We start from the raw sequence: 72,089 nt of genomic DNA on the forward strand, positions 1-72,089 counted from the left end.
TTTCCCCATTTGGTCTATGATTTCATATATATCAGGCTGCCTCATGTTCGGTGGATTAACACCCCTGCAGGTCGGGAATGGAGAAAAGCATACACCTGTTGTTACCCACTGCATGCATCGTAAGAGGCGACTAATGTGGGAACCCCTCTGTAGAACTGGGGATTTGCATTTGTGCTCTCTATATGGGGACACAAAAGCTTACAAAATAAATCTGCTGCAACCATTGCAAAAATTGGGATCTATCGATTTCTTTTTACTTATAATTACCTTTTATTTTCTATCGCCTTGCTTGGCAACGCCTCACTTTTGGCTTTATTGTTGAACGTTCGCCCAGGTGGGGAAGGCAATGGGTTCTGTCCTACCAAAGTCCTTAAAATGATGCATGTAGTTGTTGATCCCTGCTTAACGTCCAGCATTAATGGCAATGACAACAACTGGTTCACACGTTGTCAGTATAATGTGACTGGGCGGAATGCTGTGTTTGGTGCTTTTGGCATGGTATTTCAGTTTGATAGCACTATAAGATCCGCACAAGGAGGAAAATACACCAGCATACCCTGTCTCCGGCACACATACACACATGCACACATTCACGCTTACACAACACACTGAATCACTCTGAATCACTGGTTGACATCGAGGAAAGCCAATGGCTTTTTGTGATGTATGATAGATTATCGATAAACTTCCGCTGGACGCGACTTCCTTCCGGTTGCGCACATGGAGGCACGTCCTTTAATTACATTAGCTGTTTATAGGATGTTAAACAAAATAAAACCAACATCGATATTCTGTCGGATTTGAGTTGGTCAGATACTTTGTTTCCCTAGGGAATCCCTAGAGAGTAGCGCTAAGCACACAGCATGCACACGATTCAGTGTCCGGCTAGTGCTTGTATGAAAGTTCCTTATATTATCATGCGAGTCTAGCGTTCAGGCTTACAAGGCCGACAATTGGAAATCTGAATGACAACAGCCAATTTCTAACACTTTTGTGACCTTAGCGCTTCATGACGAGCTAGCGTCGAGGTCACAAAAGTGAAAGAAAATGGTAACTGAAATCCAACCGGTTGTTTTCGATACACCATAATATACCGTTAATCACACATCATATTGAAGAGATCCAGTCAGCTCATTATATGATATTATGAATGGTTATGAAATAATGGCATTTTTTACTGGAACAGACTCATTTTACAAAGGCGATGGAGTGAGCATCCTTGTTTATATGTTATGGGAGTACCGACAGACCAGACGAGGCTAGAACCTGTGTTCATGCGTCCCTAGTGTCATACACACACAAATGATTTTGCTACCGACGTCGAATTTTCTCCTTCAGTAGTGAGAAGATGTGTTTGAATTTAGATTACTATTTCCTTTATTTATTCAAGGTCTACACAAGTGTGTGGAATAACACTAACTTAACCAGACTACGATCAAAGTAGTATACATATAGATTCAGAAAAAGAAAAGAAAATATACTTGTAGAATGAGGGAGATTTTTTGGTACATATGGCATCGCCAGATGGCGAACGGTTACTAAGATCTGATTGCGACGTAAGGGTATTTGGTCAATGTTCAGGCGCCAGACAAACTAAGGTTTGATCAGCCTCCCAATTTCGAAATGAATGAAAAGTTTCAGGTTCTGTAGTAGAGACTGGTATCGCTGGTTACTTGTGAAATGAGTTACTCACCAGCTCGCCGTCTTAGCTGCACATTCCCTTTGTTGAAACTGTTTGGTTCACAGGGGCGATTTGTTTGAGCTTTTGCAATGCACGTCCTATTTACGGCTTTCAACAGCTACTTTTTCAATGAGTACACTTTAGCTAAAAAATGCCAATTTTGATTCTGCCCCAACGATCATACAGTGAATCAATTATTGGCTTTTGTAAATGGTTTGGGAAGGGCAGTTGACTCGGAGAAAAAAAAGAAGTAAGAGTTATGTTTTGTGATATAAGCGAGGCATTTGACAGTGTGTGACACAAAGGCCTCATTTGTGAAACGTGTGACTTATGTATTAATGAATGACCAGTCGTGTGTATCTGCGAATGGAACTTGTTAAGTGTTTGTTATATTTGTTATAAATGAGATTTATTTGTCAAACTTTATGACATGTATTTACCTTGCGTCGAGCATTGTTCTTACCGCAGGTTGAGACTGTCATCCGGGCGACTGCTTTGCATCAACTTCCTTTCGTTCTATTGTATTTTCTTTTTCCGTTGTTACGTAACTGGCTATCAGGTTTCCGTTTTAATTTGGGTATAAAAGTCGAGGGTTTAGGATGTGTCGCAACCTTTGGTAGCTCTTACCTGCTGGTCGGCTCCCTTCTATCTCTACCTCTCTATCTGTCTCGGTATTATTCCTGTTTGTGCTGTTCCTGCAGATAGGGCGTGAGAATTGTACCTGCTGCCCCCATTGCATGATCGTAAGAGGCGACTAAATTTGGGATCTTATCTTTTCTCTTCTTTCTAACCAACGTTCTACTTCATTATATCTCCCTTGACAATGCCTCACTTTTGGCCTTTAGTTGAGCGTTCGCCCCTGTAAGGAAGGCTTTGGGTTCCGTCCCCTGGCCGATACATACATTGTACGCACATGTACCAAACCAGAGTCTGTAAAAATGGTAGTTTATACTCCTGCTAAACTCTCAGCAATTTAGGAGTGTGACGACTGGTTCGCCCTTTGTCAGTATAATGTGACCGGGTGGAGTGTCCTGCTGGGTGTCTTCGGCAGTATGTTTCAGTGAGGTAGCACTGTAAAGACGGCATTGGTTCCGCGCTATCACAAGGAGACAAACAAGAACATATCGCAGCCTCCCAAAATACACATGTATACACTACACGCATGCATCTTGCACACAGGGGAGGCCGTCCTTAAATTACCATAGCTGTTGATAAAATGTTAAACAATACTAAACCAAACCAATCCTGTTTGTGGGGTGAGGGGCTAGGTATTGGGTAAATTGTGGATATTTAAGTAATTATGTGGGGTTAGGATACAGCAACTCCGCCAGCGGTATGACCTGTGTTTTATGTTATCAAATGTTGTCATTTGTATTAAAACATGTTAAATGTTTAAGCATCATCTGTCGTTGCAATAAATATGTATCTAACCCGTACTGTGTATCTTTCGTGGAGTGGTTTATTTCATTTATCGGTACTTGAAAGAACCTTGGGCAAACTTACTCCATTCGAACCTGGGTTGATCTTTGACATATAAGGTTTAAAGAGTGGTCCTATTACATACATACAAACTGATGAATATTGGATAAAACAGAAAGTTCTTATTAACGGGATTGAAACGTACTTGGTGAATATCAAGGCTGGTGTTCCTCAAGGTTCGATATTAGGGCCGCTTATGTTTTTAATTAATATAAGTGATATTGTTATTGATACAGGCTCTGTAATTTAGCTTTTTGCTGACGACACTTCATTTTATATTATAGTTGATACATCCGTTTTGGCAGGGACGCGACGGATATGGGCAACACTATATGCACCCCCCCCCCCCCCCCCCCCCCCCCCCCCCCCCCCCCGGGGGGGGGGGGGGGGGGGCATAAAAATCAATATTTATGCTAAGTTTTGGCTAATGGATTTCAATCCATAAAAAAATAAGGTAATGATTTTATCAAGTTATACCGTAGATACCAGCCTAGCTATCCTTTCATATATCTAAATAATGTTCCAAAAGAAAAAAAATGTGAACTGCCACAAATATTTAAGGGAATATTGTTTAAAATGTGTATTTGGTCTAAGCATTTTCATGACATTACACTGTATCAATAAGGCGACGACTGAATTTGATATTTTACGTAAAAAAATAAGTTTTACCCTTGACAGAAAAAGTTGATGTCGTCTGGGACAATCTAATTGATGAATATATAAATAAGCTAGAGAAAATGAACCAGGGGGCAGTGAGAACAGTATGTGACGCTACTAAACTAAAAAACCTTAATAAACTGTAGAAGGAGAAAATATAAACTGATCCTTTTTTTTTTCTTAATGTTTCGTCGTCTCATTCCTAATTATCTTTCCAAGCTTGCGCCTCCTAGAATTTCTGAAATGCATGACTACAGCACTAGGCATTGGCAACGATCTTGCAGTTTTTAGATGCACTACTGAGTTTGATCGTAGATCTTTCCTACCTTCATTTATTTCTCTTTGGAATAATAGTTCTGAGGAGATTCGTCATAATCCTCCGTTGCCCGTTTCGACCAAACGTCATCTTTCCCAAAGCAACCTTGCAGACAATCCCTCCCGTTCGTGTCAAAATGTTGTAGCAGACTGTCCCCACTATTTGTTGTTTTGTACTAATTTCGTTGAATCACGCCAAAGGTACTTAAATCCTTTGTCTAACCATTTAAGCGTTGATTTACTACTGTTTATTGATGTTATGTATCTCTCACGAATAATAAAAGTGTAAACATGATTATAGCTACTCAAAATTTTATCAAATCAACTTGAAGACTTACAAGCAACGCGAATTAAACTATATTAAGGTTTATTATATAATATAAGGCTTCTGCAGTGCAATAAAGGGGTGCAATAAAATTGATATTGAACGTGTGCAATAAAGATGCAAATGAGCGCGCGACACCGTGGGAACTAGGTCGTATTCCTACGCACTACTACTACTACTATAGTATAGGCCTACTACAACATGGCTGACGTAAACATTGGGGATTCTGTTCGAATTGACGGCAAAGGTAGGGGCACAGTACAAGAACTTGTTCCAATGGGATTTGCAACATTTTATAGAGTTTTAATCGAGGGAAGTGATATTGAGGTTGACTTGCCAGGTGATCGGTTAGAGCCAATACCCCAGACTATGACTCAGTCGTCCTCGCTACCACAAAAGCAGACGACACCCAACCAAACTCAAAGGTTTGTTCCGGTCCAACAAACGGAAATTGGGTCATTCATTGAACAACAATCAAATAAGAACACTCTACTGAAAACGTGGAATGACATGAAAGTATTGAAAGCCTTTTTCGAAACTCCAGAAATCAACGAATCCCGAAGTATTCAAAACATACCCCCTCCCGAATTATCTCCGTTGCTTTCCCAATTTTTCATGAGTGTCCGAAAAGTGGACGGTTCTGAATATGAACCAAACAGTCTCAGATCTATGATGTCAAGCTTTGATCGCCAGCTACGCCGATTTAATTATGGTCATGCTATTATTACTAGTCCCCTGTTTGCCCAGGTTAGAGAAGTGTTGAAAAGTAAACAAAAACAGTTAAAACGCGATGGAAAAGGTAACCTTGACAACCGTAGTGATGCTATCAGCGACGAGGAGATCGACGTTTTGTGGAGAAAAGGTCAATTTGGAACTCAAAACCCTGACGCTATTTTACAGACACTTTGGTTTTTCAATACAGTACATTTTGGTTTACGGGGATCAGCGGAGCATCGCGATATGTGCTGGGGGGACGTTACACTACAAAACCACACTGACGGACATGAATATCTAGAGTTTACGGAAAGACAAACAAAAACCAGGACAGGGGAGAACACCCGTGATGTACGCAAAGTAAAACCAAAATTGTGGGCAAACACTGAAAATCCCGAAAGGTGTCCTGTTCATGTTTACAAATGCTATGCAGATATGAGACCTACGACTTACTGTAAAGGATCAGATCCATTTTATATAGCTACTACAACAAAAAGCTCACCTGGAAGTCATGAGACTTGGTTCAAGCGCCAACCCGTTGGTATCAACAAGCTAAAATCCATGATGCAACGTGCCATAAAGGGAGCAGGAATCCAAACTGACAAACACTTGTCAAATCACAGTGCGAGGAAATATCTTGTCCAGAAATTGAACGATAATAACATCCCCGCTAACCATATAATGCAGATTTCTGGTCACCGAAACATTCTTCTATTAATAATTATTCACCCGTCGCCCGTGTTATAGAAAGTGACAGTGATTCTCAGTAGGCCTAATATCCAACACATGTGTTTTCGGTTTCCAACGACCTTCACAGTGCGCGCGCTCATACACTGTTCATGACGTCACCGATGAAAAAAAACAGTTTTTTTCCGAAGCGAAAAAAAAGAAGTCATATTTTGTAAACTTTTATTATTTCAATTGTTATCACAATTAAAATGATCGTTAAAAGTAAAACTGTTGGCCATTTATTATTCTGATAAAATTCTGCGGACTACTTTTGTAGACGTTAGTATTGAAACCACTTATGTAGGTAGGTTTCTCGAATTATATAATAAATAGAATCTAACACTCGTGTTCATGTTATATTGAATTTATTGAACTCGTATATTAATTTCATATGAAATTAATCTACTCGTTCAATAAATTCAATATAACATGAACACTCGTGCTAGATCCTCTATATATCATGCTACCTTCCTACCAATCCAACCGGGCAAAACTGATTCCGTTACTTTATACTGTTTTCCCCTAATATCATGTCCTATTTTTCGTTCTCAAAGGGTTCTTTTGTACTTACTCAGACTTTCACTGTTAAGGGCTACAATGGCATGTATGAGTAGGTTAGTACTTGTTTCCCAATCCCCACAATCAAATTGCTTTTGTTATTGCACATGTTACTTGACATGGATAATATATTGTTTAAACTATTTACAGGTAGGAGGGGCGTAGCTAGACCTTGTTCAGAGTTGATTCATTTATGAGCGGGTCCAGAGCAGGGACTTATTAAGGGGGCAAGGGGGTGCAACAAGCAGTGGTTTTATTTGTTTTGTATTTCTTTTAGAACAGTTGGTGGGTATAAATGCGTACCAGCGTATTAGCAGCTACGTGCCTGGCTAGCGTCGTTCAAGGACGAGCTAGGTGTTATAGGCGGAGGAAAACAGGAGTACCCGGAGAAAAAACAACTCAACTGCGACCAGAACCTGTTGGCTGCATGCCTCACGTAGGCCTCGAACCCGCGACCCAGTGGTGAAGGGCTAGTGATCATAGACAACCAGATATTTTAATAACAGATTACCAACATATCCAAACGGCATAACAACTGGAAAAAACCAAATCTGAGCTGCTGTCATCGTTTTCGAAGAAAAAAAGGACACGCGTAAATCAAGGAATTGGCAGTAATATATATTCATATCTCTCCACAATATGTCTCCGCAGGAAATATAAATTAAACAGTCCACCAGTTGGACGACTGGTGGTTTATCGGCAACCGCGAAATCGTTCCCATGACGGAAAATTGTGCAGTAAGCTAATAGTATGACTCATCGCAAATGAGGCCACAGTTTATAAAGAGATTGCTAGATATCATTGGCATAAACATCTTAATGACTTACACGCACAACTTTATAAAACATCTTATACATTTGAATTATATGAATAACGACCCGTGTGCAATATCCCTTTCGGTGGAGGCATATCAGTTTCCTGAGAAGCTGTTAGGCCTGTATTCCGTCGTCGTCAAGTGCAATTAGGCGTTTTACTGGTACATGTAGCGCGAGCAAGAGTTTGTGTGTGATACAGTAACTTCTCCTCGCTGACCTTTCTGATCAACGGAAGTGTCCTAGATGGCACAACTGTGCTACAGCAGTTACATCCTTAACGAAATTAAGGGGAGGTTATTGTATACACGCAATGCGTTGGGACAAGAATTACCCTTATAAACTTTATTCATATCACAACAATTATGAAAAAAGTTTTACAATATTATATAAATCACTATTGTTGGCCCGGATGTTAGCGCGTCTTATTGTCGTAGGGAACCGGAGTACCTGGAGAAAACCTATGTGGTCGGGCAGCTGACCCCATACCTTTTCGCGTCCGATCGGGGAATCGAACTCCGGCCGCCTTGTTGAAAGGTAAGTGCGCTATGCACTACACCACCCGTCCCGACCACACTTTTACAAGTGTGTGAAGAGATGTATTGATCTTAAAGTATTCATCTGTAAATAAAAGTATCGGTCGTGTTGTTAAGGGTGTTGTGTAAAGACGAACAGTTGACACGTGTGTTTATGTGATGCAAAAGTATGATAATATAATCTATTCAGTATTGATCTTGACAACTGCCGTTATTTCTTGACAATTTTCTAGAATCTAGCACAACGATTACACACAGTGAACGTTTAGGAATCCCCTTCTGTATAATAATAGTATATGACGTCGACAGACTTCCGGGAATACGGTATACCATTCTGGAAAACGTGCGTAATTCCAGGCAAAATTCAAAATCCATATAATGTGTGTCTGTTTTATGGAGTAGAATCACCAATGCCATCACGTCAATCACTTGAATAGCTGACCGGCCTCCGTGACCATCACTTCCCATAAGGACATGACGAACAAATGCGCATTGCACAATACTGCGTTGTAAGTATGATATATAAATAGATTATATGCAATGGTCTTTCTTTGATTAGCGTATATATATATGTAATTCATCGTTATGCTTTTTAAATAATATTTCATGAATGAAAAGCACTGATGAAAATATAAATAAATGAAAATCAGGTGGGTTTTATTGCAGATTTAATAAAATATTGTTTAAACAAAGTTTGTTAATTATGAATAAATACATTTCAAACACACGGCATACGTACGTCATTCAGTCTCAGACCAATGTTTCTAAATGTGTAGGTAGGTAACACACTTATATAACATGTATTTCAATGACAACACACAAGGTCATTGACACCATACTAATGACAACATACAAGGTCATTGACACCAGACAAATGACTACACACAAGGTAATTGACACCAGGTAGGTAACACACTTATATAACATGTATTTCAATGACAACACACAAGGTCATTGCCACCAGCCGATTGACTACACACAAAGTCATTGGCACCAGACAAATGAGTACACACAAGGTCATTGACACCAGACCAATGACAACATACAAGGTCATTGACACCAGACAAATGAACACATACAAGGTCAATGACACCAGACACATGAATACACACAAGGCCATTGACACCAGACAAATGACTACACACAAGGTCATTAACACCATACTAATGACAACGTACAAGGTCATTGACACCAGACAAATGACTATACACAATATCATTGACACCATACCAATGACAACGTACAAGGTCATTGACACCAGACAAATGACTATACACAATATCATTGACACCATACTAATGACAACGTACAAGGTCATTGACACCAGACAAATGACTATACACAAGATAATTGACACCATACTAATGACTACACAAAATTGACACCAGACAAATGACTTCTCAAAAGGTCATTGCCACCATACAAATGCATTAACATCAAGTCATTGACACCAGACAAATGACAACACACAATATCATTGACACCATACTAATGACTACACAAGGTCATTGACACCATACTAATGACAACGTACAAGGTCATTGACACCAGACAAATGACTATACACAAGATAATTGACACCATACTAATGACTACACAAAATTGACACCAGACAAATGACTTCTCAAAAGGTCATTGCCACCATACAAATGCATTAACATCAAGTCATTGACACCAGACAAATGACAACACACAATATCATTGACACCATACTAATGACTACACAAGGTCATTGACACCATACTAATGACAACGTACAAGGTCATTGACACCAGACAAATGACTATACACAAGATAATTGACACCATACTAATGACTATACAAAATTGACACTAAACAAATGACTTCTCAAAAGGTCAATGCCACCATACAAATGACAACATACAAAGTCATTGACACCAGACAAATGACAACACACAATATCATTGACACCATACAAATGACTATACACACAATGTAATTAACACCATACTAATGACAACATACAAGGTCATTGACACCATACTAACGACAACATACAAGGTCATTGACACCATACTAATGACAACATACAAGGTCATTGACACCATACTAATGACAACATACAAAGTCATTGACAACAGACAAATGACAACATACAATATCATTGACACCATACTAATGACAACACAAAATATCATTGACACCATACTAATGACAACATACAAAGTCATTGACACCAGACAAAAGACAACACACAAGGTCATTGACACCAGAGAAATGACTACACACAAGGTTTTTGACACCAGAAATATGACAATACACAAGGTCATTGAACCCAGACAAATGAATACACACAAGGTCATTGACACCATACTAATGATAACTTACAAGGTCATTTGACACCAGACAAATGACTACACACAAGGACATTGACATCAGACTAATGACAGCACACAAGGTCATTGACACCATACTAATGACTACACACAAGGTCATTGACACCATACTAATGACAACATACCAGGTCATTGACACCAGACAAATGACTACACACAAGGTCACTGACACCATACTAATGACAACAGACAAGGTCATTGACACCAGACAAATGAATACACGCAAGGTCATTGACACCAGACAAATGAATACACACAAGGTCATTGACATCAGATCAAAGACAACACACAAGGTCATTGACACCATACGAATGACAACATACAAGGTCATTGACACCATACGAATGACAACATACAAGGCCATTGACACCAGACAAATGACTACACACAAGGTCATTGAACCCAGACAAATGAATACACACAAGGTCATTGACATCAGATCAAAGACAACACACAAGGTCATTGACACCATACTGACATATGACAATACACAAGGTCATTGAACCCAGACAAATGACTACACACGAGGTCACTGACACCATACCAACGACAATCCATACTAATGACAACATACAAAGTCATTGAGACCAGACAAAAGACAACCCACAAGGTCATTGACACCAGAGAAATGACTACACACAAGGTTTTTGACACCAGAAATATGACAATACACAAGGTCATTGAACCCAGACAAATGAATACACACAAGGTCATTGACATCAGATCAAAGACAACACACAAGGTCATTTACACCATACGAATGACAACATACAAGGTCATAGACACCATACTAATGACAACATACAAGGTCATTGAAACCAGACTAATGACAACACATAAGGTCATTGACACCATACTAGTGACAACATACAAGGTCATTGACACCATTCTAATGACAAAAATGACCACACACAAGGACATTGACATCAGACTAATGACAGCACACAAGGTCATTGACACCATACTAATGACTACACACAAGGTCATTGACACCATGCAAATGACATCATACTAGGTCATTGACACCATACGAATGACAACATACAAGGACATTGACACCATACGAATGACAACACGAATCCATTATCACCAGACAAATAAATACACACAAGGTTATTGACACCATACTAATGACTACACACAAGGTTTTTGACATCAGACATATGACAACACACAAGGCCATTGACACCAGACAAATGACTACACACAAGGTTTTTGACATCAGACATATGACAACACACAAGGCCATTGACACCAGACCAAAGACAACACACAAGGCCATTGACACCAGACCAAAGACAACACACAAGGTCATTGACACTAGACAAATGAATACACACAAGGTCATTGACATCAGATCAAAGACAACACCCAAGGTCATTGACACCATACGAATGACAACATACAAGGACATTGACACCATACGAATGACAACACGAATCCATTATCACCAGACAAATAAATACACACAAGGTTATTGACACCATACTAATGACTACACACAAGGTCATTGACACCATGCAAATGACATCATACTAGGTCATTGACACCATACGAATGACAACATACAAGGACATTGACACCATACGAATGACAACACGAATCCATTATCACCAGACAAATAAATACACACAAGGTTATTGACACCATACTAATGACTACACACAAGGTCATTTGACACCAGACAAATGACTACACACAAGGTTTTTGACATCAGACATATGACAACACACAAGGTCATTGACACCAGACCAAAGACAACACACAAGGTCATTGACACTAGACAAATGAATACACACAAGGTCATTGACATCAGATCAAAGACAACACACAAGGTCATTTACACCATACGAATGACAACATACAAGGTCATTGACGCCAGACAAATGACTACACACAAGGTCATTGAACCCAGACAAATGAATACACACAAGGTCATTGACATCAGATCAAAGACAACACACAAGGTCATTTACACCATACGAATGACAACATACAAGGTCATTGACGCCAGACAAATGACTACACACAAGGTCATTGACACCATGCAAATGACATCATACTAGGTCATTGACACCATACGAATGACAACATACAAGGACATTGACACCATACGAATGACAACACGAATCCATTATCACCAGACAAATAAATACACACAAGGTTATTGACACCATACTAATGACAACACACAAGGTCATTGACACCATACGAATGACAACACGAATGCATTATCACCAGACAAATAAATACACACAAGGTTATTGACACCATACTAATGACTACACACAAGGTTTTTGACATCAGACATATGACAACACACAAGGTCATTGACACCAGACCAAAGACAACACACAAGGTCATTGACACCAGACAAATGACTACACACAAGGTTTTTGACATCAGACATATGACAATACACAAGGTCATTGAACCCAGACAAATGACTACACACAAGGTCACTGACACCATACCAATGACAATAGACAAGGTCATTGACACCATACGAATGACAACATACAAGGTCATTGACACCAGACAAATGACTACACACAAGGTCATTGACACCATGCTAATGACAACATACAAGGTCATAGACACCATACTAATGACAACATACAAGGTCATTGACACCAGACAAATGACTACACACAAGGTTTTTGACATCAGACATATGACAATACACAAGGTCATTGAACCCAGACAAATGACTACACACGAGGTCACTGACACCATACCAATGACAATAGACAAGGTCATTGACACCATACTAATGATAACATACAAGGTCATTTGACACCAGACAAATGACTACACACCAGGACATTTACACCATACTAATGACAACACACAAGGTCATTGACACCAGACAAATGAATACACACAAGGTCAATGACACCAGACACATGACTACACACAAGGTCATTGACACCATGCAAATGACAACATACAAGGTCATTGACACCATACTAATGACAACGTACAAGGTCATTGACACCAGACAAATGAATACACACAAGGTCAATGACACCAGACACATGACTACACACAAGGTCATTGACACCATGCAAATGACAACATACAAGGTCATTGACACCATACTAATGACAACCTACAAGGTCATTGACACCAGACAAATGAATACACACAAGGTCAATGACACCAGACACATGACTACACACAAGGTCATTGACACCATGCAAATGACAACATACAAGGTCATTGACACCATACGAATGACAACACGAATGCATTAACACCAGACAAATAAATACACACAAGGTCATTGACACCATACTAATGACTACACACAAGGTTTTTGACACCAGACATATGACAATACACAAGGTCATTGAACCCAGACAAATGACTACACACAAGGTCATTGATACCAGACAAATGAATACACACAAGGTCATTGACACCATACTAATGACTACACACAAGGTTTTTGACACCAGACATATGACAACACACAAGGTCATTGAACCCAGACAAATGACAACACATAAGGTCATTGACACCATGCAAATGACAACATACAAGGTCATTGACCCCATACTAATGACAACATACAAGGTCATTGACACCAGACAAATGACAACACATAAGGTCATTGACACCATACTAATGACAACATACAAGGTCATTGAAACCAGACAAATGACAACACATAAGGTCATTGACACCATACTAGTGACAACATACAAGGTCATTGACACCATTCTAATGACAACGTACAAGGTCATTGACACCAGACAAATGAATACACACAAGGTCAATGACACCAGACACATGACTACACACAAGGTTATTGACACCATACTAATGACAACACACAAGGTCATTGACACCAGACAAATGACTACACACAAGGTTTTTGACATCAGACATATGACAATACACAAGGTCATTGAACCCAGACAAATGACTACACACAAGGTCACTGACACCAGACAAATGAATACACACAAGGTTTTTGACATCAGACATATGACAATGCACAAGGTCATTGAACCCAGACAAATGACTACACACGAGGTCACTGACACCATACCAATGACAATAGACAAGGTCATTGACACCATACTAATGATAACATACAAGGTCATTTGACACCAGACAAATGACTACACACCAGGACATTTACACCATACTAATGACAACACACAAGGTCATTGACACCATACTAATGACAACATACAAGGTCATTGACACCAGACAAATGACTACACACAAGGTCATTGACACCATACCAATGACATCACACAAGGTCATTGACACCAGACAAATGATAACATACAGGTTCATTGACACCAGACAAATGACTACACACAAGGCCACTGACACCAGAACAATCACACAACAGGTCAATTGACACCAGACAAACATGACATGCAAGCCTATTGACACAATGTCAACGTTAACTGTCAATGTAAAGGCAATGACAAAGCAAGGACACATCCAATATCCAATACTGACAATGTCAAATTAAACCAACAATGTCAAAGTAAACTGACAAAGTAAATTGTCAATGTGAATGTAAACTGTCAATGTGAAAGAAAACTGGCAACGGAAAGTAGACTGACAATGTCAAAGTAAACTGACAATGTGAAAGAAACTGTCAATGTTTAAGTAAATTGACAATGTCAAAGTAAATTGTCAATGTGAAAATGCATTGTCAATGTGAAAGAAAATTGTCAATTTTAAAGTAGACTGACAATGTGAAAGTTCACTGATCAATGTCAAAGTAAACTGACAATGTGAATGTAAAAAGTTAAATCAATAGTAAACTGAAAACGTCGAAGTAAACTGACAATGTCAAAGTAAACTGTCAACGTCGAAGTAAATGGACAATGTCAAAGTGAACTGATATTGTCATAGTGATCTGTCAATGTCATAGTGAACTGACAATGTCAAAGTAAACTGACAATGTCAAAGCAAACTGTGAATGCCAAAGTAAACTGACAGTGACGAATGAACTGACGATGAATGATCAACTTTTCTGACATTGTTCAATTAGACTGAGATGTCAAAGTAGATAAACATACAAAAAGAAGACTAATATTTTTCCAAAGAATATTTACATTTTAAAGAAGACTCAATTATTGCCGACGAAACCCAACATACTTTTCGTGTATACTGTAACCCAATCAGTGTGATATCCAATAGCGGACGTTGCTGATTACTGACCAGAACCAGAACCTCCCTTAATTTCACATTAGACAAAACTCTATCAGATTATGGTTGTGATAATTACGTTGACCAGGTATCTGAGTCGATAATAATAATCTGAAGACCTGAGTACGATTCCTGGTCGATAGCTCCGCTAGGTTTTTTTCAGATATTAGTTTATGAAAGTTATAAAACCGTGCCTGGCAAAACCATCTACACTTTCCAATCTGTAGTTACATTTGTTGGCAGTGGTGCGGAGATCTTTAAATAAAAATATAACCGACTCAATATCAACGTAGAAATCTCTGCCCAGAGTTGTCGTTCCTTACACTTACTTAGTGTAAGAGTAGAAGGATTTGTTACAGCTATATTTGGACCTATAAATTGAGGTGTAATAGAAGGAGTAATTTTAGACGTTTTAGGAGTTAATATCAGTTTTCGGTAAAAATGATACCCTCCGGTGATGATGTGAATACCAGTGTAGTTTTGTGGCAGATTATAATTGTACAAAGGATTACGGTCGCCTTCTTGCTTCGAGCTAGAGGGAATTTCCCTTTAGCTCATTGGTAGAGCGTCCGACTAGGCACCTGGAGATCGAGGGTTCGATCCCCGGTGGAAGCACACTATTCTCTTTCCTGTTTCAAATCCGTCCGTGGCCCTCCCTGTGGTGACATACTTTTATCTTTCCTGTTACAGTTGTAACAAATTTTCCGGTCCGTGTGTGTCAGAGTTGACATGACTTTACCGACAGCGAAACAGATATTTAACAGAAGTTACGTATCAACAATACAATTTATATAGATAAGACAAAATAGTTTTCGGCACTGTCGACGTTATTACTTCTTTGCCCTAGCTGCCATCCAGTGCCAATATTGGATCATATTGTCGTTATTACTTATGAGACCTAAATGTATATGATTCCGAGTGGAGAACAATGCCCCTACGCTCCTACCTAACATCACGGGGTTTCTTTGTAAACACAGTCACAGATAAAGTACAACCACACATCCAGGACGATAGCTCGGACGGGCGTACGTGCATCGGAGACGTATAAATAAATATACGTCTCTGCATGCATTGATCGATTGTGTTTGTTTCTTCAGAGCCGGCCGGGTATATCAAGCTAGGAATATATACTAGCTCATGTCATGTACACCTGTCAGGGTCGCTGTGTCAATTTGAGTTTGACCCAGTATCTCTGTAAACCGCCTTTAGCCTACATAGTATGTTTGTCTCGGTCGCAAACGGTTTCACATGTTTTTGTATAAGTCATTGAAAGCATTGACCTTTAAACCTTCTCAGTTAAAAGCTGAGCGGCACATGTCACGAGATGTAGTAGTAATTGGTCTTGTGTGATTGCTCTTAATACGACTTGCTTACTTTCTTTGATGCATTCAGCTGATAAGTGTTAACGGACTTGCACAGGTAAGTTATAAGTACCCAGACGGTATTCTGTCATTTTAAACATGAATATTTTTTATGTCCATATCATATGTAAACGTTGAAAATTCTGTCCAATAGTTTGAATGCTACGCAAGACATTTTTGTACTTTCGTTTTGAAAATGTTTCCATGTTTAAATCAACTTTTTAACGCATGTTATCAGGTGCATATAAGCTTGACAACGGTGAAGCAAGTGAGAGGATGTATATATATGTAGGTGTATTACACATGTGTGTGTATTGTGTGAGTTCAGACCAGCGGAAGGAGTGAAGTGTAGGTGGTGATTGTGTTACGTGCGTCCACATATATACGGAAGTAATAGGGGTCACTCACAGAACAAGTGATAACGCAAGGGAATGTATAGAGGCGTAAGTATACGACCTTACTGGCTTCATGTGTGCTCTGTCTGATGAACCACAGGGGCTCGCTACAAATGTCTAAAATACACACATGTTTATGTGTGCTGTGCCTGTGACCCATAGCAGTATAGCATATGTGTATTTCAGACATTGGTAACGAACCCTTGTAGATGACCCCCCATCATTCGATCGAACTGACTGAGATAAAAAATAACGAAATATGTGTATATAACAATATATACAGTAAAACCTCGTTATAACGCCCCTCGTTTCAATTGCTACCTTGCTCACCGTTAACATATTTCAAGATTTTTGTTTCTGTAGAATGTGTATGCTTCCCTCAATTTATTGTCCGATCACTTTATAACGTCGTTCTCTTCGTACAAAGAATGGCCGTATAACGAGGTTTTACTATGTTCCCTCGTGCAAAGAATGGTCGTATAACGAGGTTTTACTATGTTCTCTTCGTACAAAGAATGGCCGTATAACGAGGTTTGACTATGTCTTATCGTAATGTATGTCTTGAAAAGATATTTTATTGTACATATGCATAGCTCTGTACTGCTGTGTTCAAAGTTTAAGCCGTATTAACGATTGAATTAAATTTCTAAAAACCGTAAGCCAATACACGTTCCACAATGTTCAAAATTCTATAACAAATACTCGACGGTTTTTTTAAAGTTTGATATTCATATGTACTTAATTATGGATGAAAGTGATGAGTGCAACCTATTCCAACCTTGACAACTGTATCGTTGGTTGAGGAAGTTTGATTTTATCATCATATCTGTAATTGATAAAAATACTGTAATTTTACTAATTTGAACACAATATTGTTATAATATTTATAACAATACATATTTCATTACAAATGTATGTATTTATTTTGTACCATAATTATGGTGTAGTGGCAAAAAACACTTTTGAATATCCATTTCTTTGTCTTTATATTATTCAGCTTTTGGATACTAGTAACAGAATATATCTTACTGATAAGCATCATTGATCAAATTAATGTTTTTGATTTTATTTAAAATATGTAAATATGATGTCAACCACTATGTATCTGCTGTCAATATAGAACCACTGCATATTGTTTATAAGGGAGAGGACGTTTTTTTAAAGTTGTATAACTTGTGTCCAATTCCTTTTTGATTATATCAAATAAAATATGTTTAAACTAAAACACGTTCCACTAGCCCGCACGTACGTATACTTATAGTGCACATACAGTATACTCACACACAGTGATACAGTGATTGTGTTTCCGTTTTTAAGGCCTTATGCCAAAAAGGGACAAAGGAACACGGATACCCAAATCTGTAATTGCATGTTGAAATATCTACCATTGTCATACATATACACTTGATGAGGGGGCTTATTAATTATATTTCTGTAACGGAATACTTCATTTTATCAGTATGGCCAATGAAACACTTGGCTCCTAGCACTACCGTCACTGTACCCAAATCGGAACAGTACCGCTGATCATAGTTACATGGACAATTTAAAAGTAAGATTAATAATGACCAAAACAAGACCTTCCGGACTTGCGTACGGCATGCCGCACATGCGACGCTATTTATTTGGATATCATTTTCAAAGGTCTATTTTATCAAAACTAATGCTAGTTTAGAGAAGAAAATCAATCAGAACCCTCGTTGACTCTATAAAACTTGGGAGGAGGAGGGGAGGAGAGTTGGAGAAATGTGTAGAAAGGCAGAAGAGGAAGAGAAGGAATTTGTTTGTAAATATTTCCAGTCTATAGGGTACGTACATTGTATGTATGATGTGGACCATATGTTTTGCCCGTTATCTTTCATGGCATTGTGTTTTCAGCGTGCTGCACACGCATTGTTTTGTTGCAGAAGGGCGATATTGCACTTCTCAAAGAGAAACACGTGCACAAACTGTACATATACTGTTGCGCAGTTATGAGTGGAGATAACGGGCAAATATCGTCAAGTGCAGTTTGTGGGACCCAGACGTTCCAATTCCAATTAGCTTGAACGGCCATTTCAGATATGATTCAAAAACATATGCGGTGTAAGGTGTATTAAGTGATTTGTATTTATATGTATCAAGTGATGTTTATATATATGTAAAGATGTATAAGGGTCCCGTATGGAGATGTTTATATATATATTTATATATGTAAAGATGTGTAAGGGTCCCGTATAGCGATATTTATATATATGTAAAGATGTGTAAGGGTCACGGTATGGAGATGTTTATATATATGTAAAGATGTATAAGGGTCCCGTATGGAGATGTTTATATATATATTTATTTATGTAAAGATGTGTAAGGGTCTCGTATAGCGATATTTATATATATGTAAAGATGTGTAAGGGTCCCGTATGGAGATGTTTATATATATATATGTATGTAAAGATGTGTAAGGGTCTTGTATAGTGATATCTATATATGTTAAGAAGTGTAAGGGTCCCGTATAGTGATGTTTATTATATATATGATTAGAAGTATAGGGGTCCCGTATAGTGAGGCTATATATGTATAGGCCTTAAGAAGTCTAAAGATCCCATATAGTGATATCTATATATGTTAAAAAGTGTAAGGGTCCCGTATGGGGATGTCTATATATAGGTTAAAATGTGTAAGGGCCCCTTAGAGTTCTAAAACAATGAGTAAGTGTCCCGTGTATTGGTGTGTATATATCTATACAGATCACATATGATGTTTATGCTTTCCTCCGCTGCATTCTCTGATAATGGCTGTCATTAAACACATGCAGGCTGTTTCGACGTCTGACATTCGACCACTGCGGCTCCAGCTAATGAGATTTGTCGCATACAGACCAAAACGAAAGTTCACTTTAGGAAATTCTGGTTGGATTTTACTGTTATTCGTATGTTCTGGTACAGACAAAAGGAAAGTTAAATACAGGAAATTCCGTACGGATTTTACCGCATTATGTATTATGAATGCCAGCTATATATACATTACATTATATACACGGAAGGATATGATCCCGGTACATATTGTAATACTGTTTCAGGTAATCTTCGCTGACATGAAGAACCATGGCTAGACGGAGGAAGCTTTCCGCCATAGTGATCGGGGCACTCGTGGCACTCCTGCAACTGGTGTGCATCACAAGCGCATACGCAGGTACCGATATATTTGTAAATTAAGAATTGTAAGGGTCCCATATATGATTATTATATTACAATGTTTAAGGGGCCCTCATAGTTCTATATGTTTACATAAGGCCGCTAAGGCCTCATGGTTCATGCTGGCATGAACATTGAAAAGAGTGCTGTTTATTCTCTACATTTACATTCTAAATTTTATTTTGTTACAGTATTGACCTAAATACAGATATTCCCTTATATTTCCCATATTGAGTTGTTTATGTCGTCAGTGCAAACGAGATTGCTGGAGCAGCCTAACGTCATCAAAAAGTTTGCTTCTAGCGGTTGTCTCATGTTTTTCGAGGCGGGGGAATGAAGCTTCGGATTGGCACTGTTCCGATTGCGTTCATAGCCCTATGAACGCAATTTCTTATGGTATTGCTTATAGAGGAACTTGCAGTGGAAATGTAAATATAGCTGTAGCAAGTGCTCAGGTCCCTGTGTACACTATACAGTCAAGGACACATGCGCTATCTCTAATCTCTAATCTCAAAACATGCAAATTAACGCCCTTTCCTGATAAGATAAATAACAGAGAGAGACAGTTTATATAGTGTACATCTCAATATTCAACATAGAATGCACACATTCACTCTTACTTTTATTTACAAATTATAGTAGATTTTAACATTTGTCATGAAAATGGAACCATCCAGCACAGCCAGCGCAGTGATATCCTGGCACTATTCCATACTTTCAGCTATTCAACAGTTCCGTCACAATTTGAAACCATCTTTGGTGGAAGATGGTTTCAATTTGTAAAATTGGGATTCCTACCCCAACCCTAGGGACCAGGGCGGGGCCCCAAAAGGAAAATTAATCAATATTTCAAAATTCTTCTTCTCAAGACTCAGAGGTACTAGTCATTTTCTCTCCTGGATGGAAAGATCATCAGGGGCTTTATTTAAATTGTAAATTTCAGGACCCCCGGGCCATCCGTTCCCCCTTGGGGAGGGGATAAAGTTGGCTATAGTTTATATAGGGAAACAACACTTTTGGGTATATTTTGAAAACTTTCTGTTGGAAATTATTCTTACTTGGTGAGAATTATCCTTGGAGGAGGAAGATGGTTTTAACTTATAAAATTGGGATTCCTTCCCCAACCCAAGGGGCCAGGGCGGGCCCCAAAAGGGAAAATTAGCCAATATTTCAAAATTCTTCTTCTCCAGACTCAGAGGTATTACAGTCATTTTCTCTGAATGGATGGAAAGATCATCAGGGGCTTTATTTCAATTGTAAATTTCAGGACCCCCGGGCCATCCGTTCCCCCTTGGGGAGGGGATAAAGTTGGCTATAGTTTATATAGGGAAATAACACTTTTGGGTATATTTTATCCATTTTTAGCAGAAAATTACTCGAACTTAGTTAGAATCATTTTTGGTGGATGAGGGTATTACATTGTAAAATTGGGATTCCTGCCCCATCCCCAGGGGCTAGGGCCCCAAAGGGGGGGGGGGGGGGGACATTTACCAATATTTTAAAATTCTTATCCTCTGATGACAGGACAAGCATTGTATTTAACTTGGTTTACATGCTGATTTCCACATCACATCTAAACAATAAAATAAATCTACCAGTACCTATGATATAACTCAGGTGACCGCTAAGGCCCTTGGGCCTCTTGTTTATTCTACAACTACTTCTCCTGTCTAGTAATGATGTACATGTACACCCCAATCACACAGGCCCTGATGTTCACAGCAAAGATCTATCTATTATTTAATTTAAATATTCGTAGCCTTAGAAACAAGCTGTCCTATCTCGAACATTTAGCATCGGATTTTGATGTAGTCTGTATTACTGAGACTCACCTTGATTTATCCATAGCAGATGATGACACACTCCTAGATGGTTATAACACGCATTGTAAAGACCGCGGAACTCCGGGTGGGGGGATAAACGTTTATACTTCCGGCCTCTTGTGCACACTTCGAAGAACAGACTTCGAATTCGAGATAGGCGAGGTTGTATGGACTGATATCCAGTTTCCAAACAAGAAATATCTTCTATGCAGCATACATAGAATTCCAAACTGTATGAAATCATTCTGGGAATATTTTCGACTTTATGTAGAAAAAGTCATAAACGAGACGCTGGATGTGGTTCTAGTTGGCGATATAAATGTTGATCTTGTAGTAAATAATAACCTCACACTTGTTGATATTATGAACTTTTTTCACCTGACAAATGTTATCGACAGACCGACAAGAATTGGACGCACGCGCTGCACGCTCCTTGACCCCATTCTTCTTTCAGGCACGTGCACTTTTACGATAGCTGACGTCATCGACATAGACCGCGTAATTTGTGACCACCAAGCGACATCTATAGACCTGCCCATAGTGACTAAAATTGTTAGGAAATATAAAAGGAAAATTATATTTCATAAACTTTAAAGTACTTGTAGCAACAGACTGGACTGAACTTTTTCTTAGATTCCATACACCGGACGATATGTGTGACATGTTTACAATCAATCAATCAATCAATCAATCAACTTTATTGCATTTTTACATCCAATTAACAAGGATCGAGCTGCAAACATCAAACAAACATTGATACTGTATAATGGACAGCAAAAACTACATACTTATGCACTCTGCAAAACTGCCTTCCTCAGTTCAAATGACTTTTTAATAAAGAGGCTTATTTCCTGCAAAAGCTGTGGGTCATTAGATGACAATAATAATATTAAATTTTGTAGATCAGGCAATGATAGGTTAATTTTATTTTTTTGGAGAACGTAGTCCTGATATTTAAATTTATTTTGCATTTAAATATAAAATGTACTTCATCTTCTACAGTATTGCAGAATTTACATAGTCGGGATTGTCGAGGAATCTTTTTAGATCTACCAGCCTCAATTTCTAAATTGTGGTTGCTTAGTCTCAGCTTTTCCATCAATTTTCTATATTCAAAGTTGGGTACCATAGGTAGTGTTCCTCTGCATACTTTTTTTTAAATTTTACTGTATAGAAATAATTTACTATTTCCGTCCAAACTATGCATTTTTTTCAAAACAGTAAGATTCAAATTTAGCATGTATCGACTTTTTAAACAATAGTTTCATTTTCCTTTTCTTTTTTTGCAAAGACATCCAGAAATAGCGGATGAATGCACTCCATCTAAAGTAGTTTCAATCAGACCTAATGACAAACCTTAGTTTAACTCTGACCTTAGTCTCTTTCAACCAGACTCTTGTTGCCTGCGCAAGCTACGCCGAATATAGTCTCGATCAACCAGACGCTTGATCACTTGTAATTCAAGAGGCTCTCTATTCGGCGTAGTTTGCTCAGGCAACAAGAGTCTGGTTGAACGAGACTACGCCGAATAGAGAATTACAAGTGATGAAGCGTCTGGTTGAACGAGACTACTCTGACCTGAGACGTGAAATTAGGAAAAGAGACAGCATTATCCATGTATATAAATCCAATCTCACTCAAAATAATTTGAACAATTGTAGGAAACAGCGAAAAAGTGTAAATAACCTTTAAAAAAAAAGAACAAAAGAGTTACTTTATGCGGACATTAACGGTCTTTTAGACAATTATAGTGAAACAAATCCCAGATTTCTTTGGAAACTTGTCCGTAGGTAAATTAAATAATCTGACACCTCTAATAATATATTGAAACGGATGATGACTTTTAAGACTGACATACTCAATGATCTACCATTGACGATACTGACACAGACGTACCGGTACAGATAGAACCAAAAACTGACTCGAATATCTTGGACATACCTTTTGATATCAACGACATTATTGACATTCTTAGGACACTAAAAACTAGTAAAGCTATAGGAAATGATACAATTAGTCATAATATGCTTCAAAAACACTGCCAATACAGTTGCGTTTCCTCTATCGTTGATCTTTCGTTCTTCTTTGGAAACTTGATCTTTCCACAAACAATGGAAGCATGCTCTAGTGAAACAAGATCCCTCCAATTATAGACCCATTGCAATACTAAGTACTATTGGTAAAGTTTTCGAAAGATCAGTTGCTAAGTACTTACATAACTACCTTTTAGACAATTCTATTATATATAAATATCAGGCAGGTTTCCAAGCAGGTGAAAACGTGTGCGAAAATCTTGAAAAAAACCAGCCCACTTTTTTTAGTTTTTTTGTGTGACATGTCTAAAGCGTTTGATCGAGTGGGGCTTAAACGACTCACACAACTAAATCATTTATTATATGTTATTACCAAACATTTTTGCTAATAACTTTAATATTTGAAATTCAAAACCAGTGACAACTGTTTAGATTCATGAATACATACCTTGAAAAGGCTACAAAATGATTTTTTTGGTAGGTTTAGTGGCATATTCGAGCGTCACAGCGCCAAGAAGTTGACAACCGGAAGTTTACAAGCAAAACCGCTGACCCAAAACAGAAACGCCCCCAGACATTTTGCTCCTGTGCAAATCCGCACACAGACATGGAAATATATCAAAAGTATATATATTTTCAAAAGTTAAATACCTGAACATTTCATTTATCTAAAAATCTGTCATCAGTTCCTTATTAAACTCCTTCAGTGGCCCAGTAATTAGCCGGAACATATTTCAGATAGGAACTACAAACGTATGAAACACTTGCCGATTGGCTGTTTTAGTTGTGCGAGTCCATAAGAGGCCATGGAAATTTACTGGTTTGGCTAATGAATTATGTTACTGATAGATCCCAATACGTTTTCCTTGGAGATAGTAAATCTTCTGTAAAAAAAAAGCTAATGGAAGGTGTGCCATAGGGTTCGGTTCTCAGCCCTTTATTATTTAAATCAACATGACTATATCAGTCTGTTCTTTTTTACATGACGTAATACTTTTATTGCATGTTTGACAATGCTGTTTAGCGTAGATCATGTGTATAAAGGCATGTTGACACGGATATTTCAACCGCATGTGTATAATTTGAGCCAGACTCAAGGTTTTCATGAAATTCTATCCTCGAATTCTACACCCTAAATTTCAGAGGTAGAGTTTCGGGTCAGAATTTCTCTGATCGGGTTCAGATCATCCCAATTCATTGTTGACGTGACGTCATACAAATGACGGTAGGCAACATCCGCTCATCTGAACCCTAGTTTGAGACAATGATATTTTAAACCTGGAAAAGGTCAGGATACTGCTGTCTAGAGTAGGGGGAAATAGAATCTTACATGTTTGTGGTCCGTGGACAGCGAAATCACAACCCTCCGGTAGGAGTTTGGATGTCTAGCACGAGGCTTTACCCGAGGGTTGAGATTTCCCGGTCCACATACCATACCCATGTTTGATTCTTTTTCTCCCATACTCGAAATAAATATGTCAGTGTCAATACTCGTCCTTCATATGCTTGTATATGCCATGATGCGCATGAATACAATTAGGGGTGATGAACCCTGAACATAAAATCAGAAATCCATTTAAAGCACAACGTTAACATTTTTCCTATTTAATAATTCAACAACTGGAATATATCAAAAATATTTGAACGCAGACGTCATTTCGCGGACTTGCCTAGCGGCATAATTCCATTCATCAGTGACGTTATTCCCGCGGTAAACACAGGTTTATCTTTCCACGGGTCAACTCCTGTCTTTCACGGACATGTTTGAGAGAAAATACGTATTACATACATCTTACACACGCGGGAGTGGGAGAAAAAAATGATGAAAGAAATCGGAGATAAAGAATCTACAGAATAATATTTTAACGGAATCCCTGACGTCAAAAAAAAATCTTCATTGTATCTTTGTTTGACGTCAAATGACAACGTCACAAATACTGTGATGTTTGTTCCACTGGCAGTTTATAGTCCAGTGTGCTAGATAGTCTAAATACGATTTGATGTACATTTTTTCCTACGGTTGGGTTCCGTAGATTTCTATAGTAACCTCGGTAATTCAACCTTATGACGCAATTGTCGATTGCAAAAAGTCAAAATGCATTATGGAAAGGTCTATTAGCTACTTAAGGATATCTGTCCCACACGCTATAGGCAAATCACTAGAGAACTCCGATGTAGTTTTTAACGGATACAGTTATATACCTGCCTATAGAACTATTTCAGTTGAAACTGTAGCGTGACTGATCCATGTTCTGTTGCGCAGGATCGTGATTGTAGACACATGCTTCGAATCCTGATGTTGTTCCGTTACATGATTTGGTTGTTGAAGTTGGCCCTGTGAACATGCTTAGTGTACTCACGAGACAATTTTGCACAGGTCACTTAACCTTTTTATGGCGTTTCATTTGATATACAAATCCGGAATTAAATGATACCAGAATCACATTTGCAATTATATTTCTCTCAGGGTGCATCGCAGTTCCTTTCTTCCAGCGTGCATTGCGGTACGTCCGCAACAGCCGATTCAAAATTCTTGAATAAAACGTACTTTCACCATATTTTATGATAATATTATAAAGAAATCTTGCTCATTTTCTTGAAACCATGTTAGAATTCATCATTTTAGCATAAATAAGATTACTTTTATGCAATTATTACGCTATATGATATTTTTATGGAATAGAATTGAACCAATAGGTGCGTATATACATCTGCTGTGTAAATTATATTTTCGTTTTCTGCATGGTGTTTACAAAATTTAAAATCAGAGATGAAGTTAAGACCAGCTACATGTATACATTCAATTTCTTTGAATTAAAAGATATAGAAACAGAACTGTGGATCAATTTCAGTATTAAGAAATCTATTTATTTTTGAACTTTTGATTACAGCTCACCCACTCATTTTTTAAATCCTATTATAAGTTTTGTGTTAAACGAAAAAGGCCCTTTTGTAATTTTCCACACTGGGCGCCGCCATCTTGTTTTATTAACGTGACCCGGAGGCCAAATTGCATAGTCTGTGACACGTTGAATCGTAGAGCAAGGAGTCCTTTGAGAGATCATTCGGAACCTCTCGTTGGCTTGTTCCTCGCACACAAACGATGGAGCATAAACTATAATTAAAACTTTAGTTAATCCAAAATGGCGTAGACTTCAATCTTATTCAAGATGGCGTCACGAAGATAATATTGTTACTTTTATTTCTTGCAATTAAATAGACATTATTTCCTTTGTGCTACATCAGGGACAGTATCATATACGTCCCTGGCTACATACATTCACAATATTTGCAATATGGTAGTGGTACATGTACAAAATAAGTTCTGACAAGTTTACAACAGGCAACCTTAATACCATCTGTACATAGTAAACACAATCTGTACATAGTCAATACAATCTATATATAGTCAATACAATCTATATATAATCAATATAATATATATATATAGTCAATACAATCTATATATAGTCAATACAATCTATATATAGTCAATCTATATATAGTCAATACAATCTATATATAGTCAATACAATCTATATATAGTCAATACAATACGTACATAGTAAACACAATCTGTACATAGTCAATACAATCTGTACATTGTCAATACAATCTATACATAGTCAATACAATCTATATATAGTCAATACAATCTATATATAGTCAATACAATCTATATATGATATTGTGACTGGGTAACAGCATCATTTTAAGAATTGCTACATCGTTGTGAGCGAATGATAATGAGATGAAAGAACACTTTTTTCCAGATCACATTTGAGTTTTTAAACATGTTAAAAATATACTGTTTTCTATTTGCAGTGTCTCCTACTCGTTGCTTGTTTTCAAAACGTCTCAACAGCACGGCCGAAAATGAATTACAAGGTAGGTAAACGAACAGAAAAGAGTATTTATCAATTAACGTTAAATAAAGGAAATAGTGTAATGTTCGAATGTCAAATTTACACTGGAGGATCCCTATCCCGATGCATGCAGGCAAAACACGAGTTTTCTCCGGGTACTCCGGTTTCCTCCCACATAAAGACCCCCTGCGCGCTAAGATCCGGGCTAACAAGAGTGACTAATATGATTTGTAATAAGTTGCTTCATAATTATTGTAAAATACTTTAAGTTTATATTCTATAACATGAAATGTAACTGTTTTAATTTCTCTACGAACAGTATACACCTGTTAATTTCATGTTTGAGATGGTGTACATGTAGCCCCACTATTGTGGGGCTACATGTACGCCCGGGGGTGCACTGCTGATAATGTAGCTCAATTGGTTAGAACGACCCGCTCTGGCCCAGCTCCATGGTAATTAACTCTCAGACCACTTCCAATGTTTTTATGTTTTTTTTTAAAGAGATATGGCGGGTTGCTATTCCTATTATTTCCCCAAGGCTATGTTACGCTAGTGCGCGCATCCAACCGTGCACTGTTATGACGCGTCCTCAGGTATTTTTATACAGGTAGCAATATCGGAATCCCGTGTCTAAGAATAGATAATTGTAAACAGACCACATATTTGGTATTTCGGCATTATTTGTTGGTGTTTAAGCACTTGATACAATTACTATTGCCAGTTGGAGGGTAAAACAATTCATAAATTTCATCAAAAATAGTGTCTTACCTATAAAGCGTAGCTGTACTGTACACGTGTACAGGGATTTGTTGACATACTTCGATAGAATAGAAGTATGTCGCAGTAAATAGTTAAGAAATTATTACTAACAAAACTGATAAATCAATAGGTATGTTATTAAAATGTAAACAAAATCTTCCATCGATTTAAAAAAAAAACATTGCTTTATTAAGGAAAATGATCACATGCCTAAATATTTAAAAATAACTGAAGGAGGATTCGAACCTGCATCGTTTATTTTCTAGTCGCAAGTAAACTGCGTTACACATTCGGCTACATAGAACATGTAGATATTGGCAATTACAAACTTATTTAACCCGAGAAACACCGGTCGCAGTTTGGAGAAACTTGATCACCCCTGTTTTTCATTATTTTGAGCACTTTCCCAAAGGAGGACCACTTTTCCGTAATACGATTTGTTTTTGCATATTACATCACGGTCACAAAAAGTTTATTCAAAAGTTGGTCCTCGGATGGGAAAGTGTTGAAAGTATTTTTTTATGTCCGGGAAACCCCATCACTTTCATAGATATAGTGTATATGGCTATATTTGCAGTATCATATTAGCAATACCTAATTTCTCAGCAGTTTAAAAATTCATATTCAATTGGTTTTGTATCTTTTGTATGCATTTTTGCTACACGAAATGTTTTACTCCTTAATTTTTTCCCCCGTTTTCATAAATGCCGACTAAGGGAATTACGGGCAGTTTTCCGCCATACCTCTTTCAATTCTTCTTATTTTTAACTTGTTAATTCTTGCGGGCAAAAACGTTTCAATCTCATTGTTTCTTTAACAGTTTTGGCAGTGGTACAGGGACCCTAAATGAAAAAAATATTAATACATATGTAGCACCAGACACATTTTATAAACACTAAGTAGGGTCTCTTTCCCTGAGCTTTGAGGCAAGGCTAAATAAACATTGCAGGAAGGCGCCGTGCTGCTTTATTCAAAATTAACAACGCCGGTGCGCATGCGCACGTGGCGTCTACGTTAAAGAATCTATAGTCTCTTTCAACCAGAATCTTGTTGTCTGGAGAACCTACACGGTAATCCTCTGCAAACATTCGTTTAGCATTCGAGGTACCTTCCGACCAGACTTTGGGTGTCCAAGTGGGGAAAAATTTAGCAAAATGGTGAAAATACATGATTTTTAAAGAAAATTCTCTGGGTGGGGGTTTCTTGAGGCCCAAAAAAACCCTCTGGATCCGCCACTGTATTCTGTAAATATAAATGTACTATATAGGTCAAGTACACTCTATATACAGGTATACTAAGTATGTAATCGTATGCTTAGCATGCAAGTTTCCATTTCATTTCCATTTCATACGAGAATTTATGACACGAGTCTATCTTCAAACATTTAAGCAAGCAGCTGCATGCGTTTGAATTTACATTTCAAAATTATGATATTTACACACAAAAAAAAGATTGACAGGATAATAATTTTTAAAATTACAAACCGATCGATGTCACAAACGATGACAGAATTAATGGTGATACAACGACAGAGTGATAAATAAATACATGGACAAACTGACGAAACCATATACGATGACAAAACAGCAGAATATTGTGACTTATGATGACATAATATTGTGACTTACGATGAGAGAATATTGTGACGTATGATGACAAAATATCGTGACTAACGATGACAGAGTATTGTGACCAACGGTGACAGAATATTGTGACAATGATTGTGACGCATGATGACAGAATATCGTGATTAACGATTACAGAATATTTTGACCACAGTGACTGAATATTGTGACTTATGATGACAGAATATTGTGACTTATGATGACGAAATATTGAGAATTATGATGACGAAATATTGTGACCGATGATGACGGAATATTGTGACTTATAATGACGAAATATTGAGAATTATGATGACGAAATATTGTGACCGATGATGACGGAATATTGTCACTTATGATGACAGAATATTGTGACTTATGACGACGAAATATTGAGAATTATGACGACGAAATATTGTGACCGATAATGACAGAATATTTTGACTAATAATGACGAAATATCGAGAATTATGATGACGAAATATTGTGACCGATGATGACGGAATATTGTCACTTATGATGACAGAGTATTGTGATTGATGATGACAGAGTATTGTGATTGATAATGACGAAATATTGTGACTTAAGATGACGAAATATTGTCACTTATGATGACAGAATATTGTGATTGATGATGACAGAATATTGTGATTGATGATGACAGAATATTGTGATTGATGATGACAAAATATTGTGATTGATGATTACAGGATATTGTGATTTATGATGACAGAATATTGTGACTGATGATTACAGGATATTGTGATTTATAATGATAGAATATTGTGATTGATGATGACAGAAAATTGTCACTTATGATGACAGAATATTGTGTTTTACGATGGCAGAATATTGTGATTGATGATGACAGAATATTGTGATTGATGATGACAGAATATTGTGATTGATGATGACAGAATATTGGGACTAGCGTTGACAGAAAATTGTGACTTAGGATGTCGGAATATTGTGACAATATGTTTAGGCCTTTGCATTGATATTACAATATTCATAGTGCTACGTATTTTAAGGTTATTAATTATATAGGTAACGCAACACGTTACAGATTACGAACGAGTTATCTTTATTATTTCATTGGCAGTTAAAGAGACGATTTGGGACTTTTCACTGCCGTGTCGTGTCAGTTTTTCACTTATATCATGTGCATCGAATGTTCTCACGCAAGGCCTTGACAAATTTCTGAAAAACAAGTCAATTTATTTTTAGCTAGACTTATCGACCGAGTTTTCGATGTCAATTGCAAAGGTTTCCTACCTGATGTTAAACTATTACTGCTTATAAATAGACATCGAGGTTGATAAAAAGTTTTACGTAATCATCTGGAACATGTAGGCGTGATTGAATCAAGTACTTATCGGTTAACTGAAACAGAAATCAATTTTCGCTTTTAAGGTATGACTTTGGAAAACTGTGTTGTGAATGGCGAAGACAAGAGCAGTAAGTATCAGCATGATTTCAAGGTGTAATAAATATTGAGTATCAACATCGGTAGAAGAGTGAAAGTCAACATTAGTGTTGATGTCGACATCAGTGTGAATGTCAACATAAGTGTGGGTGTTGACATCAGTGTGAATGTTAACGTAAGTGTGGGTGTCAACATCAGTGTGAATATCAACATTAGTGTGTTTGTCAACATCAGTGTGAATGTCAACATCAGTGTTGTTGTCGACATCAGTGTGAATGTCAACATTAGTGTTAGTGTCCACATCAGTGTGAATGTCAACATTAGTGTGGGTGTTGACATCAGTGTGAATGTCAACATTAGTGTGTTTGTCAACATCAGTGTGAATGTCAACATCAGTGTTGGTGTCGACATCAGTGTGAATGTCAACATTAGTGTTGGCGTCGACATCAGTGTGAATGTCAACATTAGTGTTGGTGTCGACATCAGTGTGAATGTTAATGTAAGTGTTGGTGTCTACATCAGTGTGAATGTCTACATCAGTGTGAATGTAAACATCAGTGTGGGTGTCGACATCAAAGTGAATGTCAACATCAGTGTGGGTATCGACATCGGTGTGAATGTCAACATTAGTGTGTTTGTCAACATCAGTGTGAATGTCAACATCAGTGTTGGTGTCGACATCAGTGTGAATGTCAACATAAGTGTTGGTGTCGACATCAAAGTGAATGTCAACATCAATTTGGGGGTCGACATCAGTGTGAATGTAAATGTAAGTGTTGGTGTCGACATCAGTGTGTATGTCAACGTAAGTGTTGGTGTCGACATCAAAATGAATGTCAACATAAGTGTTGGTGTCGACATCAGTGTGAATGTCAACATTAGTGTTGGTGTCGACATCAGTGTGAATGTCAACATTAGTGTTGGTGTCGACATCAGTGTGAATGTCAATGTAAGTGTTTGTGTCGACATCAGTGTGAATGTCAACATCAGTGTGGGTGTCGACATCAGTGTGAATGTCAGCATTAGTGTTGGTGTCGACATCAGTGTGAATGTCAACATTAGTGTTGGTGTCGATATCAGTGTGAATGTCAATGTAAGTGTTTGTGTCTACATCAGTGTGAATGTCAACATCAGTGTGGGTGTCGACATCAGTGTGAATGTCAGAATTAGTGTTGGTGTCGACATCAATGTGAATGTCAACAGTAGTGTGTTTGTCAACATCAGTGTGAATGTCAACGTAAGTGTTGGTTTCGACATCAAAGTGAATGTCAACATAAGTGTTGGGGTCGACATCAGTGTGAATGTCAACATAAGTGTTGGTATCGACATCGGTGTGAATGTCAACATTAGTGTTTGTGTCGACATCAGTGTTGGTATCGACATCAGTGTGAATGTCAACATTAGTGTTGGTGTCGACATCAGTGTGAATGTCAATGTAAGTGTTTGTGTCGACATCAGTGTGAATGTCAGCATTAGTGTTGGTGTCGACATCAATGTGAATGTCAACATTAGTGTGTTTGTCAACATTAGTGTGAATGTCAACATCAGTGTTGGTGTTGACATCAGTGTTAATGTCAACATTAGTGTGGGTATCGACATCAAAGTGAATGTCAACATCAGTGTGGGTGTCGACATCAGTGTGAATGTAAATGTAAGTGTTGGTGTCGACATCAGTGTGAATGTCAACATAAGTGTTGGTGTCGACATCAGTGTGAATGTCAACATAAGTGTTGGTGTCGACATCAGTGTGAATGTAAATGTAAGTGTTGGTGTCGACATCAGTGTGAATGTCAACATCAGTGACGGTATTGACATCAGTGTGAATGTCAACATTAGTGTTGGTGTCGACATCAGTGTGAATGTCAATGTAAGTGGTGGTGTCGACATCAGTGTGAATGTCAACATAAGTGTTGGTGTCGACATCAGTGTGAATGTAAATGTAAGTGTTGATGTCGACATCCGTGTGAATGTCAACCTTAGTGTGGGTATCGACATCAAAGTGAATGTCAACATCAGTGTTGGTGTCGACATCAGTGTGAATGTCAACAGTAGTGTGGTAGTGTTGGTGTCGACATCAGTGTGAATGTCAACATTAGTGTGGGTATCGACATCAATGTGAATGTCAACATCAGTGTTGGTGTCGACACCAAAGTGAATGTCAACATCAGTGTGGGTGTCGACATCATGGTGAATGTCAACATCAGTGTTGGTGTCGACACCAAAGTGAATGTCAACATCAGTGTGGGTGTCAACATCAAAGTGAATGTCAACATCAGTGTGGGTGTGGACTGAATGTCAACATAAGTGTTGGTATCGACATCGGTGTGAATGTCAACATTAGTGTTGGTGTCGACATCAATGTGAATGTCAACATCAGTGTTGGTGTCGACATGAAAGTGAATGTCAACATCAGTGTGGGTGTTGACATCAAAGTGAATGTCAACATCAGTGTGGATGTCGACATCAAAGGGAATGTCAACATCAGTGTGGGTGTCGACATCAGTGTGAATGTAAATGTAAGAGTTGATGTCGACATCCGTGTGAATGTCAACCTTAGTGTGGGTATCGGCATCAAAGTGAATGTCAACATCAGTGTTGGTGTCGACACCAAAGTGAATGTCAACATCAGTGTGGGTGTCGACTTCAAAGTGAATGTCAACATCAGTGTGGGTGTGGACTGAATGTCAACATAAGTGTTGGTATCGACATCGGTGTGAATGTCAACATTAGTGTTGGTGTCGACATCAGTGTGAATGTAAATGTAAGAGTTGATGTCGACATCCGTGTGAATGTCAACCTTAGTGTGGGTATCGACATCAAAGCGAATGTCAACATCAGTGTTGGTGTCGACATCAGTGTGAATGTCAATGTAAGTGTTTGTGTCGACATCAGTGTGAATGTCAACATAAGTGTTGGTATCGACATCAAAGTGAATGTTAGCATTAGTGTTGGTATCGACATCATGTTTGTCAACATCAGTGTGAATGTCAACATCAGTGTTGGTGTCGACATGAAAGTGAATGTCAACATCAGTGTGGGTGTCGACTTCAAAGTGAATGTCAACATCAGTGTGGGTGTCAACATCAAAGTGAATGTCAACATCAGTGTGGGTGTGGACTGAATGTCAACATAAGTGTTGGTATCGACATCAAAGTGAATGTTAGCATTAGTGTTGGTATCGACATCATGTTTGTCAACATCAGTGTGAATGTCAACATCAGTGTTGTTGTCGACATCAGTGTGAATGTCAACATTAGTGTTGGTGTCGACATCAGTATGAATGTAAATGTAAGTGTTGGTGTCGACATCAAAATGAATGTCAACATAAGTGTTAGTGTCGACATCAGTGTGAATGTCAACATCAGTGACGGTATCGACATCAAAGTGAGTGTCAACATAAGTGTTGGTGTCGACATCAGTGTGAGTGTCAACATCAGTGACGGTATCGACATCAGTGTGAATGTTAACGTTAGTGTGGTTGTCAACATCAGTGTGAATGTCAGCATAGGTGTTAGTGTCGAAATCAGTGTGAATGTCAACATAAGTGTAGGTATCGACATCAAAGTGAATGTCAACATAAGTGTTGATGTTGACATCAGTGTGAATGTCAACATCAGTGCTGTTGTCGACATCAGTGTGAATGTCAATGGAAGTGTTTGTGTCGGCATCAGTGTGAATGTTAACATAAGTGTTGGTATCGACATCAGTGTGACTGTCAACATTAGTGTGGGTGTTGACATCAGTGGGAATGTCAACATTAGTGTTGGTGTCGACATCAATGTGAATGTCAACATTAGTGTGGGTGCTGACATCAGTGTGAATGTCAACATCACTGACGGTATTGACCTAAGTGTGAATGTCAACATTAGTGTTTGTGTCGACATCAGTGTGAATGTAAAGGTAAGTGTTGGTGTCGACATCAGTGGGAATGTCAACATAAGTGTTGGTGTTGACAACAGAGTGAATGTTAATGTTAGTGTTGGTGTCGACATTAGTGTGAATGTCAACATTAGTGTGGGTGTTGACATCAGTGGGAATGTCAACATTAGTGTTGGTGTCAACATCAGTGTGAATGTAAATGTAAGTTTTGAATGTCAACATCAGTGTGGGTGTCAACATCAAAGTGAATGTCAGCATAGGTGTTAGTGTCGAAATCAGTGTGAACATCAGTGTGAATGTCAACATCAGGGACGGTATCGGCATCAAAGTGAATGTCAACATAAGTGTTGATGTTGACATCAGTGTGAATGTCATCATAAGTGTTAGTGTCGAAATCAGTGTGAACATCAGTGTGAATGTCAACATCAGTGCTGTTGTCGACATCAGTGTGAATGTCAGCATAAGTGTTAGTGGCGAAATCAGTGTGAATGTCAACATGAGTGTTGGTGTCGACATCAGTGGGAATGTCAACATAAGTGTTGGTGTTGACAACAGAGTGAATGTTAATGTTAGGGTTGGTGTCGACATCAGGGTGAATGTCAACATAAGAGTTGGTGTCGACATCAGCGTGAATGTCAACATAAGTGTTGGTAACGACATCAGTGTGAATGTCAACAGTAGTGTGGTAGTGTTGGTGTCGACATCAGTGTGGATGTCAACATAAGTGTTGGTGTCAACATCAGTGTAAATGTCAACATAAGTGTTGGTGTTGACAACAGAGTGAATGTTAATGTTAGTGTTGGTGTCGACATTAGTGTGAATGTCAACATTAGTGTTGGTGTCGACATCAATGTGAATGTCACCATCAGTGTTGGTGTCGACATCAGTGTCAATGTCAACATAAGTGTTGGTGTTGACAACAGAGTGAATGTTAATGTTAGTGTTGGTGTCGACATCAGGGTGAATGTCAACATTAGTGTTGGTGTTGACATCAGTGTGAATGTCAGCATAAGTGTTAGTAGTGTTGGTGTCGACATGAAAGTGAATGTCAACATCAGTGTGGGAGTCAACATCAAAGTGAATGCGAACATCAGTGTGGGTGTCGACATCAGTGTGAATGTAAAGGTAAGTGTTGGTGTCGACATCAGCGTGAATGTCAACATCAGTGACGGTATCGACATCAAAGTGAGTGTCAACATAAGTGTTGGTGTCGACACCAGTGTGAATGTCAACATTAGTGTTGGTGTCGACATTAGTGTGAATGTCAACATTAGTGTTTGTGTCGACATCAGTGTGAATGTCAGCATTAGTGTTGGTGTCGACATCAATGTGAATGTCAACATTAGTGTTGGTGTCAACATCAGTGTGAATGTAAATGTAAGTGTTGGATGTCGACATCAGTGTGGATGTAAAAGTAAGTGTTGGTGTCGGCATCAGAGTGAATGTCAACATAAGTGTTGGGGTCGACATCAGTGTGAATGTCAATGTAAGTGTTTGTGTCGCCATCAGTGTGAATGTCAACATAAGAGTTGGTATGGACATCAGTGTGAATGTGAACATTAGTGTGGGTGTTGACATCAGTGGGAATGTCAACATAAGTGTTGGTGTTGACAACAGAGTGAATGTTAATGTTAGTGTTGGTGTCGACATTAGTGTGAATGTCAACATAAGTGTGGGTATCGACATCAGTGTGAATGTTAACGTTAGTGTGGCTGTCAACATCAGTGTGAATGTCAGCATAAGTGTTAGTGTCGAAATCAGTGTGAATGTCAACAAAAGTGTTGGTGTCGACATCAGTGTGAATGTCAATGTAAGTGTTTGTGTCGGCATCAGTGTGAATGTTAACATTAGTGTGGGTGTTGACATCAGTGTGAATGTCAACATTAGTGTGGGTGTGGACATCAGTTTGAATGTCAACATAAATGACGGTATCGACATCAGTGCGAGTATCAACATCAGTGACGGTATCGACATCAAAGGGAATGTCAACATAAGTGTTGGTGTTGACGACAGAGTGAATGTTAATGTTAGTGTTGGTGTGGACATCAGTGTGAATGTCAATATTAGTGTTGGTGTCGACATCGGTGTGAATGTAAATGTAAGTTTTTGCGTTAATGTCTGTATGAATGTTAACATAAGTGTGGATGTCGTTGTAAGTTTGAATGTCAACATAAATGACGGTATCGACATCAGTGCGAGTATCAACATCAGTGACGGTATCGCCATCAAAGTGAATGTCAACATAAGTGATGGTGTTGACAACAGAGTGAATGTTAACGTTAGTGTTGGTGTCGACATCATTGTGAATGTCAACATTAGTGTGGGTGTTGGGATCAGGGTGAGTGTCAACATAAGTGTTGGTGTTGACAACAGTGTGAATGTTAATGTTAGTGTTGGAGTCGACATCAGTGTGAATGTCCACATTAGTGTTGGTGTCGGCATCAGTGTGAATGTCAACATCAGTGACGGTATCGACATCAAAGTGAATGTCAACATAAGTGTTGGTGTTGACAACAGAGTGAATGTTAATGTTAGTGTTGGTGTCGACATCAGTGTGAATGTCAACATTAGTGTTGGTGTCGACATCAGTGTGAATGTAAATGTAAGTTTTTGCGTTAATGTCTGTATGAATGTTAACAGAAGTGTGGATGTCGTTGTAAGTTTGAATGTCAACATAAATTTAGGTGTCAAGATCAGTATAGTCCCCAGTGAATATCTCTTCCAGATGTTGTTTTTATGGAAGCGCCGATATTTAGAATGTACTTGCTTGGTAACGTCAGTTCGAAGAGATGCATGTAGTCACTACGGAATATCTCAAGACCAAAACAAATTGAATACTCTTTTTTTTTTAAATGTTATTTGAAATCTGTATAACTTGCACTGCCAGCTTTTTTTTTTTTTTTTTTTAAATATTGCTGAAATAAGCAGGACTAAATAAGATTTTATTGGATCAGGTTTTTTTTTCTTTCAGATACATCGTCCTGCACACTACCACACAACAGTTCTATTGCGTCGATCCGGCATTTGTGTCTCTGTGGCAGGAATAGGAACCTGAAAAATTCTCATTTTGATTGTGATGTCCGTACATGTAAGTACATCCAGTAACATGTAGACATAGTGCATCCGGTAATGCATGTACATAATTCATAGGGTGACGTGTATACATAGTACATCCGGTCACGTGTATGCATAATTCTTAAGTTACGTGTATACATAGAAACATTCGGTGCCCTGGAGTCTGTACAATCCGTCACGTGAATACATGACAACTTCCGGTCACGTGAATACATGAATACATCAAAATCTGTGTACACATTAAAAAATCCAGTCACGTGTATACATTTTTACATCCGGTCACGTGTATACATTTTTACATCCGGTCACGTGAATACATATTTACACCCAGTCACGTGTAAACATAAGATATTTTTCATGTTTATACATCGTGCATCCGGTTGCAACAATGTCTATTTTTCACGGCTCGTACCGTAAAAGACACAACACCGTCTATAAATCATAGCTAGTAAAAGACACAGCAATGTTAATATTGCATGACTGGTAAAAGACACAGCACTGTCTATATCAAATAGCTAGTATCAGACACGTACACTGTTGATACAGTAGAAATATATTTGGTAGACTGCAAAATCTATATAATATTTTTTTCATTTTGTTTTGCAGGCTGTAAGACTAAAGAAGATTGGATATGTCTTAATGGTGGCACACTGGATATTTGTGAAGATTATTACTTCGAATGTAAATGTGATATCCGTAAGTAACCTCCATTCTTAATTTTTGCTAAAATAGGGGAAATGTTAAAGATTGAATGTCTATGTGAAGTAGGTAGGTATAGAAAAAAATTCAGATCTAACGACCGGCGTTTGAAAATGTGAGCCTGTTTCTCTTTCTAGTTTTTTTTTATGTTTTCATTAATCATTACGTTTCTACTATAACCCTCCCGAGACATCCCCAATACTCCAGTGGTAACGCTCCCTGAACCCCTGGAATATGTCATGACAAAATCGAAGGCTCAGTATGTGCAACCTTGTGGATGAGACAAGTTTGACGGACATTAAAAAAATATCACGACAGCGTAACGTTAAAATTGACCGGTGGTCGGGTAGCGCAGTGGATAGTTTGATCGCCATGCATTCCCCAAGACGGTCGGGGTTCTTTCCCCGAACGTATCTGAAAGGTCTGAGGTCGCCTACCCTGACCACGTTGGTTTTCTCCGGGTACTGCGGTGTTTTCCCACTTTGAAGACCCACCGCGCACTCACATTCGTGCCAACAAGAGTGATTGGTCAGTTGTTTTTTCAACGGTGACCAATCAAATAGCCTGCTGCATTGCATTCAATTTTGCAATAGCATATTTCAGAGGTGCAAAGAGCATATGTAAGTGAGCGTAACCCCTGGAGTATCGAGGATGTGTCAAAGACGGCTGAGTGAGCAACTATGTATTTTATGCAATGAAAATCATATCGAGTATGAATACCAGTATATATTAAAATGTAACCACTATGCTGATATCTGTTCAAATTTCAGTCGGCGATTTTATTTTAAAAAAGAATAGAATTTTTTAAATGCATTCAAATTCTCAGTCAAATATACATTAATGTAGAACTTTTTTTAAAGTAATTCAGTCAGAAGATATTTTAATCATTTGCGAGTAAACGTAAAAACATTTTTAATAGCAGGACACATCTAAAACCATCCTCGATACTCCAGGGGTTTCGCACACTTAGAAAAGCGAAAGTGAAGCAATCCCCTGGAGTATGGAGGATGGACAAAGTCAGGTAATATATATGAAGACAATATGCAAATGTATTGCCTGTAATACTTTTGATGATGATGATGATGATGACGATGATGACGATGGTGATGATGATGTATTAATAATATATAACCTTTGATATAGCGCCCTATCTAGCTAACATAAGCCACTCTAAAGCGCTTTACAGTACATAGATATACAATTGATACAATTAGGATAAACAATTTTTGAGGAATTCGCAGGAGCTGCCTTATCAGGCGCTAACTACTAGTCCTATGCCACCTGGATATTATCTCCCTATGTGTGTATGCCTGCGTGTGTGCTGGAGATGTATTGTGTTCTGTTTGTAGTGGGACCGTGCTTCCAACGGCATCTTTTATAGTGCCACCACACAAAAATACTACATTACAGATACCGCAACATCCACCCCAGACCATTTTATACTCCACCTGGGTTGTTGGAGTTGATGACGTGTGCAAGTGTCTTAGTTATTTTGTCAAACTAAACTTGTCATAATTTGTAAAAACTTATGCAAATATATAAATGATATGAAATGAATACTAAATACAAAATTTACGTAAATACCATGCCGTTACTATACCTTGTCTCTAATTTATATCGTAGAAAACCTGCAAAAGTATTCAACTCAACATTTGAGATAGCACTCAATTGCTTTTCTTTCGTCGATACATTTCTTTTTTACATCTTCCCATAAAAATTCATTCCACTGAATCTCCATATATGTATCTTTGAAGAAAACGTCGATGATTTTAAGGGGTACAGGTAAAGGAAGATGATCACCATGGTAACAAATAAACATTTTTTTTTCTCTCCAGCCTTTTATGGAAAGCGGTGCGAGTTGGTTGATGTAAGTATGAACTAGTATTCATTCAAATAATCTTAGCTTGTTACAATCGGAAACTGTCAGCTCTTTCCGTAAACGAGAGGAAGCGACTGAAATACCACACTTTTGTCATAGCCAGTAGGGAGTTCACTTATGACATGGCTGCCTCAATACTGATTCCAAATGTTTTCATGTTGTTTAGCAATATACTTATGTGGGGTACTGCTCATTTATGCAATTTTCAACAAGATGTTTTTAGGTAGTAGAACTAAAGCAATGGAGAATTCCAATAAATACTGGTAAAATTTCGGTTGAAAAGTGATTTATTTTTTACAAAACCCTAGACATGTCTCAAGCCGGCGACTTACACGTTAATCCTTACACTTGAAGGCCTACACTGTTGTTGGACACAATTCGTATAACTAAACCTTCCACTCCCGATATGTATATCTTGCATTCCTGACTGAGATATCCTCGTTTCCGGTGGTACTGGAAAACTCTATCCGAATCATGGGTCCGGTTCGCTTACAGGCGCAGACTGGTTGGGGAATTATAGTGTCCTTTCGGGGTCACGCTATTGTTCGTGACGTCATTTTACAACTGTTTGGGCTCCTGTCAGGTTCATTGACGTCATATGCAAATGAGAAATGTGTGGCCAGTTTAAAAACTTTACTAAAAAGCAGCTGTTTTTTACGGGTTTTAGGTAATATGCAAGAAATAGAATTCATCCCTGATGTGAGGTATGAATAAAGTCATGGAAACCCCTCGCCCTCGGGATAAAATATTGAGTAAAAGACCCTCGGCAAAGCCTCTGGTTTCCTGCTCAATATTTTATCCCTTTGGTTTGAATAACCTTATCAATACCTCACATCGGGAACGAATTCTATTAAACCGACCCCTTCCAAATACTGTATAAGCTAAACAGAGTCAAAATTATTAAAAAAAAATACGCTACTGAGTGTGCTTTTTGTCAAATGTGTCATACACCGGAAGTAAAACGGATATTTCACGCGCTGGGCAAATATGCTGTGACGTCACAGTGGTTGACAGGTATTTGCGTGTTTGTCATTGCATAAAGTGGGATGGAGACGGATATATGCTTGGCATATGTGGCAGGTGTCAGACGACAAGCGGGTTTGTCCGAAATGTGGCATATGCCAAGCTCTATATATATATAAATAACATCTATACAAAAGTTGCAGTTTCATGACGTAGATTAAGGGGGAAATAACTCTAAATCAATCACGATAAAATATTTAAGGATGCACGCTACAACCAAAGAATGTTATATTTCCCACAAATTCATTTTACAAAAATAAATACCAGATATAAACTCACAATTTTCAAACTGGCATTGTTTCGGTGATAATGTCGAGAAAATATTTGTCAGTAACATTTATATTTGACAGGTGAATCGAGAATGTGTATCAGATACGTCAGGTGATGAACTGTTAGGATGCGATAACGCTGGGGAGTCGACGAACTCATGTTTGCATATAGTAAACCAGAATCGTTTCCTCTGTGAATCACCGGTGGACTCACAATCAGGTAGGCTAAACCAAAGCTATCTTACTTATAACTTTAATATCATATTTTTGTCGTAAATCAAGTCGATTACTTTTCAGGGACCGTGTTATTATTTTATATTTATTTCAAATTTGGCGAATATGTGAATCGGCAAATGCTACAAAGAATATTTACAAGAATATGTATTAAACGTTGCATACCATAAACATACAAACATTAGCTCGGTAGAGCTATTTCTCAACCATAGGGATATAATCATTACTTATCAATTAATTCTTCATGTCGTACGATCCTTTAAGATCCTTAAAGTGTTAATTCAACAATTTGTTATTTGTTCTCATAACACAATAGAGAGAGGGAAAGGGAAGAAAAATACCAGAAATTTTGCAGAAAAAATATAACACCAAAATATGCCCTTAGCATATTGAATGGGTTTTCATAAATTATATATGTAAGTATGAAATAGAATTAAAAACGTAATTTTATTGAAGAATGACTCAATTTGCAACTACTAAATTAGTGCAATTTACCCTCTGTAAAATGATCAAGAGACAGATGGATCTAAAAAAAATCATGTTGATTTATCGCCGTCGGGGGCTTGACCCCTGGTCCCCGTACGTACGAGGGTCATGTTCTTAACACGCTTGGGAGGGGGCTTAAGGATGTTCCTAAATGAATAGAACTATCACATACCATATATACCAATTCAAAAACACAATGTACTACCTATATTATCTTATGGTTTTTTTGAATAAAACACAATTTACTAATACTGAAAAAAATCCCCTTTTAGAGGTGAGCAGACTCCAACTGCCTCAATGTCACGAAATTCCTGAGGGAGGTATGGAAACGGAAATCACTGTTGTAAGTTCCGTAACGCAGACACCCGACGAAGGTCCGGTAACAAGAGGAAATTGGTCAGACTGGTCGCCGTGGTCAGGCTGCTCTATGGCGGACGATGCAGTGTCAACGGGACCCTGTTTGTGTCGTAAAAGGGAATGTCGGGACGAGATGTGTCAGGGAGCAGGAGTAGAGGTGTCTAACTGTACAGGTAAGAATTGATCGAAGTCTATAATCGTTAACTAACTACACATACCAAGTGTCTTAATGTCCATATGAAATGTCTAAATTTGCATAAAAAGTGTGTAAATATACATACCAAGTGTCTTAATGTTCATATGAAATGTCTAAATTTACATACAAAGTGTGTAAATATACATACCAAGTGTCTTAATGTCCATATGGAATGTCTAAATTTACATATAAAGTGTGTAAATATACATACCAAGTGTCTTAGTGTTCATATGGAATGTCCAATTTTACATACCAAGTGTCTAAATGACCATATGGAATGCCTATATTTACATACAGTGTTTAAATATACATACCAAGTGTCTTAATGTTCATATGGAATGTCTAACTTTACATATAAAGTGTGTAAATATACATACCAAGTGTCTAAATGACCATATGAAATGCCTATATTTACATACAGTGTTTAAATATACATGCCAAGTGTCTTAATGTCCATATGGAATGTCTAAATTTACATATAAAGTGTGTGAATATACATACCAAGTGTCTTATTGTTCATATGGAATGTCCAAATTTACATACCAAGTGTCTAAATGACCATATGGAATTCCTATATTTACATACAGTGTTTAAATATACATGCCAAGTGTCTTAATGTCCACATGGAATGTCTACATTTACATACAAAGTGTGTAAATATACATACCAAGTGTCTAAATGTCCACATGGAATGTCTAAATTTACATACAGAGTGTGTAAATATACATACCAAGTGTCTTAATTATTAATGTACATGTGTACACTGTGTCCTAATGAGCATATGTATACTGCATGTACAAAAGGTCTTATTGTAAATAACAAGGACCTGGTAGAACAAAGTTTATGTCCTATAGTACATACACAATGTCTTAATGTACATGCAATGTATCTTAATGTAGATAGAAAATGTCTAAATATACATACAAAGTGTCTTAATACACATGTATACAAAGTATCGTAATGTACATACCAAGGGCCCGGTAGTACAACGTCGATGTTGTTTAGATACACAATGTCTTAATGCACATATAACAATGAAATAAACTATCGATAGATTTGAAATACATGTGTATGTTCACCTTATACTCCTTTGATTGTTGGGAAATACTTAAAAGCGGTGAATGAAGAAAAAAAATATCTTTGAAGTTTTAAAAAATGGAGAGGGTTGGGGTTCGGGGTTGGAGGTGGGGATGAAGTGGAGTTTTGAGAACAAACGAAGATTTTCATCGAAAAATTCCTGTATTGGTCATTTTTAGCTTACCTGACCGAAGGTCAAGTGAGTTTATGTCATGGTGCGGCGTCCGTCGTCCGGTGTCGTCCGTCAACATTTCCTTTAAATAACTTCTTCTGGAGAACGGACAGGCCAAAAGTCATGATATTTGGCTGAAAGCTTCATTGGTAGGAGCCTGGCAAAGTATGAGAATGAAAATGACCTTGACCTTCTTTCAAGGTCACAGCTGTCAAATATGTCAAACGCTTCAAACGACTTCTTCTGAAGAATTAAAGGGTATAAAATCTCCATATGTGGCTGGTTGCTTCCAGGGATAGAGCCTGACAAAATTTGAGAATGAAAATTACCTTGACCTACTTTCAAGGTCACAGGGGTCAAATGTGTCAAACACTTCAAGCGACTTCTTCGGAGGAACTGAAAGGTATAGAATCTTAATATTTGGCTGGTAACCTCTTAAGATTGAGCATGACGAAGTTCGGAATGAAAAAGACCTTGACCTACTTTCAGGGTCACAGCGGTCACATATGTCAAAAACATTAAATGACTTCTTCTGAATAATCGAAAGGCATAGAATCATAATATTTGGCTGGTGGCTTCTCACCAAAGTTTGCAAATGAAAAGAACCTCAACCTACTTTAAAGGTCACAGAGGTCAACAACATTTTAAACGATTTGTTCTGAAGAACAAAAGGGAATGGATTCATAAGATTTGGCTGGTAGCTTCTTGGGATAGAGCTAACAAAGTTTGAGAAGGAAAATGAACTTGACCTACTTACAAGGTCACAGGGAAAAATATTTCAAACACTTCTGAAAAAGAACCAAAAAGCATAGAATCGTATAATAATATTTGACTGGTAGTTTCAACTGATGGAGCCGACAAAGTTTGCGAGGGAAATATTTGTACGGCAATGCAATATTTAATGAGAATATTTTGCTGTGACTGCTTAAATATTAAGGTGAGCGATACAGGCCATGTGGGCCTCTTGTTTTTCCTTCTCTGTGTTTTGTAGGTAAAATAATTCTTGCAAAACACTGAAATCTCTTCAAACTCAAACCTTGTATTTTTTAACACAAAAATGACAAATGTGTGCTATTTACAAGAACATAAAATGACGAAAATGATAAATGTGTGCTATTTAAGCATATGTAAATGAATAGTTAATACATCTTCATTTTCGTATCCTTCAGGAATACATAAACAAATCTTAAATTCTTAGTAAATATTTTACTTCCAACCATCAGAGCATGGACATTGGACGGACTGGACACCATGGTCAGCGTGTTCAGCCACCCGTGGAAGAATGGGCGAACGGACCAGATATAGATTCTGCAGTAACCCTGCTCCCAAATATGGTGGCAGGCCATGTGATGGCAGGTCAGAGAGTACGGACATTCAGATGGAGAGTTGCGCCCATGACTGTCCAGGTAATGTAATGAAACCAGACACAGGGGACTGTATCTACACAGGGGACTGTAGGTCTGTATCTACACATACACAAGGGACTGTAAATACCCAGGGGACTGTATCTAAAGAGGGGTCAGTATTTACACATGGGTCAGTATCTACACAGTGGTCTGTATCTACACAGGGGTCAGTATCTACACATGGGTCAGTATCTACACAGGGTTCTATATCTACACAGGGGTCAGTATCTACACATGGATCTGTATCTACACAGGGGTCTGTATCTATACAGTGGTCTGTATCTACACAGGGGTCAGTATCTACACAGGGGTCAGTATCTACACAGGGGCCTGTATCTACACAGGGGTCTGTATCTATACATGGGCTACACAGGGGTGTGTATCTACACAGGGGCCTGTATCTACACAGGGGTCTGTATCTATACATGGGTCTGTATAGTCCTCATCTAAACAGGGGTCTGTATCTACACAGGGACTGTATCTACACATGAGTCCTCATCTAAACAGGGGTCTGTATCTACACAGGGTCTGTATCTACACATGAGTCCTCATCTACACAGGGGTCTGTATCTACACAGGGGTGTGTATCTACACAGGGGACTGTATCTACACAGGGGTCTGTATCTACACAGGAGTCCTCAACTACACAGGGGACTGTATCTACACAGGGGACTGTATCTACACAGGAGACTGTATCTACACAAGGGACTCTATCTACACATGGGTCTGTATCTACACAGGAGTCCTCATCTACACAGTGGTCTGTATCTACACAGGGGTATGTATCTACACATTGGTCTGTATCTACACAGGGGTCTGTATCTACACAGTGGTCTGTATCTACACAGGGGTCTCTATCTACACAGGGGACTGGATCTACACATGAGTCATCATCTACACAGGGGTCTGTATCTACACATGGGTCTGTATCTACACAGGGGTCTCTATCTACACAGGGGACTGTATCTACACAGATGACTGTATCAGCACAGGGGTGTGTTTTACACAGGGGACTGTATCTACACATGAGTCATCATCTACACAGGGGTCTGTATCTACACAGGTGTCTGTATCTACACATGGGTCAGTATCTACACAGTGGTCTGTATCTACACAGGGGTCAGTATCTACACAGGGGTCAGTATCTACACATGGGTCTGTATCTACACAGGGTTCTGTATCTATACAGGGGTCAGTATCTTCACATGGGTCAGTATCTACACAGGGTTCTATATCTACACAGGGGTCAGTATTTACACATGGGTCAGTATCTACACAGTGGTCTGTATCTATACAGGGGTCAGTATCTACACATGGTTCTGTATCTACACAGGGCTCTATATCTACACAGGGGTCAGTATTTACAAATGTGTCAGTATCTACACAGGGGCCAGTATCTACACATGGGTCTGGATCTACACATGAGTCCTCATCTAAACAGGGGTCTGTATCTACACAGGGGTTTGTATCTACACAGGGGTCTGTATCTACACAGGGGTCTGTATCCACACAGGAGTCCTCATCTACACAGGGGACTGTATCTACACAGGGGTCTGTATCTACACATTGGTCTGTATCTACACAGGGGTCTGTATCTACACAGTGGTCTGTATCTACACAGGGGTCTGTATCTACACAGTGGTCTGTATCTACACAGGGGTCTGTATCTACACAGTGGTCTGTATCTACACAGGGGTCTGTATCTACACAGTGGTCTGTATCTACACAGGGGTCTGTATCTACACAGTGGTCTGTATCTACACAGGGGTCTGTATCTACACAGTGGTCTGTATCTACACAGGGGTCTGTATCTACACAGTGGTCTGTATCTACACAGGGGTCTGTATCTACACAGGGGTCTGTATCTACACAGGGGTCTGTATCTACACAGTGGTCTGTATCTACACAGGGGTCTGTATCTACACAGGGGTCTGTATCCACACAGGAGTCCTCATCTACACAGGGGTCTATATCTACACAGGGGACTGTATCTACATAGGGGTCTGTATCTACACAGGAGTCCTCATCTACACAGGGGACTGTATCTACACAGGGGTCTGTATCTACACATTGGCCTGTATCTACACAGGGGTCTGTATCTATACATTGGTCTGTATCTACACAGGGGTCTGTATCTACACATGGGTCTGTATCTACACAGGAGTCCACATCTACACAGTGGTCTGTATCTACACAGGGGTATGTATCTATACATTGGTCTGTATCTACACAGGGGTCTGTATCTACACAGTGGTCTGTATCTACACAGGGGTCTGTATCTACACAGTGGTCTGTATCTACACAGGGGTCTGTATCTACACAGGGGTCTGTATCTACACAGGGGTCTGTATCTACACAGTGGTCTGTATCTACACAGGGGTCTGTATCTACACAGTGGTCTGTATCTACACAGGGGTCTGTATCTACACAGTGGTCTGTATCTACACAGGGGTCTGTATCTACACAGTGGTCTGTATCTACACAGGGGTCTGTATCTACACAGTGGTCTGTATCTACACAGGGGTCTGTATCTACACAGTGGTCTGTATCTACACAGGGGTCTGTATCTACACAGTGGTCTGTATCTACACAGGGGTCTGTATCTACACAGTGGTCTGTATCTACACAGGGGTCTGTATCTACACAGTGGTCTGTATCTACACAGGGGTCTGTATCTACACAGTGGTCTGTATCTACACAGGGGTCTGTATCTACACAGTGGTCTGTATCTACACAGGGGTCTGTATCTACACAGTGGTCTGTATCTACACAGGGGTCTGTATCTACACAGGGGTCTGTATCTACACAGTGGTCTGTATCTACACAGTGGTCTGTATCTACACAGGGGTCTGTATCTATACAGGAGTCCTCATCAACACAGGGGTCTGTATCTACACAGGGGTCTGTATCTACACAGTGGTCTGTATCTACACAGTGGTCTGTATCTACACAGGGGTCTGTATCTATACAGGAGTCCTCATCAACACAGGGGTCTGTATCTACACAGGGGTCTGTATCTACACAGTGGTCTGTATCTACACAAGGGTCTGTATCTACATAGGGGTCTCTATCTACACAGGGGACTGTATCGAAAGTTACATTCATATTTGCATAACACATGTGACCTCATCACCAAGTGAATATGTGATTATATAGACCTGACAGAAAATGATATTGACCAAGATAATGTGTGCCATCTAATCTTTTATATTGTATGTATATTTCAAGTGTCCGGATCAGAGCTACAGATGACAGAATTCTCCTCGTGGGCCAATATGACATTTGAGGAGGGTGTTCCGGGCTGGCTGAGGGTGCGGACTAAGCTAGTATGCAAGGCCCCAGGGGGCGAACTGGAGGGCCTAGAGGAGGAAGAGGTGGCTCGGGCCTGTTATCTACTCAAGGTCTCAGTGGAACACTGTCACACAGAGGGATGTGTTCCCCTTAAGGGTCTTCGCAAACTCATAGAAAACAATTCGGCATCGGACATGTACAGACCTGAAATTGAAAGGCCTTTTGTGAAACCAGACAACTGATAAATGTGTCACCGGAAATGATGTGTTGTCACACCGAAACATTGGATGTGCTTGATATGGATAATGAAATCTAGCCAACAGACACCGGGAATTAAGTGATGGTTCCCAACCTAGTCTGCATTCTTAAACCTACAGTTTTTACCCAATTTATATATTGGCTTGCGCAAAAAACGCTGAGAAACAAGTTTCCGGAACAAAAGTCAAATGATTTGGTTTGGTGGTCACATGGTTCAACGGGGGGATGCGTATCTTTATTACCACCGGCTCGTGAGAAAGGCAGCCGAAAACATGCACAAGTGTATTGCTTTGACAGCTCTCGGATTAACTATGTTTAACGGAAGGCATGCACATGCTTAGCATGTGAGGTACGTATCTTAAAGCCAATCGAATCCGGAGAGAACACGACAGTATTGAGGACTAGTTACACATACAGTATAGCACATAGTGGTGGGAGTGCACCAATTCATCAACGCACTATTCTGTGAAAATTTGATAATGTGTTTAAACTTGAACATGACTGGATCTGAAACAACTGATGCTGTTGTGTCGTCGGAATATTCTTTAAATCTGAGACGTTTTGTTCTGAACAAATGGCATGCTCACCAAAAAGGGCAAAGTTTCATGTTACCAGAAGTTTACGTTGTTTGCTATGGACAAGAAGGTATGTAGGATGTGTTATAATTAGATTCTTGTCAATGTTCAGTACCATGAATATATTTCTGCTATAATATACATTGAAATGAAGTTGTTAATTAAAAGAATGGCTGCCACATCATCAACATGATAAGACTTATTCAAATGGCAATGCTTTTTTATCAGAAATACAAAAATGTTTTGTATTTATACATGTGGCAGATTTGAATCGTATAGTATAGGATTGCGGTCGCCTCCTAGCTCCGAGCTAGAGGGAATTTCCCTTTAGCTCAGTGGTAGAGCGTCCAACTTGGAACCTAGGGATTGTGGGTTTGATTCCCGGTGGAAGCACACTATTCTCTTTCCCGTAACATACATTTATATTTATACATTATGTACAGTGATTTTAAGTATAACGTATTACGTCAGCAAGTGTCATGTGATTTCATCGAGGTACATATGATGTCATCAAGTGATATATGACGTCACACATGTCTTTAAGTAATTTGTTATCTGTGTATAAATGTTGTTCATTGTGATTTACCTGTACTTTTGTCCGTTCCATTAACATTGAGATCCTGGTCATCCTCGAAACTCCAGGGGTTATGAGAGAGCGAAAGTGAGCGTAACCGGCCTGGAGTGTCGAGGATGGGTGCTGGCCATGGTTAGACTTTCACAGATTGGCCACAATGGCGCATATGAGTAATAATCCTTCATTTGGGTAACAGTTACCGTTTTGAGTAACAATTCTATTACTAAAATCGGAAATAAAGAGAAATGAAAACACAAAAAGTTTTTTTTAACATTATGAACAAAGAAAAGACGTAATTTTTTCAACATAATCCAATGGATAAGTCAATGAGGTACAATTGTGCACAATATTATGTTAATTCAGTTCGCTGAAATTTTGGGAAAATGACAAATTGTGTCATCTCCATTGCTTATAGTGTGTTGAAGAGAAGCTATAAATAGCACACAGGAAAAAAAGCATGCTCACCTGCTGTCACACTTGCAATGGATGGTCCCATTGACTACACGCTAAAGTAAATGGAGAACACAGTTAGTGATATAGTTGGTCATTTTCACAAATAGTTAGACGTCAGACTTGATAACTGTTTTTGTACAATTGTATTTCATTGAGCTATTTATTGGATGTTGTTGAAAGAATAACGCCCTTTTTGGCTCCAAGTTTTTAAAAGAACTTTGTGTGTTTTTATTTCACTTTCTTATTCCCAATTTCCGTTATAAAAGTGTTACTCAAATGAAGGTTTATTACCCACATGCGCCATTGTGTCCAACCTGTTTCAGTGTCTGACTTCTCTCCTCTTTATGATATGGTTTTAAAATGCCATACAGTGTACTTTCCAAGTTGCCAGTTTTCCCTGTTTAGGAGAATCGAGACTCCCGATTTTGGACCCTAAATTCACTGGTTAAAAATGCTCAATTTTGCTACACTATTCCTATTTTCTAAGGCCTGGTGATTTCACCTGAACGAACAGCTCAAAAGATGCCATTTAAAAGTGTTATTTTCCCCTAGGGCGTACATGTACATTACACACACTATATTTATGCTTTTCATTCTGATCACGCGTAATCTAAATTTAAAAAAAGGTGACAAGTATGTAATGCTACAGGAGACATTGATTCGTTTATGTTATATATCACAGGAGCCTGAAGTTCTGTCAATAATGAATAATAACAGTGATGCAAAAAAAAACCACACTATTTTTTAAGCATAATATAGGTATTTTTTTGTATTACTGTTATTATTCATTATTGACATAACTTCAGGCTCCCGTGGTTATATACATATACATATACATATAATATGTATGTTAGGACGTATGTATGTATGTATTTATTAATTAAGCTCATCGTTACTCCATCAGTTCTTTGTGGACTTGACGATACTCAAACTACTAGCCAGTTAAATATACTTTAAAACCTTTAGTGACATTATACACGTTTGTAACACGATTACAATGTGACGACACTTCTCATTGGTCGATAATCATGTACCATTGGACGATTACACAAGCGCGTGCACGTGAAACGCTCTTCCAACAACCTCCTACGTATTGCTAATGACAAAAATAGCAGGAGAACTGTGTACCCGGTTTTTCTTTGTCAGGGTGAAGATGCATGCATATATATTTTTTTTGTACATATTTGAAGATTTTATAACATATATGCCTGTGATTTAACCTCTAGATCTTTATTAAAAACCTGTCAAGCTCACAATCAGATTAATATTCTGCGGAACCTACATGTGCATTGTATATGTGGTACTTAAAATAGTGTTTGTAATTAACCTGTCAAGTGTTGATGGACGATGTTGATTGAAATAAACACAATTGTATAAAACATGACATCATCGTCATTGCTTATCGTCTGGTGGATTGAGAAACTGATGCTTTTTATTGTTTGAAATAAACATAATTGTGCAGTGAATATTTAGCATGACGTCATTGTTATTGTTATTGTTATTGTTTATCGTGTGGTGGATTAAGGAACTGATGTTTTTTATTGAATGAAATCAACCTAATGTTTAGGCATGACAACAGGTTAAAGAAACCGAATTCATATATTTGACAACTTTAAACGAAGTTTGTGGGGGTTTTCGGAATCAAAATGGGAGATAGGGCATTCATCGAGGCGAACTTTTGCGATGTGTTCAAAACTTGCTCGGGGTTGAGGGTCACTTTCAGGCAAAGGTATTTTATTTGTGAGGCATATATAATCCTTCCCAAATATATCAATATCAAACAAGAAAAATAGGATGGCTGCATAAAAGAGTCAGAAATGATGAAATTGCAAAGCATTTGTTGTAAAATAAAAAAAACCAAGAGGCCCAATGGGCCTGCATTGCTCACCTGGTATAAATCTCACACTTGTAACCTTAAAAGTGATCCAAAATAAAGCTTCAGGCAAAATATCAGTATTTAAAATTAAAATTCATTCAAAAGAACCTGTTAAAAGTTTTTCAAACATTTCACCCCTGTGATTGAAAGTCGAGTCGAACAAGGTCATTATGTTGAACAAATTTTATGTCCATTCGTCTCAGGATGCAACTTGCAAAATATCAACATTCTGGGACCCATGGTTATTCAGAAGAGGTCGTTAAAAGATTTTAAACAAATTTGACCCCTGTGATCTTGAATATAAGTCAAAGTCATTCACTTTCACAAACATGGTAGTCCTTGATCCCAGCATGCTACTGACTAGATATCAACATTCTGGGCCTTTTGGTTATTCAGAACAAAATGTTGAAAGATTTTTAACATATTTGCTCCTTGTGACCTTGAATATGATTCAAGTTCATACATTTAAACAAACTTGGTAGCCCACCATCCTAGTATGCTACTGACTAAATATCAACATCCTGGGCCTCTTGGTTATTCAGAAGAAGTTGTTTAAAGGACTTTTTTAACAATTGACCCCTGTGACCTCGAATATGGTTGAAGGTCATTCATTTGAACAAACTTGGTAGCCTTTTGACCCAGCATGCTACTGGCCAAATATCATCTCCCTGGGCAATTTGGTTATTCAAATGAAGTTGTTTAAAGTTTTTAACATATTTGACCCCTGTGACCTTGAATATGGGTGAAGGTCATTCATTTGAACAAACTTGATTTTTTGAAACCCTTTATCTCAACATGCTACTGGCCAAATATCATCACCCTGGGCATTTTGGTTATTCAGGAGAAGTTGTTTAAAGTTTCTAACATATTTGACCCATGTGACCTTGAATATGGGTGAAGGTAATTCATATGAACAAACTTTGCAGCCCAATTCATCCCAGCATACTACTGGCCAAATATCATCACCCTGGGTATTTTGGTTATTCATGAGAAGTTTTTAACATATTTGACCCCTGTGACCTTGAAAATGGGTGAAGGTCATTTATTTTAACAAACTTTGTAGCCCTTCATCCCAGTTTGCTTCTGGCTAAATATCATCACCCTGGGCATTTTGGTTATTAAGAAGAAGTTGTTTTAAGCAAAATATTGACAACGGACGCCGGACAACGGATGCCGCGCCACGACATAAGCTCAAGTGAGCTAAAAATACATCGTGTGACTTGAAATTTTAATGCACAAAGGAACAGCCTAATCTACATAATTAAATTATTTAGGTCATTTGCATAATATAGGTGTTTGGACAATGAAGTAGTCATGATCACTAACACTTCATTACATTCTTATGTGCATTATATAATTTGAAATTTTAGAAAATCTTGAAACAATAATCACATCTTGAAACAATAATCACGTTTATCAGTTATTTTTCAAATGTTTTCTCACTCACGTTAATTACAGATCACCATGCATTCATAAAGTGAATTATTCAGGTCTCTTTAATCGAGACTTCAGGAAAGGAGTGATATATGCAGGTCATGATTAGTGTTCGTCCTTCTTTGTCGTATGGTCGATATATCATGGAAATGGCCGAGTGTGGTCCGATTGAAATATTGTAAGATAAAAATATTTTTAAAATGCAAGTAATTCAATAAAACCACAAACTGACAGTTGAAATGCGTCATGTTCACTCAAAGCAATATATTTGATCTGATTTTTTTTAACTTACGGAAATTACGCTCTAATGGTTGACATTTACTTGGGTAATTTGTGGAGATCCTATACTGACAGTATACGTACATTGTGGTACCGGGCTTCGATTATGTGTAAACATGTTGACATTTTATGATGTTAGTTTTTTATGGATCATCGGTTGAAAAAACACATAAATTGCTGTGCTGCCGCCCCGTGTTAGTCACTTCAACCCGTGAGGAAATATGTATACACATACTTTCCAAATACATTTCACAGTGCACTTGTATCAATGCAAATTTAACACAAAGTTGAAATAAATTGTGTTTAAAAGGACAATTTAGTCTCAAAAGTCTGCATGATGGGATAGTTTGATACTCCTTATGAACCATTCATGTCGAGAAATTGACAAGAGACAATGTTATCTTGGGGTTTTTAATCAGTAACGAAGAAAACCTTAAACTAACCGTACAGCCGTACGTTTTAGCGGCAGCTGTCGGTGAATTTCTAGCAAACTTTCTCACAATTCTCACCTTATTCACCAAGCCTCTTTAGAATACAAGTACAGGCATTCCTTCTGAATCAAAAGCATCTTCCAAGCAACATCTCAATTATCGTTATAAATGCATGAGCAATCTGTTTTAAGTTTATACCTAGGTAGAGTGAAATATGTTCACCAAAGGGTGATAAAAGTCCCTCTGTGGAGCACATCTGGAGCAGTGTAACTTAAAATATAAACTTTTTCCAGTGTATGACATATACATATAGCTGTCAAACCTTCCTCATTAGGATGGAGACTCCCTCATTTGACATTAGGATGGAGACTCCCTCATTTGACATTAGGATGGAGACTCCCTCATTTGACATTAGGATGGAGACTCCCTCATTTGACATTAGGATGGAGACTCCCTCATTTGACATTAGGATGGAGACTCCCTCATTTGACATTAGGATGGAGACTCCCTCATTTGACATTAGGATGGAGACTCCCTCATTTGACATTAGGATGGAGACTCCCTCATTTGACATTAGGATGGAGACTCCCTCATTTGACATTAGGATGGAGACTCCCTCATTTGACATTAGGATGGAGACTCCCTCATTTGACATTAGGATGGAGACTCCCTCATTTGACATTAGGATGGAGACTCCCTCATTTGACATTAGGATGGAGACTCCCTCATTTGACATTAGGATGGAGACTCCCTCATTTGACATTAGGATGGAAACTCCCTCATTTGACATTAGGATGGAGACTCCCTCATTTAGACCAAACATTTGCCGATCTATCTCGAAACTCCCTAATTCAAGTGCAAACTCGCACAAACTCAAGATCAACATTAACTGGTCAAATGATCTAGTTACTGCAGGGTGTGTGTTCAATGACCATAACAGGTGCATCTGAATCAAATAAGTGTTCTTTGTCCTTTAAATGACCATGGCTGTGAATAGGATGTAAAACACAAACAAGAGGCCCAATGGGCCTGCATCGCTCACCTGGTATAAATCTCACACTTGTAACCTTAAAAGTGATCTAAAATAAAGCTACAGGCAAAATATCAGTATTTATGATTAAAATTCATTCAAAAGACCCTGTTAATTTTTTTTAAAACATTTCACCCCTGTGATTGAAAGTCGAACAAATTTTATAGCCTTTCATCTCAGGATGCAATTTGCAAAGTATCAACATCCTGGGACCCATGGTTATTCAGAAGAGGTCGTTTAAAGATTTTAAACAAATTTGACCCCTGTGACCTTGAATATAAGTCAAAGTCATTCACTTTAACAAACATAGTAGTCCTTGATCCCAGCATGCTACTGACTAAATATCAACATCCTGAGCCTTTTGGTTATTCAGAACAAATTGTTTAAATATTTTGAACATATTTGCTCCTTGTGACCTTGAATATGATTCAAGGTCATACATTTAAACAAACTTGGTAGCCCTTGATCCTAGTATGCTACTGACTAAATATCATCACCCTGGGCATTTTGGTTATTGAGAAGAAGTTGTTTAAAGTTTTTAACATATTTGACCCCTGTGACCTTGCATATGGGTGAAGGTCATTAATTTTAACAAACTTTGTAGCCCTTCATCCCAGTTTGCTTCCGGCCAAATATCGACACCCTAGGCCTTTCTGTTATTAAGAAGAAGTCGTTTAAAGTAAAATATTGACACCGGACGACGGACAGACGGACCACGGACGCCGCGCCACGGCATTAGCTCACTTGGCACTTCGTGCCAGGTGAGCTAAAAAAACCACCACAAGTAGTCTTGTATAGGCATTAAATATAGAGGTATTGGGAATGGACGATTTCCATAACTTTATTCTTTATGTAATCAATAGAATGTAGGAAGATAACACATAATATATATGAACATACGAACTTGAAGAATCTTGCAGAGGGAAAACCTGCTTTGAGAGTATTTCTGTTTAATTTCCCTCAAACTCGTTTATTCGACGAATTTCTCATCAGTGCTCAGAAACTGGACATGCAATGCTACTAGTCTGTGTAACCCTATTCAGTCGTCTGATTGGTTTCAATTACACTCACTGTCTGAAAATTCTGTCAATTTTGATTTGGCTGGATACCATCCACATAATGTTATCTTCAGCATAATCTGATTACTCAAAACTAAGAAAAATATTAGTTCGCAATCTGATGCTGTATGTTCCCTTTATGGTGGCCGACTGCTACAGTTATCACAGCCTATAGGATCTCCTTTAGCACGATTATATGCTAATTAGTATTGGAAGGACAGGTGAAAATCGTACACTTCACCTGCAGAACCGTGTATTGTAATGTATACGTCAATATCTTGGTATTCATGGGCTAGCCGATTTTGATGGGGTTTTCGACATTTTTGTTTTTGGATCATATAGAATAATAATATATTGATTCCTTTTTTCGTTCAAGGTATACTTTAAATCGAAATTTAGAACTTTGTCCTGGAGCGTTGCTCTTATATACAGGTTTATCTGCTACATCACTGTAATTAAAACTACTCAACTCCTTTTAACTATGCACTGGATTGATATTTTGGCAGAAGACAATAGCACTATCTTGCTAAACAACAAACAAAAATGTATATATATATATATATCGGCCTATATTCCCCATTGACTGTCTAGTGTTACCTGTCGCTCTGTGAACAACTAATTGTACACCTCGCGTGTCTGTCTCCTCGTGTGTCACCTATTCCAACAGATAGATAACAGATGAATATCTTATGACAGGAGATTTTGAGCAGATAATGAATTAGAACACCGCAATGAATGCTAAAGCTATTTAAATCACATGAACATTGACGTCTTGTCACAAAAAAAATCCATAAACATCTTTTGAAATGCTTGAATCTTTGATTCTGGATATATATATGTCACAAACCTTGACTTCTCCCATGGAGCAAATAAATCACAGCAGATTATATGCCCGAGTCTATTCAACTAATCTTCTGTCATCTCTGTTTTGAAAATCCATTTTGTATCGCCCTTTCGACATAATGAAAGGGTAGAAAATTTGAATAAAAGAATGAGATAAAAATCTTGCAACACAGTACACATATACCTTGGCTTTCTATTAACTGAAATTCATGTGGGTTTTTTTACCGGAAACAAACGCTATTTGGCAACAAGAACGAATTCACTTTTAATACACTTGTATTTATGCAGAGACTGAAATTTCATCCAAAGGATAGAAAATATTAGAAGTTTGTTTGTCCGAAATTGATGCAGAATCAAGACGGAGACTTAAGATTCTGAAATACATAATGTATTCTTTCAGAAATATATCAATCTTATCTTTAAAGGTGGATGTTAAGCAGAAGGGTGTATTTTATTTTTTATTTTGCTGAAATGGAGCACTCAGCTGTGCCCATTTCAATATTTGGGATCTTTATCTTTCTTTCTACTTCTAACTACCTTTTATTTCCTAGTGCCTTGCTTGGCAACACCTCACTTTTGGCTTGAATATTGAGCGTTTGCCATGGTGAGGAAGGCAATGGGTTCTGTCCCCTGGCCGGGACACACCAAAGTCCTTAAAAGTGGTAGTTGTTATTCCCTGCTTAACGTTCAGCAGTAAGGGGAATGGTAACAACTGTGCTGTGCTTGGTGCCTTCGGCATGGTATTTCAGTGAGATAGCACTATAAAGTCGGCATCAGATCTGCCCTATCACAAGGAGGCAAGCACACCAACATACCCTGTCTCCTGCATACACACATGCAAGCAAGCATACACTACACACATGGAGGCACGTCCTTAAATGACCTTAGCTGTTAATAGGACGTTAAACAAAATTAAACGAAACCAAACTAAACCAAGTCAGGATGGGATGACAGGGGTCAGGACCACAGGGACCTGATAATTTATTAGTTATATTTGGACCTAACCTAAGATGTTAAGCGTAATTTTACATGTTTTAGGGGTAGATCAACTTTCGGTAAAAATGACACTCATATATATATCTTCACTGGAGGTTGTCATTTTTTTTTCAAGTGGGACAAACTAGGATCCTTAATAAGTTTAAAATATGAAATACGAAATGAACACTCAAAGACAGATATATATATGTAATAGTAATGGATTTATATGAATTCATGTCAGCATGTACACAATATGTATATATAAATAACAGTATAAAACTAAGGCATTATAAAAATTTCGTGAAATAAAATTGTGTGAAATTAATCACTAATAATCTATAGAACTCTCTTTTAAGTGTCCATCATATATCAGCCTTGAAAAAATATCAAATTCTGTTTCTTTCCCTTCAAAACCAGTGTTGGTGATCTTGAGCGGCCATTCATGTCTCCTCTACTGCCACACCTGTAAATATAAAGATTCCAGGTAAAATCACTTACATTTGTCAGTCAGTAGTCTTATGGTAATTTTACCACATTTAGCCTAATGATTGCACCCAATTTTATAACTCCATCCTCCCTTAATATATAATCCCCCTCAGGAAGATACTTCTTATTAACCTTCAACATATATCTTCAAAATCCAAAGGTCCCCCCCCCACCTCCTCCTCCGGTATCATTCTGCACCCTTGGAACATGTTATGATGTAGTCGCAGGCACAATGACACAGTAAGCTAATATTTGATTGGTTTCACAAATATAACACCAACCAATGGCTTAGGACTTGATACTTATCCTTTGAAGATGTAACCCTCAAAATTTATCTTCAAAATCCAAAGGTCCCCCCCTCCGGTATCATTCTGCACCCTTGGAACTTCAACATATGTTATGAGTAGTCGCAGGCACACAGTAAGCTTATATCTGATTGGTTTTACAAATAAAACACCAACCAATGGCTTCAGGGCGATGCCTATTCTTTGAAGATTACACAGAAGAACTACACCAATATTAAAATACACTGTTATTCTGCAGTTCAATTCCTTTAATATTGGATCAAAGAGTCAGTTTGTATCATTTGCAGGGTGGAGCCTACATAGCTAGCCTAAGGCCAAAACAAAAATACATATGTTTCAGGTATCCTGACCTACCTTACAATCACCTAGTTGTATATTAATTTATTAGCCAGGCTAAGCTTGACCAATCATAAAAAATGTACTTCCTTCCTGTACTGGGAGTCTGACCCAATTCTTGACAAATTATTATATATTAATTGCCATTGTAATGTGCGGAAATGCATTAAAAAATAAAGCATAATATTGATTGATTCATGAAAATTTAGAATGAAAATGGTATTATTTGCCAACCAATCTACCCTATTTTTTTCATACATGTTACCTAAAACACACAAATTATTATTTTTGTCCTAGAGTTTTTTGTCATGACATATATACCAAGCGTGCAAAGAATTTGCATGTGAAGAAAAACGTTTTAATTTTGAAGATGTTAGGATAGGGAAGCTCCTTTATGATTCAGTATACGTACCTTCACAGTACTGTCAACAGCTCCCGAGAAGATCCTACCCCGGGACTGGGCTAAACAGGCCACGCTGCCTTGATGTCGAAGTAACGTCTGAGTACATATCATGTTGTCCATGCTCCAGACCTGAAATAAGTAAAACAAGCATGGCAGTGATCGAAATATGACGTAAATGTTCCTCAAACTATTTCGTCACTGTCCATAATCTTGACAAATCCTGTGAATAAATAATAATGATAATAATTTGAGTCTCTTATAAACTGATTTATCACAACCTAGTTCGTAGGTCATGTCAAAGCGGTTCACAAATTATTATCCTTGGTTATAGGGCCTTTGCAACCAGCCAATATCTTTCTCAACTCCCTGGAGACCATACAGCTGGTGCTGCCATTTCGGCGCTCACAGCAACCCTTCGGTCACGAGCCCGAATTCCTACCACTAGACTACTGTGTCTCCGTGACTTTAAGTCTTCAATGTCTGTGAAGAACTGGTCTTCAAAGAAACTCTAGATCTGCCATTTTGAAATTATAGCCTGAACAAAAAAACAACAATTAAAAGACAGATTTTATATCTGACTATATTGTTTTGAACTTTTTCTCATTCACCCCTACATGTATAAACTGGACTTGCCCAGTCATTGATTTGGTGAGGTTTATATGTGACTTTAGGGGTGAATGGGTTAATGGTGCTACAGGCTTGAGAGCGAGACACCACACGTTTTGTTGCCATTATTTGACCATGAAGGATCCCTGTACCACTGCCAACAAGGTTACCGCAAGCGGTATATAATACGCCCGTCACACATTGAATGAGCAGTTGTTTGTATGATTGAAAAATATTAAGTATTTGTGAGTAATTGATATTAAAAGAGAAATCATTCAACATAACTGGTAGATCAATGAGTGCAATACAACATCATGGAACGCATGCATCGCATTAATGAAACCAAGGGTAATGACTCCAGTAATTACGGTCGGATAATGGCGGTTATCGAACTTGTCCGAGCTTTCATGGTAATTAACCTTGTTGTGAAGTTTGAAGTTAATCCGTTACTAATTACTGGAGATATCGAGCGGATACTGTTTCGGCAAGTCCATAAAGGGGCATAACTCCATAAATTATGGTCGGATAATGGCGGTTATCTAACCTGTCCGAGGTTTCATGGTAACTAACCTTGTTGTGAAGTTTGAAGTTAATAATCCACCCGACCGCCCGCTCACGTAATAACATAATACGTCGACGGGCGTATAAAAACTGTGGATATACATTCCAATCCGAAACATGTGTTTTCAAGCATGACTATATAGCTCTGATAAATTGTTTCTGAAAAGAAAACCACACACCTTTGTGTAACTTTTAACTCATTTACGCCCGAAGACACATTTTAACTCTTCCAGTTCAAAGGTTGGAATAGTTCATTATGAAATGTCAGGGGTGAATGAGTTAGTGACAAAACACAATAAAGATGAAATAAACAAAATAAAAACAACAACAGCTATTGAATGTTTACACAACATCGTCATCATTATCATCAATATATTGTTAGGATAAACTCTGGTATTGCGAGATTTGACTGAAATGAACCCAAGAAAAATATTCAATCAGTTTACTTACTTCGGATTAAAAATGGATTATTGTAAATCGGGAAAATTTCACTCAGTAAAGGTTTCACCCCTTCGCCAGAATAAACCATATTCACCCAGTGTTATTTCCCCTTCACATTTAATTACTTTATTACTATGCATTTTATATAGTTTACTGATGTTTGTTGTAATGATAAATTCGCCTTCATTACAGCGGGGTGGGTGGGGGTGGGGGGGGTGGTATGACAATTCCCTGGTATACATGAGTAGCAATTACGATTTTAAACCGATTGTCCATTACTAACGTAACAATAATCATCAAACAAAAACATCTGACTTATTTAAGTCCAATTTTCTGACTAAGTTTCAAAAATTAATGTTTAAAATATGAATTGGAAGAATAACACTATTGACTGTTCACACTTGCTGTAATTAATGCTGACAACTTAATATACAAATATTTTGAAACAGAATAGCTGGTTCAAGTTAAAGCTGGTGAACAGCAGGTTACTTTTGCTGGCATCTACAGCTTTAAATTCTGGGCATTTTGGTTATTCAAAAGAAGTTGTTTAAAGTTGTTTTTTTAAGACAATTGACCCCTGTGACCTTGACTATGAGTGAAGGTCATTCATTTAAACAAACTTGGTAGCCCTTCATCCCAGCATGCCAGACTGATCAAATATCATCACCCTGGGCATTTTGGTCATTCAGAAGAAGTTGTTGAAAGTTTTTAACATATTTGACCCGTGTGACCTTGAATATGGGTGAAGGTCATTTATTTGAACAAAATTAAAAAGTGAATTCCAGGACCTTGATTTTTCAATCAGCTTTCAAAGATGGTAGAAACCTGGGATAAAAATGCTGTGTTATAACTATTATGAAACAAGTCTTATATTACATTGTATTGATGCTTGTAGGCTCGGATGAATTGATAAGTGTGCGGGGTCACTCTATAACGTGGGAGAAAACCGGAGTACCCGGAGGAAATTCCATGTGATGAAGGGCGTGTTACAAGCCTCAAATATTTCCATATCTAAGTAGGAGAAATGAGTGGGCTATATACTTTACGACCAAACAGAAAAACTGAAACACAAAGACAATTTTTTTTATCCACAATGAGGCTACATATACAATGACACTATATACACAGAATGGTATACACACCGGTAGCAGTAGTATTATATGTTTTATGACACAGTAAATCACACATTATTTAATAGGTTCGTTTTAAGGATTCCTGACTACCACTGCCAAAAACTGTAACTCATAGTATTGGGAAACTGTTTTTTTCCGTCAGGACTAAAGTTTTAATAACTCATCTCTGATAAGATAACCATACCTTGTGGGATTTTTATGAGAAATGTTAAAGATGAAAATAAACAAAATATAATCAACAACAGTTTTTTTAATGTTAACAAATCAGCCAGGGCTAGACCGGGGAATTTGAACCCCGGACTTTAGATTGATATACTGTTGCTCCAACCAACTGAGCTACGTCGTCAACGAAAGTGCCCTGGCCAAATGTGCTACAATGATATTCAAACGAAAGGTACGGAAAAACCACAATGCAGTGGGCCTTGGATCCTTAACGGTCAGAATGTGTGTATATATGCATAATGCACCTCTTTCAATGGCTAAATGTATGGCTTTTTTTCTGGGTAGACTGTTTACAATAGTGGGGGGGTTCTTTTTTTTTGAGAGAGATAAAATATAACTTCACTATATATATTCATTGTATAAAATATAAAACTGATCGAGTGATGTCTCAAAAAGTTCAACCCACCGACCTACAGCCAGTACCTGGCGGCTGCCGCGCATATAGGCTTCAAACTCGCAGTGGTGCAGCGCCAGTGATCTTCGACGGTCAGACGCCTTAACCACTCCTACACTGCGGCCCAAGTTATGTTTAGAATTTTTTTCTTTTGAAAACTACAAATAATTAAGCAGTCAGTTGCACATACAACAGGCCACCAAACAAAACATATTGCATAATTCCCAATTCTCCAAAAGCAAACAGAACGGTACAAAATTATAGGTATTAGAAAGGTATAAGTACTGCAATAGTTTGACAAAAACATATTTTTGAGGTATGAAATTCTTTTGAACTTTTGTTGTATACCGATTACTAAAATTAGTGACTGCATGTTATTAAAATACTTTTTGTCCCTAATGTTATTGTAATTGTTCATTGACAAATGAAAACATCACCACAGTGAACATCGGTGTAGCCACTCGGGCGCCCTGTTCAAAATGTTAGTAAACAAATATAAACTTTATTTTATCAACTCATTAAGGCTCCTCGTCTCGGTAACGACGCATCGGAATCTGTTATTTGTCAGCCTGACTATGTCTATATACCTTTGATAAATTATTTTGGAATAGAAAAGCAGTTACCTCTTTNACCTCTTTCGGACTTTAAAAAAAAAAAAAAAAAAAAAAAGATAAAATAAAATAAAATATAATCAGTGTACTAAGTGGAAAAATTACGTTGGAATATAGCAGGATTCGAACCATCCACCTTGAGATTGTTATACTTTTGCTCTATCAAACTGTCAGCTACCAGCTGGTCAAAGGAAGTGTCCTGGTCCAATTGAACTACACCCATAGCAAAATTAAGGGGAAGTAACACTGGTTGTAAAAAAAATCCAGAGGGATATATCTCTAGTGTTTTTGTCTCTGGTGGGACAGGGATCCGTCCTTGGTTGCTTTTGGTGACCCAGATAAAGGCATGCAGTCAGGGTCTTTATAGCTGACTGGAAGCCCTTAATGCTCTTAAATCTTGCTCAGTACAAGTATTCTTATATATACCGCTTTATCACAACCTAGTTCGTAGGTCATCTCAAAGCAGTTCACAAGTTATCATCCGTAGTTGTAGGGCCTTTGCAACCAGCTATTATATCTTTCTCAACTCAATCAGGGGAGCATACAGCCGGTGCTACCATTTCGGCGCTCACAGCTAGCATCCAACAATTCTAGCACTGCCCAACCATGTACTCATTTACAGCTGAGTAGACTGGAACAAATGGAGTAAAGTATCTTGTTTAAAGAGACACCTGTTAGTGCCGTGCTGTGACTCGAACTGCAACCCTTCGGTTACGAGCCCGGTGTCCTACCACTAGACGGCCATGCCTCCTTAATGCACTTTGAAAGAGTTAATTGTATGTGTATTTGGTACTCATGTGAATGTAATTCCACTCCAATTACTAAACTACTTGAAACTTCTTTATACTAAGTCACAGGTGCACAGTGATAATATCTTTGTTATGTCCTTTGAATAAATACAAAAAGAAAAAAACAAAAGACCTCACGACGATCTGAGTAAACATGCCCTCGTCTTTAACAAATCTTCAAGGACATTAAACGTAATACACTTGAAGTAGAGCCTGAACGCTCTCCGTTAATGGGACATCTGAAGGAACATTTTTGGGTATATTCTCTAGTACGATCAAGATTTTACACTGTAAATCTGATAACAGTAAACTAATTATATACCTTACATGCAGAATTAGATACAGACATTGTATCTGAGATAGAATCTTAATGATTCCTGACCCACTATCCTCTGTGTTTTTTTGTATATATACAGTAATCCCCACTTAATTTTTGTTTCGGATATACATGTGTACATTTAATTTATATCAAAAATGAAATTAAGGGGAGAATACTGTTTATATATCCAAAACACCAGTGTTGGGTGGTCGGGTGGTGCAGTGGATAGTGCACTTGCTTTTCACCAAGGCGGCCGGGGTTCGATTCCCCGATCGAACGTGAAAAGGCATGGGGCCACCTGCCCGACCACGTGGGTTTTCTCCGGGTACTCCGGTTTCCTCCCACACAAAGACAAGGGCCAGCAAGAGTGATTAATATAAGTTAACATAACTTGTTTCATAATTGTTGTAAAATAAATACGTGGGACAGAGGTCCTTGAATATAAAAATGGTATCAATCTTGCACTTGTAATCTTAAAAGTGGACTAAAATACAGCTAATGCAAAATACCAGTGTTTGATTCAAAAGAATCTATTAAAAGATTTAAACATGTGACACATGTGACCGTGAAAGTCAAACAAGGACATTAAGTTGAACAGACTTTATAGCCGTTCAATACCAGCATGCTTCTGGCCAAATATCATTACCCTGGACCTTTCGATTATTCAGAAGTTGTTTAAAGATTTGACTTCTTTGACCCCTGTGACCTTGCAAATGGGTGATGGTCGTTCATTTGAACAAACTTGGTAGCCCTTCATCCCAGAATGTTATTGGCAAATATCACCATCCTAGGCCTCTTGGTTATTCAGGAGATTTTTTTTTTTTAAAGACAATTGACCCCTGTGACCTTGACTATTAATGAAGGTCATTCATTTGAACAAACTTGGTAGGCCGTAATCCCAGCATGTTACTGGCAAAATATCATCACCCTTGGCTTCTTGGTTCTTCAGAAGAAGTTGTTTAAAAGTTTTAAACATATTTGACCCCTGTGACCTTGAATATAAGTCGAGGTCATGTGTTTGAACAAACTTGGTAGCCCTATATCCTAGCATGTTACTGGGCAAATATCATTATCCTAGACCTCTTGGTTACTTAGAAGAAATTGTTTAAAGTAAAAAGTTGATACCGGACAGATGGACGGACGCTGCTTGGGCGGCATAAGCTCACTTGCCCATCGAGCAGGTGAGCTAATAATATTAAGCTACAGTTTTATACAGATTTTTACCCATAAAGATTATATGTTAAGTTTTCACAAGTTCAATAACTGGGGTGTTTGTTGAAGTAGTGAAACCAGACATGAAACAAATACTGTATTTGATCTAATAAGACGCAGGTGTAGTAGAATTGGAGTGGGCATGCAAATTGCAGGCGACCTTGAGGCAGCTCAATTGGGAGAGTGTCCGTCTACTCAGTTCGGCTCAGTTTCGCTCCCCTATTACACAATTTGTGCCTGTGGCCAACCCTTGTTTCCATTAAGTACTGGGTGTGTGCTGTTACGTAACATGCTGAACAACACATGTGTTTATTAACTTAGAATTTTATCAACCTCACATTGTGGCCGCAACAGTCAGGTTCCAATTATACATCGAGTATATAATAGGCTCTTTGTAAGATCTCTCTCAAATCAAACAATGTCTTTTTTAACACCATTCTGGAACACGAAAGAAAATCTACCTGCATACAGATTATATAGAGTTACAAAATCAATCACATGGTTCTAAATTGAAGCACACCAAGTACTGCATGTACCCAGGCCATCCCTAGCCTTTCTCTCAAGAGGCTCACATTCCCGAACCTCGAATCCCGACCCTCAACTCTAGACTCTGACTCCCAACTCTGGACTACTTCTTAAATCTTCCCCAAGTTCTTTTAACAATCTATATAACATAAACTATTCATGATTCCGGTACCACCCATTGTGCATAAGTAATGAGGCACCTCAAATTTTGATAATTTTCCAATTGCAGCTAGCTGACACATGATCGTGACTCTTTATCCAAAGTTCAATTTCCTTTAAGAATCCCCATCCCACTGCACTGTTTTTTCCCCCCCCCTAGATACAGTTAGCCTCCCCTTAACTTTCGTTTAGATGAAACTGTAGAAAAGGTTTGGTCTGAAGACGTATATATCCTTTGACCTGAGGTAGCTCAATCGCTCAAGCGGTTGTAAGGATAGTACAAATGTATAACTAATCTGAAGTCTAGGGTTCGAATCCCAGTCTAATCCCATTTAATTATTATAATCAAAACATTGTTGTTGATTATATATAAATATTTTTTTTCCATCTTTATTTTTTTCTCTCATAAAGGTCCCGCAAGGTCTGGTTTTCAAATGATTTATTGCAGCAATCATAAGTCATATTGTAAAAACAGTTTCAACACTTCTTTACAGTTCCTGGCAGTGGTACCGGGATCCTTAATAATGCAGTATATCATTACATACTGTTTTTGTCCACAGATAAGCCCCCACCCCTTAGTGACAACTGATTGACCAAAAGTAGGGAGGGGGCTTAATAAATGCGAGTTTATGACCCCTGTTCACAAATGTCCGCCATCTTGGATATGCCACTGTTTAGATCTATATATGACCACACCACAAATAGTTAAATTTTAGTTGTTCATGTTATAAAAATAACAGTTATACAGTTATATAAACAGCTATTTTGTTTTTCATTTAATTACTCTTACCAAACCTGATGACTTTTGGAAGCGGAATTTTACAAAATACGTCTATTTTTTAAAAGTCTGCAACTTACCTGGGTAAACAAATATTTCACAATCAAAACAAGTGACAATCATTATGGTAATACACATATTATAGTTTAACCCACTTGTTGACTCCTTTGACCTTAATCTTTCAAATTTATGTACTGTAAATACAAGTTCTGGGTTGGGACTATTTATGGTATATTTTTCGGAAATTTTCAGAAATATTTTGAAGCATTATTGCAGCAATAAACTGCTAAAATTTCTTTTTAGTGACCTACCTGGTTAGTTACTATCAGTCCAGCTTGACATTTTTTCCAGAAAAATTTAAAAATTTAAAAAACAAAAATCTCATTTTTTTTAAATATTTTTTTTTCACCCCCAAAAATACTTGCGCACTATACACCCGTGCGCACAATACGCAAATATTTACGGTTCATTTTTTAAAACATGTTTGAGTGTCTTCATCTGGTAAACTACGACACATGACAAGTTCCTATGATCTTTAACATGCATATCGTGCATGTCGTGAGAATACAAACGATGTTTACGTCAGAACATTACTGTGTTGAACTCAATATAATGATATCACAATAACATGGTTTATTATACATAGTAAAAACATATGATGTCGTCAAGGGATATTAGCTGGTGTCAGATTGAAATGGTATTATAACGATCCAAGAATGAACCATGTTTTTGATTTTTTAATCTGTGTTTTCACAAGAGCTCCTTAATTGCTGTTAATTACAACTTAAAATATTTTCATCCAGTCATTTGTAAACAGCATTGCTACTTTGACCTCATATATCATTTGTCGATCTGATTTCACCCAGTGATCTGTAAACAACACAAAATCATTAACAGTTCATAACAGCAGCAGGTGTATTTGATTAAACAAGAGGCCCAATGGGCCTGCATCACTCATCTGCTTTTAATCTGACACTTATAACATAACATTAAAAGCAGACAAAGGTCAAATAAAGCAACAGGCTCGGTATCAGTACCATTTGTAACAAATTTTAACCCTCGTGACATTGCAAAATTTATGAAGGTCTAGCCTAAATACATCCAAGCATGCTAATGGTCAAAATTTGTCATCACCCTAGGACTTCTGAGTATTCAGAAGAAGTCATTTAACCCTGTTATTCACCACTGTAGACCATAATGGACTCATCCAGATCTCACATAGTCTTCAAAGGGTTATAGGTTTTCAACACACTAGACCCATGTGACCTTGATTATAGGTGAAGTTCTTTCGTTTCTATACACATGATAGCCCTTCATCTCAGCATTTACCTACTCAGGCCAGATATATCATCACCCTAGGTAATTAGGTTAGTTGGAAGATATCAAATATCATCGTCCTTGGATTTTTGGTTCAAAAAGGGTTTAAAGGTGTTTTTTTCAACAAATTAAAACCCCTTGACCTTTTATAAAGGAATCTATCAACCTCACATCATGATTCTAGGCCTTTCAGCGATTCAGAAAGTTTTTGACCTCAATGACCTTGTATATAGGCGAAGTCAATTCATCTGAAAATATTTTCATAGCCTTTCATCACAGCATGTTACTGGCCAAATATTATGATTCTGTGACTTTTGATTCTTCAGATGAAGTTGATTGAAGTTTTTGAAGTAATTGACCCTTGTGACTTTGAGTATAGGTCAAGGTTATTTTTATTTGCATTCTTAAATGTTAGGCCCTATCCCAGGAAGCTTCCAGTCAAATATCATGACTTTAGGCCTTTCTGTTCTTTAGAAGAAGTTGTTTAAAGGAAAAGTTGACAGACGACAGAGCTGCAACACAGCATAAGCTGACTAGGGGCAAAAACAATTGGCAATTGTACTGAAAACAGAGCATAAAAGAAAGAGATTAACAAACTCTATATAGTATTGGTACATAATTACAAAATGAACAATGCTAATTCAAGTGCCATCAACGAGTGGGGCTCTTAACCTTTTCACCCCTATGTAACTTCAGTAGACTCTAGATCTACCATGCATTGATCTGGATGAGTCCATTATGGTCTAAAGTGGTGAAAGGGTTAACCTTATTAAGAAAACCATTGAACATTCCTCTAAATAACATTTTGTTACCTTTTTATTATTTTGTTAAGTCGTTTATTTGGTAGCTTTTGTTTAGGTATTTCATCATTTTATACATAATACACACAACGCACGCACAAAATATTCTCGGTTCAGATGTTAATATATTTTTGCATAACTCATTGTGAACTGCATTAGAGCATGACAACAAATATTTCACATTAACATTTTTAAAAACAATGGATATTTTGAGAAGTCACACGTGTATGTCATTATACTTAGCTTTTAATGAAGTTGATGATGACTCCGGGCTTTATAATGTTGATGAAACCTTTAAGGTGGACTATTAAGTATACTTAACTAATGGCCTAGAATCTTCTTCAATCCCCTTTCACAAACGAGGGTTAATGTCACGAAATCCTGTTAGAATCAGCAATTTCGTCGCGCTACTGTGGCCACAAATACCAGAAAGACCTGTCATTGTTCGGGCTCCAGGGATCAGGAAGAGCTTTCTGACGACATCAATGGATGTCAAAACATGGCCGATAACAATAAACGATGATCCTATTGGACATTACAACCTACACAAACTAAACATGTTGACCATTTGTTACATTTGTTTCAAGTATAGGGTCAAACCCTGTTATATTGAACATTATAATTGTCACACTAGAGGCCAAAAGGGCCTGTATTGTTTGCCTTGCTATTCAAGCAACTGAGGCAAAAAAGTTCCATTAAAAAGTATAATTGGACATATTTTCCGAATTTCGGGGTCCACTGTTCAGTAATAAGGCAGTCACCCTGCTTGCATAAATAACATTTGATTCTCTGGTCCTAAAGATGCTTCATTCAGTTGAAACATGATCAACTGGCCAGGAGATGTACTGGTTTTTAAAAGACTTACACACCCCTTTAAGGCCTCGCCCTTTAGCTCCCAAGAGAGCTACACTCTTCCTTTCTATAACCATTGATTCTGACAGCTCGAGGACCAAGGACGCTTCCATATATACATAGTATATATAGGGAATGTGTGATGACCCTTGACTAAGTCTTCAGAGGTGGAACCAAACCCTGGGGTTAATGCTAGTAGCATGACTTGGGTTACCTTTTCCC

At 38.0% G+C, this 72,089-nt stretch overlaps 3 protein-coding genes across 11 annotated transcripts in view; 2 read left to right on the forward strand and 1 right to left on the reverse strand.

Moving 5' to 3' along the window:
• Positions 1 to 4,658: 4,658 nt before the first annotated feature.
• Positions 4,659 to 5,918, forward strand: LOC110446148 (zinc finger MYM-type protein 2-like). Its single transcript, XM_021491148.1, has one exon. It carries the CDS (start codon positions 4,659 to 4,661, stop codon positions 5,916 to 5,918), a length of 1,260 nt encoding a protein of 419 aa, XP_021346823.1.
• Positions 5,919 to 8,090: 2,172 nt separating this feature from the next.
• LOC110446162 (properdin-like) lies at positions 8,091 to 51,230 on the forward strand. 8 transcript variants are annotated; one of them, XM_021491168.1, is made up of 12 exons: positions 16,944 to 17,148; positions 18,560 to 18,652; positions 20,159 to 20,271; positions 27,955 to 28,017; positions 31,775 to 31,819; positions 38,638 to 38,754; positions 39,348 to 39,437; positions 41,276 to 41,307; positions 42,693 to 42,831; positions 43,604 to 43,861; positions 46,357 to 46,539; positions 49,768 to 51,230. In XM_021491168.1, the coding sequence occupies exons 3-12, from the start codon at positions 20,184 to 20,186 to the stop codon at positions 50,070 to 50,072; spliced, it is 1,320 nt and encodes a 439-aa protein (XP_021346843.1). In that variant the 5' UTR covers positions 16,944 to 17,148; positions 18,560 to 18,652; positions 20,159 to 20,183; the 3' UTR covers positions 50,073 to 51,230. The 8 variants fall into 8 exon arrangements, with proteins under 8 accessions (XP_021346838.1, XP_021346842.1, XP_021346843.1 ...); XM_021491170.1 differs by lacking the exon at positions 18,560 to 18,652 and adding an exon at positions 18,979 to 19,161; XM_021491163.1 differs by lacking the exons at positions 16,944 to 17,148; positions 18,560 to 18,652 and adding an exon at positions 8,091 to 8,315.
• An 8,589-nt stretch (positions 51,231 to 59,819) lies between these two features.
• LOC110446163 (E3 ubiquitin-protein ligase TRAF7-like) overlaps positions 59,820 to 72,089 on the reverse strand; it is a 77,618-nt gene continuing 65,348 nt past the window's right edge. For both annotated transcript variants that reach the window (XM_021491172.1, XM_021491173.1), the window contains 2 exons: positions 61,159 to 61,278; positions 59,820 to 60,082 (listed from right to left, as the gene is read on the reverse strand). In XM_021491172.1, the coding sequence (XP_021346847.1) occupies positions 60,071 to 60,082; positions 61,159 to 61,278 (132 nt within the window). In that variant the 3' untranslated portion in view covers positions 59,820 to 60,070. The remainder of the gene's footprint in view (positions 60,083 to 61,158; positions 61,279 to 72,089) is intronic.

The sequence above is a fragment of the Mizuhopecten yessoensis genome, unplaced genomic scaffold (assembly GCF_002113885.1).
Source record: "Mizuhopecten yessoensis strain PY_sf001 unplaced genomic scaffold, ASM211388v2 scaffold2597, whole genome shotgun sequence".
In the NCBI taxonomy this organism is placed as follows: Eukaryota; Metazoa; Mollusca; class Bivalvia; order Pectinida; family Pectinidae; genus Mizuhopecten; species Mizuhopecten yessoensis.

What these genes read in the sequence shown, in the direction of transcription:
- LOC110446148 (XM_021491148.1), top strand. Translation starts at nt 4,659, where the DNA reads ATGGCTGACGTAAACATTGGGGATTCTGTTCGAATTGACGGCAAAGGT.
- LOC110446162 (XM_021491163.1), top strand. Translation starts at nt 20,184, where the DNA reads ATGGCTAGACGGAGGAAGCTTTCCGCCATAGTGATCGGGGCACTCGTG. An exon ending in CATCACAAGCGCATACGCAG is followed by an intron (nt 20,272 to 27,954) that starts GTACCGATATAT and finishes TTCTATTTGCAG; the next exon opens with TGTCTCCTACTCGTTGCTTG. An exon ending in TGATTGTGATGTCCGTACAT is followed by an intron (nt 38,755 to 39,347) that starts GTAAGTACATCC and finishes TTTGTTTTGCAG; the next exon opens with GCTGTAAGACTAAAGAAGAT.